This window comes from Polyodon spathula, chromosome 22 (assembly GCF_017654505.1).
Source record: "Polyodon spathula isolate WHYD16114869_AA chromosome 22, ASM1765450v1, whole genome shotgun sequence".
NCBI lineage: Eukaryota > Metazoa > Chordata > Actinopteri > Acipenseriformes > Polyodontidae > Polyodon > Polyodon spathula.
This window is the reverse complement of record NC_054555.1, coordinates 13,442,109-13,506,520: the sequence shown is the minus strand read 5'-3', so window position 1 is coordinate 13,506,520 and position 64,412 is coordinate 13,442,109. Positions and strand designations below refer to the sequence as shown.

General features: G+C 38.9%; 1 long non-coding RNA gene across 1 annotated transcript; it reads left to right on the top strand.

Annotated features, from left to right (window-relative positions):
- The first annotated feature begins 20,035 nt into the window (after window positions 1–20,035).
- LOC121296912 lies at window positions 20,036–63,657 on the top strand. The gene is made up of 5 exons (XR_005947116.1): window positions 20,036–20,229; window positions 61,189–61,280; window positions 61,959–62,024; window positions 62,148–62,359; window positions 62,772–63,657. It is a non-coding gene; the product is annotated as an uncharacterized LOC121296912 (long non-coding RNA).
- The last annotated feature ends 755 nt before the right edge of the window (window positions 63,658–64,412 follow it).

Genomic DNA, 64,412 nt, shown 5'->3' with positions numbered 1-64,412 from the left:
ATGCACAATAACACATGTTTTTTTCTAAACTCCAGATCTTGGATCTATGCAATAAATGGAAATGCACCATAGGTAAGATTTTACAGAACTATCTTGTTATCTACAACAAAAACTGAATGCGATGAATTCCCTATTCTGCTTTGCTGTACATTTCACTTGTGTTGTAGTGCTGGGGGTTCAAAGTAAAAATGACTGTTAAAAGATGCCTGCTGTCTTTCTCTCTGGCTTGTTGACTAAACTTTATACATACCAATATGTTAGTGAACACCTTTCCCTGTTGCATCTTACCATACCACACTTCTGTATATTAGATCGTTTGATTTTTATAGTCATTTTTAAAACAGTACAATTCTTCACTCTGACGACTGTGCTGTTGAGCTCTGACAGCTTCTGTTCAATTCATCTGACAGATGGGGTTATCACTGAAAGCCTGAAGCTGTTTAATTGCTAAGTATGAAGTGAGACAAAGGGAATGCTGCCCATTTCTCACAGCTGATGCTTCCCTTCCATTTGTGAGTTCATATAATAGTTATTTGTTCCCTGGGAAATCTTCCTGCAACCAGGAGATGTAATGGCCTATTATTTCTCAGGAGCTGGAAAATAATCCTGTCTGTCTAATTTCTGTATAAAGGTGCTTGGAATCATCTTTCTGAAAGCACACAAAATAATTCTATACTGCCAGCATCTAACAAAATAAAAGTAACTGGTCTGTATAAAATAAACTAATTAAACATCAATTGATCTGACATTTCTGTTTGTTCTGTTTAACCATATTTCTGTTGATTTGAGACACACCATAAGCCAAATTGCAGCAGGGATGAAGACACATGTGATCTAATCGAATAAATCCAGAGAAGCTAGGATGGAAGCATCCGTTAATAGCATGGCATCTTGAACGCCTAAACAGATGAAATTGTGATTTAAAAGAGGGAGGTCTGTGCTGGCTGTCGGGCGCATGCGTGACCTTGGGGGGGGGGGGGGTCATAAAACCCTGTAGATCTTCACATGTCAGCCAGCTGACGGTGCGTCAGCTGGTGCTCTGTGATTGACTGGGAGGTGGAGCCGTGCGGGATTGGTGGCCAAATAAAAAGTCACCATTCTGTATCCTCATCCAGGAAGTGTATTGACAGAAGCGTGCCCTGAGGTATGCTAAAATATGACAGTGTGGCGGAGCAAACCAAGATGATACACAAGGGATCAGTTGTGAATTGAAGTGTCTTTGTGAGGAATTGTTTTACCTGGATCCTGCATGGAACTAACGGAGCAGGCAGAAGTTCATAAGGCATGAGGGAACTGACCCGCCCCACAGTGAGTTAGAGTGAGTTTTCTGGTGCCCAAAATAAATCAGTGTGCCAAAGTGATGTTACAAAGAAACTGACTTCTGCATTTCAGTGAATCACCCACACCCTCCACAAAGTGGCCATGTGAACGTTTAAAACAGACTTGTTGTCCTAGACTTGAGTTGTCACTCCTGAGTAGCTTAATCTGGGTGTGTAATAGTTTCTCTCTGTGCATCCCTGGAATGAGAGTGAACGAATCCGAGTCCACAATCTCCCTCCTGACCTGTGAGGGTGCTGTGTAAGAAGAAGTGTGCCCCGGACTGGATGGTTTGACAGTTCATTCCAAGGTCAGTTAGAAGTCGTCATTCAGGATGAGGGCGGAGCCTCAATACCAGAGGTCATTGCCCTAATATGGTAGGCAAGGTGTCAGTCGAGGATTGGAGGAGACGTGATTGCGCTTGTTACCGAAGATGGTGGGACTGTTGATATGTCAGGGGATGTGGCCAAGCAATCTGTTCCTTTGGTGTGGTTACGGAAAGACCTATAAGGATGAACTGTGTTATAAAGAAACTGTGAGTTTTGTGTGTTGTTTTTGTCTGTCTATTTAAACTGTTATATTTGTCATTATAGAAGGCTAAACTCCGGGATCTGTAGCTAAACCGCCAGAAAATAAACCTGAACTACACTTCACCATTGTGCACAAATAAACCTGTAAATCGCCACTTTCACTAAGAGCTCTCACTCTGGATTTGTGATCGTGTTGTGTTTGTGTGTGTCTTGTATGTATTATTATTTAGGGACTGAACCCCGTGGTTTACCTGCACTATGCACATTGTTGTTTAGAGCCAGGTATTATTGTTTATCAACAAATAAAGAGCTGCTTTTTTTTTTGAAACCGTGACCTGTCTTGTTTCTATCATTCCTGAGCACCGTATCACCACTGCACTTGTGCCCTACAAACCACTTTGCCACAATCCCATAGGAGTAACTAATCTGGGTGTGTAGTCAGTTTATCTCTGTGCATTCCACAGGAGTAACTAATCTAGGTTTGTAATCAGTTTCTCTCTGTGCATCCTACAGGACTGACTAATCTGGGTGTGTAATCAGTTTCTCTCTATGCATCCCACAGGAGTGTCTAATCTGCATGTGTTGTACAGTTCATCTCTGTGCATCCAGCCGGAGTGACTAATCTGGGTGTGTAGTCAGTTTCTCTCTGTGCATCTCTCAGGAGTGACTAATCTGGATGTGTAGTACAGTTTATCTCTGTGCATTCAGCAGGAGTGTCTAATCTGGGTGTGTAGTCAGTTTCTTTCTGTGTATCTCGCAGGAGTGACTAATCTAAGTATGTTGTACAGTTTCTCTCTGTGTATCCCACAAGACTGACTAATCTGGATGTGTAGTCAGTTTCTCGCTGTGCATCCCGCAGGAGTGACTAATCTACGTGTGTTGTATAGTTTCTCTCTGTGCATCCCGCAGGAGTGACTAATCTACGCGTGTTGTATAGTTTCTCTCTGTGCATCCCGCAGGAGTGACTAATCTACGCGTGTTGTATAGTTTCTCTCTGTGCATCCCGCAGGGTGACTAATCTGCGTGTGTTGTATAGTTTCTCTCTGTGCATCCCGCAGGAGTGACTAATCTACGCGTGTTGTATAGTTTCTCTCTGTGCATCCCGCAGGGTGACTAATCTGCGTGTGTTGTATAGTTTCTCTCTGTGCATCCCGCAGGGTGACTAATCTGCGTGTGTTGTATAGTTTCTCTCTGTGCATCCCACAGGAGTGACTAATCTGAACATTATTCATAAATTTGTGCTTTATCATAAGGCTCCAAAGGCAAACTGTATTAACAGTGTACAGTACATATTTTTTAAAAGTTTTGATAATAGCCAAATAACTTCCATTTTAAAGGTGTTTTTTTTTTAATTTCTATGTAACCCAGTGCAGTCCAGTGTAAGCAGATGAATGTTTTGCCTCCCCATGCTTTAGCGAGCACCTCCTGTAATTTCATTCTACTGTTTGTAAACAGCAGTTGGGTCCACTGTCACATCCTCTGTAGCTCCACTTTATTGAATGATAGACAACAGCACTGCACGTCCACCCTGATGGACATTGAAATGGTGTGGCGACTGTCCCAGCCAAGTAACACTACTCTCTATGAACCAATAGTGTGCGTAAAGTGCCGCACGATCCAGGACTTTCATAAACTAGTAAGTATGCTAGAAATGGAGCTGGAAGAAGTGAGACAGCAACAGGATCTTGAGGAACTGGCACACCCACAATTCATGGAAGTCTGCATCACCCCTAACAGACTGAAAGCCACCAGGGAGATAGAAGGTCAGAACAGCTGGGTTCAGGTAGGCAGAAGCAGGGAAAAAAAGAAACTTCGTCAAACACAACCACCAGAAATCAAAACAACCAACAAATTTGAGTCACTTCAGAATTTTGATGAGCAGAACCAACAACAAGAGAACGAAAGGAACAACATCCAGGACCCCATTGACAGTGGTGACCAGACAGCAAAAAGAAGGGAGGTCCTGATTGTTGGGGACTCCATATTGAGAAACACAGCAAGTTCAATTCGCAGTTTGGACCCCCTTACTACAACAGTGTGCTGCCTTCTGGGAGCCTCAGTCAAGCACATCACTGAGAACGTGGACAGGCTCCTAGAACGAACAGGAGACGACCCGGTAGTAGTCGTCCACATCGGTACAAACTACATTGGAAGAGACAGACCAAAATCCCTGCAAAACAAATTCAGAGAGCTAGGAAGGAAATTAAAAGAGAAAACCAAAACTACTACCGGCACCTTGCAAAGGACCATATGGACAGCTGGAAATAATTAATCAAAACGCATGGCTAAAGACGTGGTGAACATGGGAAGGCTTCACCTATCTTGATCATTGGACCACATTCTACAACGAGGACTATCTGTATAGACGGGACGGACTGCACTTAAATAACAAGGGAACCAGTCTACTCGGAGAAAAGATCCTCGAGCAGGTTCAGAAGCATTTAAACTAGAAAAGAAGGGGGGAGAAATCAACAAAAAAACAGAAGGGAGACCGCATCAAAACAAGAACAACAACTCAGGTAAGACAACCATTAAATGTATTTATCTAAATGCTAGAAGTATCAGAAACAAAATTCTAGAACTTGAAGCTACTGCACTAACAGGTAACTATGATGTGATAGGTGTTACAGAAACTTGGTTGTCTGAGAGTGATGGGGACGAATATAATATTTGTGGGTATACACTGTATAGGAAAGACAGGCAGGACAGAAGAGGAGGAGGGGTAGCGCTATACATAAGAAACAGTCTTGAAGCCCAGGTGTTAAACCTGGACAAAGAAAATAAAACCGAATCAATATGGGTCAGAATAACAGACAAAAATTCAAAGGGCATAATAATAGGAGCATGCTATAGACCGCCAGATTCAGACGGTGAGCAAAATAATCTGTTATACAATGACATTAGAAATGTGTGTAGCAAAGGAGAAGCCATACTAATGGGGGATTTCAACTTCCCCCAAATAAAATGGGAAAACCCGGTGGGTAGCACGAAGGATGAAATAGAAATGGTGGAAATGACAAATGACTGCTTCCTAACACAATTTGTCAAGGCACCCACTAGAGGGGAGGCATGCCTTGATTTAGTCTTTTCAAATAACGAAGATAGAATAACTAAAACAGAGGTCAGAGAACCACTGGCAAACTCAGACCACAACATGGTCTCATTTGAAGTGTTTTTTAAAACCCCAAAAGTAATGACTAAAGCTAAGGTTTACAATTTTAGAAAAGCAAACCATGAAGGTATGAAACAGAGACTAACAGAAGTAGATTGGAGTAAAATAGAGAAAACACCCACAGAAGAAGGATGGTTGTTCTTCAAAAATGTAGTACTAGAGGCGCAAAACAATTACATCCCTAAAGTAGACAAATCTAAATGTTAAACTAAATTGCCAAAATGGTTTAATAGATCAATTAAAAAAAAAAATATTCAGCGAAAAAAGGCACTTTACAGAGCATTAAAAAAGGACCAAAAAGAAAGTACGCAGAAAGAGTACACAGAACTGCAAACGCAAGTCAAAAAGGAAGTTAGAAAGGCCAAAGAGAAATAGAAATGAACATTGCTAAGGGAGCTAAAACCAATTCCAAAATGTTTTTCCAATATTACAACAGCAAGAGAACATTCAAAGAGGAGATTAAATGTTTAAGAGATACAAATGGCAAAATCGTAGATGAAGAAAAAAAAATAGCAAATATATTAAATGATTACTTTTCACAAGTTTTTACAAAGGAAGATACTGACAACATGCCCCACATGTCATCCAGTTCCTATCCAGTTTTAAATAACTTTAGCATAACTGAGGCAGAAGTGTTAAAGGGACTAGGAGCTCTTAAAATAAACAAATCCCCTGGGCCGGATGAGATCCTCCCAATAGTACTCAAAGAAATGAAAGAAGTAATTTACAAACCTCTAACCAAGATCATGCAGCAGTCTCTTGACACAGGGGTGCTACTGACAGACTGGAAAATTGCAAACGTAATACCGATCCACAAAAAGGGAAACAAAACTGAACCAGGTAACTACAGACCACTATTATATGCAAACTTATGGAAACTATAATAAGATCCAAAATGGAAAATTACCTTTATGGTAACAGGGTCCTGGGAGACAGTCAACATGGTTTTAGGAAAGGGAGATCGTGTCTAACTAACTTGCTTGATTTTTTTGAGGATGCAACATCGATAATGAATAATTGCAAAGCATATGACATGGTTTATTTAGATTTCCAGAAAGATTTTGACAAAATCCCACACAAAAGATTAATTCTCAAACTGAACGCAGTTGGGATTCAAGGAAACACATGTACATGGATTAGGGAGTGGTTAGCATGTAGAAAACAGAAAGTATTGATTAGAGGAAAAACCTCAGAATGGAGTGTGGTAACCAGTGGTGTACCACATGGATCAGTATTAGGTCCTCTGCTATTCCTAATCTACATTAATGATTTAGATTCTGGTATAGTAAGCAAACTTGTTAAATTTGCAGATGACACAAAAGTAGGAGGAGTGGCAAACACTGTTGTAGCAGCAAAGGTCATTCAAAATGATCTAGACAAGATTCAGAACTGGGCAGACACATGGCAAATGATATTTAATAGTAAGTGTTGAATTTAAATCAAGGGAAGTAATGTTAAAACTGTACAATGCACTAGTAAGACCTCATCTTGAATATTGTGTTCAGTTCTGGTCACCTCGCTATAAAAAAGAGTGCAAAGAAGAGCGACCAGAATTATTCCGGGCTTAAAAGGCATGTCATATGCAGACAGGCTAAAAGAATTGAATCTGTTCAGTCTTGAACAAAGAAGACTACGTGGCGACCTAATTCAAGCATTCAAAATTCTAAAAGGCATTGACAGTGTCGACCCAAGGGACTTTTTCAGCCTGAAAAAAGAAACAAGGACTAGGGGTCACAAATGGAGATTAGACAAAGGGGCATTCAGAACAGAAAATAGGAGGCACTTTTTTACACAGAGAATTGTGAGGGTCTGGAATCAACTCCCCAGTAATGTTAATGAAGCTGCCACCCTGGGATCCTTCAAGAAGCTGCTTGATGAGATTCTGGGATCAATAAGCTACTAACAACCAAACGAGCAAGATGGGCTGAATAGCCTCCTCTCGTTTGTAAACTTTCTTATGTTCTTATGTTCTAATACCTTTTCTTCATCATTGCTGTTTAATCCCCAGATCACGTCTTAACCACGTGGTACAAATGGAGCTGTAACCATTTTAAAGCATGCAAGCTTAGTTTATGTGTTATTCACATTGGTTTTATGTACCTGTTTGAACATAGCCACACTGTTATATGTTTAATGATCCATAAGGGTAATGGGGAATTTTTATAATGCTTTCAACAGTTTATTGTAAAAACGAAATCCTTTAATCTACTGATTTAAGTGCTTTTGCTTATTTTATTTCTCTGCAAACATTTTCTTAAATTGTATTTTCTTAACCAAACAATAGAATACAAGTCAAAAAGAAAAACTGCCGGCCTTATTGAAATGTTCATCAAATTGTGCTTGTGCTTGTGTTGTAATTTTAGAATGCCCTTGGGAGCCACACAGTGCTTCCTTTATAAGTGCCAAGGCCTTGTACTCACAATGTTGCCAACTTCCAAATGATTTGACACTCAATTTGAACTAAAATAAGCTCCAATAACATTTAACAATTGCTTCTGTACATTTTGAGATTGGTTTGTAGAAAATTCAGTAACAGTTTCTTTGAATTGACAATGGAGGATTCAAAACATTCAGAAAAGCTCCCTATCTCTGTTTAGCTACAGTACATTGTGGCAGAGCAAAGCTCTGCCCTTTAAATTGGCAGAGATGGGGTTAATTTCCCCTACCTGCCTGGGTTTATTATGTTCAGGTGGCTGGGGTTGATTAGTTGATTAAATGATTAACTTAATTAACGATCAATCAGCGCCCAGCCACCTGACATAAAAGGAGGCCTCTGCTTCTCATTTGGGAGAAGGGAGCTGAGGAAGCAGGTTGGTGTTTGTTTTGTGGTTTTTGAATTTTCTAAATCCAGTGAAGGCATTGCCCAGCCTGGAAACTTTATTTTTGTGAGTTTTGTTTTTGCTTTATTTGTGTTTGAGTATCTGTTATTTTGCCCTTGTGCACTTTATTTTTGTTTATTTATAATAAACTACAAGAACATTTTTTTGAACTTGCAGACTGGGCTTTCCAGCCTACATACATACTTTGATAGTAATAACATGCAGTAACACTGTTACCAAATGTTTTATAGTAAATGTTACTATATTATAGTACTACAAGAACATATTATTGAATCATATATTACAGTAAATGCACTTGCAATACTTTTGATTTGCGCCAAATGTTCTGAAAATGTTTATGCATGCTTTAGTTTTCAAAGTGATTCTGAAGGCTTGTGCACATAGTTATATAGCAGTATGCCTTCATGATGATGTTATGAATCCTACATAATGCAAAAAAACTGTTCTTAGGGACTGGCAGTATCTACGGGCTACCTGGAAACTTGGTTTGATGTGATGCTACAAAAGTCTACACTAACTAACCAACTAGCTAAAACATAGGAGTGGTCAAGTCAATTGATCTAAAAGCAATGATAAATCTAAGTCAAGAGGCTGTTGAGATCATCAAAAAAAGTCATGTTCTGCAACTACTGCAGCATAATGTCATATGCAAGCTTTACTGTTTCAAAGTATTATTATTATTATTTTTGATACAAAATTATGCAGAACTGATATTATCAACACAAACTTAAATAGTTACTGTAATATGTATTTTTCTACCATATGGAGCATTACACTCACGTGTTTAAGTCTGTAAATATATTGTAACTTGGTGGTTTTAAACATACAGCTGTGTTGAATATATGGCAGTGAATTTTAGACCAGTAGAATGTAATCAGGACTAGCCTGATTGGAGTAGCACTTCAGCTGGAGCTAATCTATACCCAGCTCTCACTGTCAGTCTTTTTATTTTTTGTTAACTGGGAGTAAGGTGCATGGTAAAGCAGCAGTGGAATATTATAAAATTATAAGTATTATAAAATAGGTCTGTACTTCGTAAAAAAAATAAAAAATAAAAAAATAAAAAAAAAGCTTTGCGAATGTTCTAGTGATGGAAAAAGTGAATCCTTGTGAATCACTGAACCCTTTGAACCATTGCTTCACCTAAAAGTTCACTGCTCTGAATCACATATAGTGGTTCATACTCTTTAGTGCCAAGGTAGATCTGCACAACCCACCGTCTTTAAAGTCAACCCATAAGTAAAATGCAACGGAACTATAATAATAAACTGACATTGTGGACACTATTGGTTTACAGAGAAGGCAGTGACCCTTAATATATTTTTGATATACATTATTAACCACATATTAATGTTCTGTTATACAGAGAATGTGTGATTTAAGCAATCACTATATAGATTTTAGGTTGTAGGTATATGTGGAAGGGGTGTGGGTAATTCACTGACTAGGAGACAGACAGGTGTACTTGAAAACACCACACAGGTGCCCAGTTTTATTTGCAAACAGTTCTTGCTTTTTCCGGCAGAGGGCACTGTTGAGCGTGGGCTGCCTATCAACGATGATAGACAGCGCCACGGAAATACCACAGCTGGTACGTGAACAGCAAGTGCACTTGCAGGTACGCAAAGAAATAATAATGAAAACAGAAGGCGAAAACAACAATGGAAAATAAAGCAGTAATAAAACTACAAATAAAAGGTGCTGCATTCGGCAGCGTTATCCCGGTCGTCATTACCCGCACGACTCGGATCACCATCCTACTCTGTAGGCTAACTAGCCTGTTCTTATACAATACGCCGGGGTCTGCCCAAGGGTTCCCCGCTCTCTCTGTCTCGCTATGAAACTCTTTGTTTCGCCTGATTCCCGGTCCTGGATCAGAGCTTCCGCACTCTCGTTGCGTCTAAGTGGGAAGACCTGAGGAAACAGCAGAGCATTTTTTTATAGGGCTAGCAATCTGCCAAGACTCGCCTCTCAGCCATTCAGAGAGGGGGAAAGTCCACACACCCACTTTCCCACCTCCCCGTGTCACTGCCATGACTCACAGGGGGTTGTTGGATGACTGTCGCCCTCTTCCTGCAGCCCGTGAACACGCCAGCAGAGTCAGCACAGATCTCTCCCTGTTACAGTATATCTCAGTGTAATTATGCCATCATTATAAATTGAGAAATGCAGAATTCATGTATTTCCCATTAGAATCACATGAAGTCCCAGTCAAACACCAAACCATATGAATTGACTAAATCTTTATCTATCTCTGAACCAGTGGAATCTCAAGCATTTCATGAGCCATTGTATCTTCTGAAATGTTGGTTTACTAATTGGAAGGCATCTTGAACTGTTTGGAGTTCAGTAGTAATTTACAAAAAAATGTTGTGTGTGTGTATATATATATATATATATATATATATATATATATATATATATATATATATATATATATATATATACACACAGACACACACACACATACCCTTACTGGATTTGAACCAGCATGAGGACCAATAGGCTACCACTCAACCATGAAAGAAATACCTTCCATATATGTTTTAAATGTTATATTAAATGTTAAATACATTATTTAAAATAAATGTTTGTTTTTTTTAATCCCTAAACAAAATGATTCGCTGTTTCATATTTTTACATGAAATGAAAAAGAGTGAAATCACATCTTACCACTAGGCGAGACTCCAGCTCTTTCAAGAGTTCAATGTGGTTTATGCAAGTCACAATGTAATCAGATACTCACTGCACTGTGCTACGCGACCTATCTTGCTCTGAAAAGCGACCTCTGTTCATCATTTGAAAATATTGTATCCCAAATAAACAAAGTCATATCCCAATTAAACGATAAGTAGCATTGGGAAGAATCGTCTCCCAGAGCTGTATCACATTTAAGCAGCAATCCCGATTATCGATATCCAGATTATCACTATCCCAATTATCAGTATCCCGATTATCAGTACCCTGATTAAGCAGCACTGACTATGAGTAAATGCATCTTTGTAAATGTATCTATTTGATTTTTTTTTCCCACAAGTTGGGAAATTTGGGCTGCATCTTAAATTCGAAGGAGTATGGTAATTATAAAATGTTGCAGTTCTTTTTTTGTAAAACATCTACTATTATAATGGAAGTGTATGCCAGGTTTTTGCATTTTTTCTCCTGGTGTTATCTCATTTAACTTTCACATCTGCCCACAGACAGTATCTGTTCTTTTGCAGGAATGACTTCAATTCCACCCCCTTCTTTTAAAGCTAGAGCATTCTGTAATCATGTTGTTTGATACTGAAATATAATTTTTATTGGCCTATTTCCAGCATTCAATAGTTTAACCTTCTTACTTTGAAGGGGGCAATTAGTTATGTTCTGTCCTGCTGAAATGCATAAAATGAGTTTTAACAACTTGACTGAGAGGTTGAACGGATCAATTTATACCCAAGGATAAGCAACATCTAGTTTTCAGAGCCTTTTACAGCACTGAGGAATCAGCCAGGATTGTGTGTTAAACTAAGTTGTGGAGTCTCTGGTACCATAAAATCTGATCTGAGGTACAGGCTGATCAAATCAACCCCTGAAAATGTATGATGCAGTTAATGCTGCCACATTAATCTGTGTGCTAAACAGTAGGATTTGTTATACATTACATCATCAAGTTAAAAGCATGATATTGCTATCCTACAGATTATATCTGTAGCTTTTCAGCATAGGTAGAAGGTAAAAAAAAAAAACTTAAACACTATAGACAAACTGCTGCAATTAAAATGCTTAAAAAAAATATTAAATTCCCTGTAAATACATCCATAGGTCAAAGATGAATGAAAAGTGTCAATCACTCCTGATATAGATATTTACAAACTGGGATTGCAAAAAAATCATATTGGGTTAAAGAACACATAAAGAGCACATGCATTTCAGATTGTAATGGAATGCCCAACAAGTCACAAGCAGAAATACACCAGGCATGAACTTTTTAACTGCAGTCGCTCCTGCGGGATGCACAGAGAGAAACTAACTACACACCCAGAGTAGTCACTCCTGCAGGATGCACAGAGAGAAACTGACTACAAACCCAGATTAATCACTCTTGTGGGAGTCACATAGAGAAAGTGTAGTACACATCCAGATTAAACACTCCTACGGGATTCACAGAGAGAAACTGTACTACAAACCCAGATTAGTCAGTCCTGCGAGATGCACAGAGACAAACTACGTACCCAGATTAGTCACTCCTGTGGGATGCACAGAGAGAAACTGTACTACACACCCAGATTAGTCAATCCTGCGGGATTCACAGAGAGAAACTGTACAACACACCCAGATTAGTCAGTCCTGTGGGATGCAGAGAGAAACTGATTACACACACAGATTAGTTACTCCTGTGGGATGCACAGAGAGAAACTGTACAACACACAAAGATTAGTCACTGGCAGAGTCTGTAGTCGTTAAATACATTCCAGAGGGAAAGTAAATGGAAACGAAGCAAAGATCGACACTACCATATCTGAACACTACTGATGTTTAAATAGCAAAGTAGTACACTCTGGCATATTTATTTATTTTTTTTCCACACTGACAAACATATATTCATTTCTCATGTGTCATTAGATGTTTGATATTTGTTGGTACACAAAAGGAGGTACTTATGTCCACCACTGTTTAGACCAATTCCACACTGTATATGTAGGCATTTTTAAGAAATATATCAATAAATAAACATTTGAGTTTAAATTTTAACCAATTTTCACCAAACTCCAATAGACTTTTCAAATTGCATTTGGCTACAGTCTGATTAACCCTTGATTTTATATAAATATTTTTTACTTTTCAGGTACCATTATTCCGTATGTGCTTGCACTAGTTCGATTTTATAACTTAAACCATAGAAAATTGTGCATTAAAATGAAGTGTAAAACATTGAATTTATATTTATATATATTTTTTAATAAAATACCTGCTTATAAAATGTGAAGCTGTTTATTTGTCTTTCACTTCTGTATGGTTAAAGAAGTATCACACTGACATCTGAAACTGCAAAATGTATTTATTCCTTGGGCCAATCTTTTTTTTTTAAATCACCTAGTGAATTGCTTCTCTTTGGTTTTCTGACCATTGCAGAAAACAAAACAAAACAAAAAAAAAAACACTGTCCATCTTTCTCTGTGCGGTCGAAGCTTGGGTTTCTTATCTCTGCCTTTGAGTTCCCCATTTCATTCCTGAATGCTTGGCTCTTTAGATTATGTCATTCCACACGCTCCCCTGCTTTGAGCTGCCTGTTTCATTTCTTTCCACAGTAGGAGGCAGTGAAACCTTGGTGGAGAGTGAGCTGGGTAAGGTTAAAACCCATCTTAAAGGAGACAAATCAGAAATGTGTCTAATGCCTTTACATTTCTATATTTCTTGCAGTATGCTGAAGGACGATGTTTGTTTACCCTACTCCGGCCCCTTGCTTATATTCATATCCCCGAATATTTCTCCCTTGAAATATGTTCAAAAGATCTGAACTGTTTTTACTGTGAATTTATCTCTCTTCTGGTAATTTTGGAAAGTTGGATTGTTGGTTTTGAGCACCATTTAGAATTCAGAGGTAAGCCGCTATATGCAGGCATGGGGTTAGCCTGAATAAATGGAGTTCTATTTTAGTGCTTGCTTACTTTTCTTACTTCTACAGGTAAGTCACCATTGCAGTAACCCATTTTGTAGGGCAGTTGCTGAAAACTTGTTTATTTAGATAAATAGATATTTTATGAATGCCAGCTGACATTTTTTGTACCATGTTATACACATTTTATAAAGTATGCATTTTGCATTCTCATTTGATGGGCACAACTTGGATCTCTAGCAATCGTCTGTCTCCAGCTCGTAAATTAAGCTGGCATTCAAGGGATGTTGCAGGTAGTTTTGTTTTCTTTTAAAATAACCATAAATCTGTGAAAGCCTGAAGCACAATCATTGAAGTTACTTCTCTTTTCAATTTGTTTTTTCTTGCCTTGAAACATTGAGGTTGTAAAGAAAACCAATTATATGTTGTTACTTACAGTAAGTGACATCCATGGTAATCATTAACATTCGTTGTGTTCATAGACTGCTGTTCCTCTAGCAGGTCAGGTTTGAGATCAGACAAACTATAGAGAGCATAAAGAATTGTATCAGTTTCCTTGCCTTACTCTCTCTTACTCTTTCACTTCCTAGGTCATTTCACCTTAGCAGTGTCTTTGGGGTCAAAGCATGTTACTGGCTGCAAAGGATGTACATGAAGTCAATAGAGATCACACCCCCTTAATACCCCCTGCTGGGGATGTATATCCCTTCTAGAGGCTATGTGGAGGTGGGTGTACATATCTCACACTTTTTGTATATATCTAGAAAACTGCTTGTCCGACTGTCACAAAACTTGCTATGGACCTTCTTCAGCACAAATATTTGAATATATATCTCAGGATATGTGGAGGCTGTTTGCCTGTCCATCCTACTGTCTTTGTGTATATCATTTTAGAGTTTTGAATAGATCTTGAGAATCCTTTTTGTCCAATTGTGATTTAACTTTTCTAACAGCCAGAATATGGAACACAGGAGGCGAGTACGTCTGGGCTCCGGGGCCCAGGCCAAATTAGTATGAGTAATAATTACAACATGTGCTAAAGTCAAATTAGAACGTGTACGCCTTCCATAGTTACCTCCATCACATTACCACGCATGTGTAATATGTTGCCACCGTGATGTGCTATGCTTCATGACGAGTCGATAGGTATGCGCGGGAATTACTTTTTGGAGGTTTTTTTAGGGAAATATTCAGGACTCATGGATAAGTTTGTAATTAAACAGGAAAAAACGTGTTTTGTGTGATGGAGATAGAGACAGTGTCAAGGTGGATGAGCAAAAAAAAAAATTGGAAACACTTCTGCTGTAGGCTTCAGAAAATAAAAATAGTGGGAAAAATTCAGAGGCCAGTGGTATTACTAGTGCTAAGTGAATAACGACAGCTGCACTGTACCATAAACAAGAAGAATACATTTAAATGGATATCATATGATCCAATAAAATCAAAAGTTTTTTTGAGATCTGCTGCTCAGCAAATGGAATGCATCTTTCACTTCCAGACACTTCTGGGGATCGAGTCCTGCACTGCTTTTGTTAAGGAGGGTTTTTCAAACTGGAAAAAAAAAAACAGTAAAATGATTTGGCTGACACAAAAAATCTAACTTGCACCGTGCAGCTGGAGGCTCCTTACCAGCTGTAAATGTGGGGTTGATGTATCTGTGGCCTGTTCAGAAGCAAAACAAAAACAAATGTAAGAAGCTAGAAGGCCCTGATCAAGATTTTATCATTCATACTATATCTTGGCTGCCAGAGGGCATACCGATGAAGAGTCAAATTTGAGTCAGCTATTGGCTTCACATAAGAACATAAGAACATAAGAAAGTTTACAAACGAGAGGAGGCCATTCGGCCCATCTTGCTCGTTTGGTTGTTAGTAGCTTATTGATCCCAAAATCTCATCAAGCAGCTTCTTGAAGGATCCCAGGATGTCAGCTTCAACAACATTACTGGGGAGTTGATTCCAGACCCTCACAATTCTCTGTGTAAAAAAGTGTCTCCTATTTTCTGTTCTGAATGCCCCTTTTTCTAAACTCCATTTGTGACCCCTGGTCCTTGTTTCTTTTTTCAGGCTGAAAAAGTCCCTTGGGTCGACACTGTCAATACCTTTTAGAATTTTGAATGCTTGAATTAGGTCGCCACGTAGTCTTCTTTGTTCAAGACTGAACAGATTCAATTCTTTTAGCCTGTCTGCATATGACATGCCTTTTAAGCCCGGAATAATTCTGGTCGCTCTTCTTTGCACTCTTTCTAGAGCAGCAATATTCTTTTTATAGCGAGGTGACCAGAACTGAACACAATATTCAAGATGAGGTCTTACTAGTGCATTGTACAGTTTTAACATTACTTCCCTTGATTTAAATTCAACACTTTTCACAATGTATCCGAGCATCTTGTTAGCCTTTTTTATAGCTTCCCCACATTGTCTAGATGAAGACATTTCTGAGTCAACAAAAACTCCTAGGTCTTTTTCATAGATTCGTTCTCCAATTTCAGTATCTCCCATGTGATATTTATAATGTACATTTTTATTTCCTGCGTGCAGTACCTTACACTTTTCTCTATTAAATGTCATTTGCCATGTGTCTGCCCAGTTCTGAATCTTGTCTAGATCATTTTGAATGACCTTTGCTGCTGCAACAGTATTTGCTACTCCTCCTACTTTTGTGTCATCTGCAAATTTAACAAGTTTGCTTGCTATACCAGAATCTAAATCATTAATGTAGATTAGGAATAGCAGAGGACCTAATACTGATCCCTGTGGTACACCACTGGTTACCACACTCCATTCTGAGGTTTTTCCTCTAATCAGTACTTTCTGTTTTCTACATGTTAACCACTCCCTAATCCATGTACATGCTTTTCTTTGAATCCCAGCTGCGTTCAGTTTGAGCTGCAGCTTGAGCTGGATTTGGAAAACCCCAACCTTCAGAGTTGTATATAATTTCTCTGTAAGAGAAACTAAAACTAAATCTTCTCATAGATAGTATGCACATTGTTTTTATTTGCACGGGATTGAGTACAGGAATTACAATTGTACTAAAAACAAAACAACAAAACCACCTATAAGAACTTCAGAAGGACTGCTGTTCTGTACGTAGTTTATCTTGCTTTTTCCTTCAGAACTGTACTACCATAAAATAAAATGTGTTTACTATGTGTGTGTACATTAGTTTGTAATTTACAAGCTAGATTGAGGCTCCCGTCTCTTCGGGGGTGTTACAAGTACATAACCAGTGTTGTGCGTTTATTCGTTTACTGTGAATTTTTTTTAGGAGGAGAAGAAAAAAAAATACCTTAATATTTCTTTACTGATAGCCGCATTTATTCGAAGGCTTTGTTTGATGGCTTGTGACCATCCATCTCCCTCTTGATCACATTCCAGAGGTTTTCAATGGGGTTCAGGTCTGAAGATTGGGCTGGCCATGACAGGGCCTTGATCTGCTGGTCCTCCATCCACACCTTGATTGACCTGGCTGAGTGGCATGGAGCATGGTCCTGCTGGAAAAACCATTCCTCAGAGTTGGGGAACATTGTCAGAGCAGAAGGAAGCAAGTTTTCTTCTAGGACAACCTTGTACTTGGCTTGATTCATGCGCCCTTCACAAAGACAAATCTGCCCGATTCCAGCCTTGCTGAAGCACCCCCAGATGAGTTCAATTTTCAGCTTTTCCCAGCACCTGGTCGTCTAATGGTTAGACGGAGACCTGGAGAGGCCTACAAGCCACAGTGTCTCACACCCACTGTGAAATGTGGTGGAGGATCGGTGATGATCTGGGGATGCTTCAGCAAGGCTGGAATCGGGCAGCTTTGGCATGAATCAAGCCAAGCACAAGGTTGTCCTGGAAGAAAACTTGCTCAAGTTTCTGAAATACTTGAAATTTTGAAACATGTCTCATTTGTTTCCCCAAAAGATTCAGATTCAAGAACAGGCACTGAGAACAAGCCATTATAAATATCTTCTGTAACCTCTATTTGATATTATAATGTTTTATTATTATTCAACAACATCTATTTGAAATGAGCATTTATTTTTGTTCTATTGATGATTTCGAGTAGGGGTTGCATCTACTGTACATAGGCTCCAGTCTGTTGTTTAGAAATTTATTGTATGAAGTTCAAGCACAAAGAATGATAAATAAGTGCACCACCTTCAAATCTTAGTAATCCAGAGTGACTGATCCAGTTACCAACTAAGTTTTTCAAACCTCAGCTCACTATTTCACCTGTAAGGGAAAATGTGTTCAGCACTTAAAATGGCTAGGTCAGAAACTGTCAACTTGAGGTATATGCTCATGCTTGGAAAGGGAAAATTGTATCTAGGGTAATAATAAATAAAGAAAATCTAATTTAGAGAGGAAGAGAGACATTTTGTCACATATTTCTCATTATGTACATTGATGAAAAGCCAGTACAAAGCCAATCAGTGCTGGTAGATAGGCAGTTTTTCAGCCAAATTTGGCTTCTTTTGAAAACTCTCACGGGTACATTTTTTTTTTTTTCCTCAGTGCAGAACTTCAGTCCCCACAATGCCCTGTGTAACAAATCATGCCCTCCCACTGTCTTTACAGATCACACAAACACTCACACTTGCATTCAACAATTTCAGCTACTTCTTTCCTCAGGACTGGTTAATATGGGAATTCTTACACATGACTGCCATTCATATTTGACCCTGGCTCTTGTTTGATTTTGAAAAAAAAGGGGAAATGAAAAGTTATTTTTGTATTCATCACTAATTTAAACAACTGTATCAGTACAAATTCAATTAGAATTGATTTTTTAAAAATAGATTTTCAAAAACTGTATCCATTGACAGATCTGGACAATTTAATTATACGCTATATTCTGAATACATTTTTTCTCCATGGACTGACCACATTGGATATCATCAGATGAAAAACAGCAGAAAAAACAAACAGACAAACAAGCAAACCATTAAATGAATAAATTAATAACATGTTTATATCATTCCCTAGCTGTGTTATTTTTTATTTTAAATAAGTACTCAGCATGTATTTATGCTTTTAATATATATTTAAATCTTATATATAAATGTTTTTTTAGTTGGTTTTAAAAACACAATTTGGCTACTTGCTGGTTACTTCCAAAATTTGGCGGACATTACAAATGCCAACAGGGGAATGTCACACATTCAGTTGGTGGTGGTGGCAGCTATTCAGTTGTGAATGCAAAAACTGCTATCAAAAGAAAAAAAAGAGAGAGTTGCACACTGGTAATATTCTAACAATTTGCAAAGCTGGAAGTCATTTTTTTTTGCTTATTATATCGGTGGCTGAAGATATTTTTGTCTGGAAGGTGTCATTTATTTTTTTTCCATTTGTAAAAGATTTCCTTAGCCTGCAATCAGATTTTTAGGTTAACAAGGCATTTTGCAAATAATATTACACTTTTTATGACAATTTGTACGCATTGTTTACAAGTAAAATGCTTTGTATAGTTATATTGTTTGCAAATAAAATGCTTTGTGTAGTTATACTGGTACTGTCATTTCATTAATGCATGTCCCTTCAGTACAATGCAATATTGTAATCTTGAATTGCCGGACTGTATATGTTATGATTTTATCATCAAAGAAGGGGACATTGTGTGTGTCTTTGAGTTGTCTTTCCAAGTTTGTCAAAAAAAAAACTAGTTTGCTCCCAATTAAAAATTAAAATAATCATGGTGCTTGAGTCCATCACTGTTTGGATCAATTGCATACATGCCAACAGTCCCTATATAGTAGGGACAGTCCGGATTTCCTAGCACATGTCACATGTCTATTTCTACTGTCATGATGATCGTTGTATGATAATGAGTGTTTTTTGCAGTTTCCATATGTTTATTATAAATGTGTTTTATAAAGCTCATAGTCTTTTATTAATCATATAACTGAATTGTATAAGTGATGTTAAATCTAAAAAAAAGATATACACTGTACATACAAAAGCAAAATATAAAGAAGACTAATTAATTGATTTCACTATATGAGAGATTACCAGTGGTATCAGGAGTCAAAAAGTTTTTTTTTTTTTTTTTGTTATTTATCGAACTTTTGCAAGAGACTACAAATTAAATCACTTTTACTCTCAATCACACAGTTAATTAATTAAACCACCAGTCAATTATACTAGGTGGCTGTGCAAACAGTGGCCAACTTGGGTCTTGGCTGTGCTTTCACCAACATGGCAGCCAGCCACTAAGCTATCACCCACACACGTTCACCCATGTGCAAAGCCTATGCTCTGTCACAGTGCCCTAAGCATGTGGGAGTAAATTAATGTGATAAAACATGTTATCTTCTCTAATAGATATGTAGAGGATAGTCCTTGAATGTTGATGGAGTTCTATAGTTATTTCACAAAATGAGCATAGCCGAATAACCAACAAGCCACCAAAGCAGATGTTCTCTGGGATTTTGTTCAAAATTCTACTGTTAAACCCCTTTATGTCAGCAAACCTTTAATTTCTGCAAGTCATGTATGCTATGTGGTTACTGCAACACTCCCTGTCTGTACTTAGCAGGGTTTAGGACCCAGGGGAGCCCTGTGGCAGGCATGCATTCAGTGCGCGAGGCAAGCTCACATACTTGGCCAGCTATGGCTTCGCCTCCAGTTAAAAAAAAAACAACAAATTGCTTGTGAAATAAAATATTCTCACATAATCCGAAACAACGTTGAAAAAAGTTGCATTACGGATTTAACGGTGGGACATGGGAGCAAGAATGATGTTTGTTGCATAGCACGAGAGATCACAAAAAATCCAAAAAGACAGGTACGTTCAGAAAACCAGCGCTTCAATTGATAACATCTTTCACTGCCAAAAGAAAAATGGAGATCAAGAAAGTTACATATGCAGAGACTTTTACATGTTGTGACTAGTTAAGCAAATCTGTACTAGACATGTTCTCTGCCTCACACATTGCAAAGTTTTTGCAGAAAAGTGAAGGCGTTTCTATTAATTCAGCATCAACATTGCGTTAGAAATTCAGATTGATTGATACCACGTTTATATACAGCAACAGCTTGTTAATTTTAAATAGAAAATAGCTGATAATGAAATACTAACAGAATGTGCAGTGGAATGAATGATGTTGCAATACCACTGGAATGCTTTATTTATTTATTTAGTTTTACATTTTCCGCAGTCTGGAATTGAACCTCTGATGCTAAAACAGGGCTTCTCAAACTCGGTCCTGGGGATCCCCTGTGTCTGATGGTTTTCATTTCAGCCAAGACCTCAGTTACTTAACTAGACCCTTAATTGAACTAATAATTTGCTTAATTAGAATTTTCCTTTAACTTGTTTTCAGGTTCTGAACGGTTGCATATTTCAAGTTAGCTATAACATTTGATAAGTAGTGAAATGCAACTGTTTAAGAGCTGAAAACATGGAAAATTTACTAATTAAGCAAATTATTAGTTCAGTTAAGGGTATAGTGAAGTAATTGAGAACTCGGTTGGAATGAAAACCAGCAGACACAGGGGGTCCTCAAGACAAAGTTTGAGAACTTCTGCACTAAAGGCAGACAGCTACAGTTTCGCTAAAGGGGAAACCCCCCTAGTGGGGTTTACATTTTTAGTTAGGTATTAAAACTACAACTGGGGGGAATAAGTTAATTTGGGAGTTTAAGACCATGTAAAACAATTTAGAGGACCATATTTGCCTGCAGTTATAAATACTTGTTAACCCATTACCCCTGTACTATCTTCAACTTTAATGACACTGCTTGCATTTAAATGTGTGCATTTTTTAGAGCTGTGGGAAAAGTCTTGTTTAATTAACCTAATTAGCATGTTTATTTATTTTTTAAATTGCTTTGTCTTTTCCCAAAGAGCGCATTGAATTTGCACAGATCTCTGTTGTAAAACATACACATTTGCTTTTTCTTTTTGTCTGGTTCTAAATATGCATTAAGAGTATATCAGATGGTTAGACAGTATAACCTATTATGAGTAGCTAAGCAAAGGAAAGCTCAAGGAAACTCCAGATTCTCTCTCCATTGTCGTGGAAATGTGAGGTAGTGCGCATTAATCTTCATACTATATAGGAAGTGAGTGGCCAAAACAAGGTACGACTAAAAATGGGGGGAAATTGCCTGCTCATGCTAATTAAAAAGCCACACAAATTGATAAACAGATAAACAGACAGATAAAACGTACTAACACTAAACTGACAGACAAACGAGTGGACAAACATTAAACAAATACCTTGCTGGCACTTCCAATCCCGAGTGAGTGCTTCGTGCACCTATATATACAGTTATGCTGGGATTCAGTTACCAATGCATTATTCACCTGAATCCCAGCACGTGAACTAATCTGTGTATTCCCGTGCTAACTTATCAATACCCACTTAAATATGCATGTGGCGTGAGTTGTGCCATCCTCGTGTCTAAATACAAATTGCACTTTATAACACTCGTGCTCATAACCCATATTTATATCCCGTCTATTTTATAAATAAACACCAACATTAACACACTACATACAACATAAAACACTAATAAACACAAAGGGGCGGGACATCCCCCCCCCCCTTTGTGTGCAGCACACCTGGCCTCAATGGCCACTTTCACTTTCTGCTGGTGGAGGTGGGAACAGAAGGCACTTTTCCTCTTGGGCTGTGGACGTTCGTGCTCTTGCTCCTCAGGCTGTGGAGGTGAAGTCAGCAGGCATTCTCCCTCTGCTGGTGGAGATGGCAGCAATGGCTCCTCTCCCTGATGCTGGAGATGGCAGCAATAGCTCCTCTCCCTTTGGCACTGGAGATAGCAGGGCTTCCCCCTCTTGGACTGGAGATAGCGGGGTTTCTCCCTCTTGCACTGGAGGTAGCGGGGCTTCCCCCTCTTGCACTGGAGGTAGCGGGGCTTCCCTTTCTTGCACTGGAGGTAGCGGGGCTTCCCCCTCTTGCACTGGAGGTAGCGGGGCTTCCCCCTCTTGCACTGGAGGTAGCGGGGCTTCCCCCTCTTGCACTGGAGGTAGCGGGGCTTCCCCCTCTTGCACTGGAGATAGCGGGGCTTCTCCCTCTTGCACTGGAGATAGCGGGGCTTCCCCCTCTTGCACTGGAGATAGCGGGGCTTCTCCCTCTTGCACTGGAGATAGCGTGGCTTCCCCCTCTTGCACTGGAGATAGCGGGGCTTCCCCCTCTTGCACTGGAGATAGCGGGGCTTCCCCCTCTTGCACTGGAGATAGCGGGGCTTCCCCCTCTTGCACTGGAGATAGCGGGGCTTCCCCCTCTTGCCCTGGAGATAGCGGGGCTTCTCCCACTGGTGCTGGAAACAGTAGTGGGGCCCCTCCCATATCCGTAGCAAGGTAGTTGAGCCCCATGGCTGCGATGTCTGGGAGGGATGCTGGGTGTGGTTGCTGTTACCAGGCCTTCCAGCACTCCCTATCTCTGGCCCACAGGAGGTTGATCACAGGAGGGAGGGCCTCCTCGATATCCCTCTCAGGCTCCGTCAGCCAGTCCCAAAGCCCCTCAGAGGAGAGTGGACCAGTCAACCTCGGAGGACAAAGAGGCAGCTCCTGCTCCTCTCCCTCGGATGATGGTGGTGGAGGTGAAAGCAGCAGGCATTCTCCCACTGCTGGTGGAGTTGGGAGCAGCTCCCCGCTTCTGGGCGCTGGATGCACATGCTCCCCCCTTCTGGGCACTGGATGCACAGGCTCCTCCCACTCAGGCATAGGGCATTCAGGCTCCTCTGTCTCTGGCAATGGAGGAGGTTGGTTAGGTGCTATGTGCCCAACCTTGCCAACGGCAAAGCACCATTCCTTACCTTTCAGGCAGGTGAGGCAGGCGTCCAGCGTGGTAGAGACAGCGCAGGACTTGCGACCGACCCTGTGCTGCTGCTGATGCTTGAAAAACACAAAAAAAACGCTGTCCTTCCCTGATCTGACTTGTGAAGGCTGGGTTTATCCCTCTTCAGACACCATATGTGACCAGGATGACTGTAGTGGTGACATCAGACCCGGAATAACAATACACAAGACAGAGACTTGGGAGTTTGGTGAAGCTGAGTGCTTGCTTGCGCTCAGCATTTAATAAATGAACAAACAGAAAATAAAAATGCTGTAAGTACTAACACTAAAGAGACAGACAAACAAGTGGACGAACACTAAACAAGAACCGTGCTGGCACTTCCAGCACACTGTAGCAATTGTTATTATTTTAACTAAACTCCTCTCTCTCCTCTCACCCGTTCTCCACTTCCCGAACACACAACCCAGAGTGAGTGCTTCATGCATCTATATATACAGTTGTGCTGGGATTCAATTACCAATTAATTATTCACTTGAATGCCAGCATGTGAACTAATCTGTACTCCTGTGATCACTTATCAATACCCACTTAAATATGCACGTGGCGTGAGTTGTGCCATCCTCATGTCTAAATACAAATTACACTTTATAACACTCATGCTCATAACCCATATTTATATCCAGTGTATTTTATACATAATCACGAACATTAACACACTACATACAACATAAAACCCTAATAAACACAAAGGGGCGGGACACTCCAACACAAGCGGTATAACAGATTTTGTCTAAATATGACCCACTAGATAGATAGAAACCTTGTTTAGGGTGTGTGTGTATTGCTCATGGAACTCAGAAGCCAGGTATTTAAAGGGTCTTGCTCTGAGAGTTTTGCATCTAAACATTAAACTCTTTTATATAACTGTGTAACTAGTATTTGAGAACAATCTCCATACCTGCTGTTATCACATGAATTTCAATAATCAACACTTGTGGAATGGTTACACAATGTTAAGATGTTTTGATGTACAAATGGGTTTTACAGTGCTTTGAATGAATACACAATCCATTGCATGATACATCAACCCATGATACATCAGTCCCAGTGTGCTATCATTGCACAAATCTGTTGTGTTTAATGGTGTAGTCTGCTATTGCCTGTCCTACTATTTCTTTGTGTTAATACACTGGAATTGTACCTGTATTTTTCAATTCTCTTCTGTAAGTTTTTTTCAAGTAAAGGAAAAGCAACTAAAAACCATATCCCCACACTGTGTAATTAATTAATGAATTAGGCCAATTATTTAACTGAGTAAAACAACCCTGAAATCAGACATTGTACGACTTTGGCAGATGTATGATGACCTGTTCATTTCACCTCACTATAATCAATAAACTAATCTAGTGCCTTTACAGCACTGTCAACTTTTTATTTTCTCATCATTTACATTAAACAGAAGTAAAACATTTGCTGCCTTTAATTTACTGGGTAAGTAGTTAAGATACATTAGAAAAATAATTTCAGGGTAAGCTACTTCCTGGCAAGAAATGATGACATTTACGCCACCATCTTTGTATGTTTTTCGCTTGGTTATTAATCTTTTGCTGATATAGCTTTAAAAGTTTTTTTTTTTTTTTTTTTTTTAATAGTTTAGGTTAATTATGTCTTACTTGCAGTTATCACAGTTTGAAACATGTTTTGGTCTCTTACACCCAAATTCAACTTAGAAGTTGTCAAAGATGCTGTCTTTTTTCCTTCTTACGGCCTTTTAGAAGAAAGTGTGGGTTAGTGCGACACTTTTAATAACTTTCTCATTTTTTAAAAGTGCTGGTGTTTTAAAAAAGTGATTTTAGTTAGAATCTGTATTTTAAAACAATCATTAATCTTTACAAACAGTATGTGGCATTTCAAAACCATATTCTGTTTGTAGTCTGAAATACTGTCTGTACAGTCTCAGAAACAAGAGTTTAATTTAACACCTTAGAAATGTAAGTGTATTGCTTGAAGGGATCCTGACATCTCTATAGGAGTTTATATAATTATACATCAGTGCAACAGGATGGCTGGGTGGTGATGTACCTAGACCAGGCAGCTGACACACACACACAGGTACTATGGGTTGAAAGCTCTGGTGCACATATTTATTAATTTACATCAAAAAATAAAATGGATATACAAACACTCTGCTCACAGAGCAAAATAAAAAGTTTTGACAAAAGATGTCTCTTACCACAACAAAAATACCTTCACCAAAACAAGTACAGTGCTGATCCTTCCAGCACGAGTAGCAATTGTTTACTTTGTACTTTCTGTTTTGTTCTCCCATCGTTCTCGCTCTCTCCTTCAACACCCACAAATCATTATTTTAAATGCACCTCCAAATAATACATTAATAACAATAACCAATTCTTTTTAAAATCATTATGCACTATTATTATTATTATTATTATTATTATTATTATTATTATTATTATTATTATTAATTAGCAACACAATCCATTAGTTTTTACATAAACAAACACCATGCCATGCCATGGCTCTTCTGCCCTGCCACAAGCAGAAAAGACAGGCAACAAGACTAAAACAAGATGTCACTAAATAATCGGGAGCAAACAAGAACCAGGGAGTTCCAGGGCTGTTCATTCCCACAGTTCTTGCAGGTTAGCCAACCACCCTGTTTTCCAGGGATTTTCACTTAATTTAAAGTAATTGTAGTTTACAGAATAATTCCATACATCTGTTTTGTACTCCCATTAGCTACATATGTCTCATTTTCATTTCATTTTTAAAACACATCTACATTATGTTTAATGCCCCGGTTTCAATGCCTTCCTCACAGGAAATATGTTGTACTTCATTTGCCTTGTAACCTCCACATTGTCTTCTGGGTAACTGCATGTTACTGGATAAAATAATGTCAGTCACTAGGGGAAGTAGCTGATTGGACAGGAAAGAATATATTTTGGAAAAGGGAAGGCAGCACTACCTTAAAGCATGGCTTGCAAACAGGTATTTCTTTAACTTGATGTACTACCAGATAACAGTGTTTGAGGACTGTACATTCACTGCAATCATAGAGATGTGTCTTTAAAGACACTGATTGAAATCCTTTACTGTTTGAGATCCTGCATAACTCAGTCTTCCATGTTGTGTTAGTGAGTTTGATATAGTTAGGGCTTTCCTTCTAATACAACTGAGACCTAATGGAGTAAAGCACAATTACAAGCAATTTCCTCACAGTTGTTCACAGAAATCCCCAAAAGCAGCTGTCTTTTCTCGATCTCACAGCATCGTTAGAGGGATCAGCACAGGTCTTCTATAAGCTAACTGCGGATCAAGCTGCAGTCCCTGAGGGAGAGAACCTGATTGTCTTTAGAAAGAGCTATGCAAGATGTAGGGGTAAAACGACTATGAATTTGATGAATAGTCAAAGTAAAGACAGTTGAATAGGTTGACTAGTTGGCACATAATTTTTTTTTAATCATGTATTTGATACCTCATGGTTTGTTCTTAAAATGCTATTTATATGGATGGAAAACAAGACACAGTAAGTGGTTTCTATAGATGTAATGTTGTTAAAACACAAATATCATTATTTTAAATAAACAATTGAGATAGATTCTCAAATCCATTACTCCAAATTGTCAAGGAAAAACACACACCCTCAAACCAGAAATATATAACACTGTCCAAGGTAAGCTGACAGTGACTGTGCTGATCATATGAGGCTAAGCCTCTGCTCAAGCATCTTATTTAGACTGCATTTGTTCTTCTGCATAGCCCCTGCCGGGCCGCTAGAAGCATGCTAGTCTGAGTGTCACATCTGCATGGTAACAGCAGTGTATGTGTAGCCAGACAGCAGGCAGTCCATTTCAGAACAGTACCACTCAACACCAGGCATTTGTCTTCCAGGACTACTACAAATAATACAGCCAGACCCGAACAATGAATTTACTGTATTACTTCAATTTGGCGCTGCCCTCAAATTAAAGATGCCCTCGTATTGGCGCCACAGTCATATATCAGCTTTATAATAGAGGCCGCCCTCGAATAAACGCCGCTGTAAATAAAGAAACATTAAGGTTTTTTTTTTTCCCCTACTAAAAAAAACAACACACAGTAATCAAATAAACACATAACACTGGCTATGTATGGGAGTCTCAATCTAGCATGTAAATTACAAACTAATGTACAAACATAGTAAGCACATTTTATTTTATGGTAGTACAGTTCTGAAAGAAAATGCAAGATAAACTACATACAGAACAGCAGTCCTTCTGAAGTTCTATAGGTGGTTTTGCTGTTTTGTTTTTAGTTCAGTCATAATTCCCGTACTCAATCCCGTACAAATAAAAACAATGTGCTTACTATCTATGAGAAGAGTTAGTTTTGGTTTATCTTGCAGAGAAATTACGAACAAGCAAACTGATACTCAATTTTTGATGCAGAAAAACGTCTACGTCACACTCTGGACTTAACTGGCATGCCAGCATTGCCCAGCCCCTTAACAACCAATACACACTCCTGATTCGCTGGTACAGTGCTCCCTTGACCTTTAATTCACACCTAATAGGCTCTCGGTAACTGTCATCAATACATGTGCTGTAGTCAAAGTAGGTTAGCCACACACGCTGCTACATACAGGTAGGCTACTGTATTGCAGAATAAGCAACCGCGATACTTCTAAAATGTCATAAATCATGTAATAAAATATTGCAGCGTTTGAAAATCGTAGTATTTTTAATAAAGGTTGCCCTCGTATAAAGGCCACCCTCTTTTAAGCACCACAGTCATTTTGATCAATTTAAAATATGTGCCGTGGTGCCAAATTGAAGTCTGCCACCTCATTATGAAAACTAAAGATATCATATGGCTTCATAGATTCTAATAGTTCCCCGGGATGGTTAGTATTCATACTCTTTACATGCATTATCATTTCATATCTTTTAATGGCACACTTAATACCCTTTTATATTCCAAAAGAACATTTTCACAAAAGCAGGTGGAGCTTTCATTTGAATGTAAATTGAAAATCCTACACAGTCCAGATTGAATGAGGGATGTGGTTAGAGAAGGTCCTAACCTGCTGTATTTTTTAAATAATAATTGTGCAGGCCTAAAGCTCTCATCAGTAGTAATAGAAACTGTGAAATAATGAGTGTTGCTAAGAACAGCTTCTACAGATAATGCAGAAGAGCTAACTGTATGCAGATTACAGAAATAGCTTTTCCAGTGTGAGTTTGTTAATTACACATATCGGGCTAGATTCTGAAAGCTATTTAGTCCTAAATCATCACCAGCACAGACACTTTCAGATTTTTTTTGTAAAGAATTAGAAATTCTAAAACAAAAAGGAAGCAACTTAAAGAGAAAAAATTGTACGGAAGTGAAAAATCAGTTCTAGCTCCGTGTCACCTAGTTTAAAATACATTTATATCACATCCTGTTGACTGTCCCTCTGCAACACTCCCAGTCAGCCCCCAGTCAATGTAAGAAATAGCACAGCTGCTATATGATGTATCTGTTACTGATATATTTATTAAAGCCACTGTCCCACTTATACAGCTTAGTCATAGTAACACAATAATGAGGGTATCGGACAGAGCGCTGCTGTGTGTTCGTGGAAATCTTGAATGCTCAAATTTCTGTTGTATACATCTTGCCTAAATGTGTGTATGAAGCGAAACCTTGTATTTGCTAGCTTAGTTTCTTTGTGTCAAGCAAGGTCAGTGTTTCAACCAAGGTCAGTCAGGTCCCCACAGCCCACTCAGTTCCTTGTATATCTTGTACTTGTACAATTTGTTGAATCCTTCATTATCCTTACACACGAGCGGCAGAATGTTTCAGGGGGGCAGGTTAATGGTTACACTGGTATACCAGCTGAACTTGGAGAAAAGACATTTTGAGAGGCCTTTTGAAGTCACCGTGGTGCTTAAAATTTTGACAATGTGGAGTAAATAACTGAGAATCTAGCCCACAGTGTATTGCACATCATAGTTCATCCTTACATGCTCAATTTGATTGAGATCCTAGGGTTTGGGGTGGCCATTCTCAAAACCATTTATCAGCCCTGCTGTCAGTCTTTCTGACAGTTCTTGAGTATCAAATATCATATAAGGAGGAGCCTGACAGTCACTGTATGTGACACACACACAGTACACACATGGGACTTAGATCATTATGATTTACTTTTTTTATGATACTGATACTCAAATGATGTATTCACGGGGAAGATCACGTGACCTGCAAACAGGAATGGATGCCTGAGTCTGCTGTTCCCTTCCACCCGACAGTTATTTTATAAGGCTCGGATCCTTGGAAAAGGATTTGAAAACATTTACTTCTAATTTTGACAATATGCAGGTAACTGTTCAGGCGGTCAAACAGGAGTCAGCTGAAACCAGACTCACTGTTGACAGATTGCAGTAGAAACTGGTCCAGTACAAGGACAAACAGCAGCAAAATAATCTAAGGCTTGTTGGGTTAGATGAGTGTGAAGAGAAGGATGACCCTATCAAATTCCTCCAACGCAATCTTCCTAAATGGATTTGGATTCCTAAATGGAAAAAGCTTTGGAGGGCAGATTTGTTGAGATCGAAAGAGCCTACCGCATCTACGGCGGAAAGGAAGGCCGTAGAAATAGGCTGCGCACCTTAATTTTCAAGCTGCTGCGTTACAACTACCGCCAGGCCATTCTCGCTGGAGCTCGGACCAGCTCCACCCTGCAGCACGTGGCTGTTCACTTTGCTTTTTCCCAGATTACAGCAATGTCACAGCTCAGAAGAGACGGGACATACGCAAGCCAAGAAACATCTGATTCAGAAGGGGATCAAGTCTTTCCTGATTTATCCAGCTCTGGTTAAGGTGTTTCAAGGGAGGAAACACTGGCTATTTAAAACACCTATGGAAATTGAAGATTTTGCGGTCTCTTTGGAGTCTGCGGGTCCTATTTCAGCAATGGACGCAACTCAGAAAGGGATCTGAACTGTGAAGCGATGTCTGAAGTTAACCGGGACTTAAGGTTTAACAACACTGACATTACAGATTGCTCATTGCTTATTGACAAATTATTTGTTAATGTGGTTACATTTGTGCTATACTGAAAAGTGTTTTTTTTTCAGGGCTAGGTGTATAAGGTTAAAAACTAATAAGCCAATATACAGATATTTTTTGTCTTGTGGTTGACTACCTCTGGTTGGTCTTGGAATGCTTTGGATTTGGTCCAGGTTTTATTCATATGGTGCAAGTACTATATAACAATTCTTTGGCATCTGTGATGACTGGTAGCTGTCAATCCTCCCCTTTTAAACTTCAACGGGGAACAAGTCAAGGATGTCCTCTCTCCCCATTGCTGTTTGCTGTATCATTGGAACCGCTAACTCAAGCTGTTAGATATAGATATCTCTCCAATAACAACCACAGGCCCAAAACATTACATTTCTCTTTACTCAGATGACATTCTTTTATATCTTTCAAATGTTTCAGAATCAACTCCTCGCTGTCTAGCACTGTTTACTAAATTTGGTAGTATGTCTGGTTATAAAATTAATTGGGCTAAATCAATTTTAATGCCTCTAAATCTAGCTGCAAAGAATACAGTACTCCATATTACAATCCCAACTGATAATACATTTACATATTTGGGAATACAGATTCAACCCTCTCTGCAACATATAAACAAAATTAATTACACTACTTTATTCGTCAAAATTAAATAAGACCTGCAGCGATGGTCTCCCTTGCATCTATCTTTACAAGGCAGGATAGCCACGACTAAAATGAACGTATTACAGAGAGTAATTTTTTTATTTTCTTTGTTACCCCTATCCCCATATCCTACTTTTTTTAAGGAAGCCAATTCTATTGTAGCTAAATTTATTTAGAATGAAAAACGTCCTCGCATTCGTCTAACAGTACTTCAACGCACAAAGGTCAATGGTGGATTGTCTCTTCCTGATCTTAAACTATACTATTGGGCTTTTCAAGTTAGAGCCTTAAAAACATGGACCAACATAGACTCAAAGGTTGCCTGCCGCAATTTGGAAGCAGTTATAGTTCACCCACATAGACTACAGGACTTATTATTTACTGGCAACCCCAAGACAAACTTAAATTTCAAATTTGGCCCTTTTGTTGCAAATTCATTAAAAACTTGGTACAATGTGGTAAAATGTATGGGTTGTCACAAGGACGGCTGTAGTGGGTGACGTCAGACCAGAAACAAAATAAACAGACAAACAAAACGAATTAACACTAAACGAAACAGACACTAACAAACAGTAGACGAACACACCCGTATGGAAATAGCTCATACAAATTTTCATTTTTTCTAACTAATTCCACACTTTTCAATTTACTTAAATCATTGCCTCCATCATGAATCACTAGGATATCAGTGATTTTTTATTTGGTAACTTCCATGAAGTTCCTGTAATTGTGTGTGTGTGTGTGTGTGTGTGTGTGTGTGTGTGTGTGTGTGTGTGTGTGTGTGTGTATATATATATATATATATATATATATATATATATATATATACACACACACACACACAGTGCCTATAGAAAGTCTACATCCCTTTCAAAATTTTCACCTTTTGTTGCCTTATAGCCTGGAATTAAAATGCATTCAAACAGTGTTTTTTTTTTTCATTTATCTACACATCCTACCCCACCACTTCCAAGTTGAAAAAATGTTCTAGAAATTTGTAGAAAATTAATGAAAAATAAAAACTGAAATAGCTTTGTTGGATAAGTGTCTACCCCCCCCCCCCCCCCCCCCCCCCCCAATCCCAATTTAGCTCAGGTGTAACCAATCACCTTCAAAATCACACACCAAGTTAAGTGGCCTCCACCTGTGTTAAATTGTTGTGATTCATATGATTTCAGGATAAATTCAGCAGGTCCTGTAGGTTCCCTCTGCTGGGTTGTGCATTTCAAAGCAAAAACTTAACCATGAGCACCAAGGCGCTTTCAAAAGAACTCCGGGACAAAGTTGTTGAAAGGCACAGATCAAGGTATGGGTATAAAAAAATATCAAAGGTCTTGAATATCCCTTGGAGCATGGTCAAGACTATTATTAAGAAGTGGAAGGTGCATGGCACCAGCAAGGCCCTGCCTAGATCAGGTCATCCCTCCAAACTGGATGATGAGAAAGAAGGAGACTGATCAGATTTGCAAGAGCTTCAAGCTTTTATGGCCAAGACTGGTCAAAGTGTATGTGACAACAATATCCCATCCACTCCACAAATCTGGCCTGTATGGTAGTGTGGCAAGAAGGAAGCCATTACTCAAGAAAGCCCACCTTGAATCCCATTGAAAGTATGCAAAAAACACTCAGGAGATTCTGTAGCCATGCGGTAAAATGTTTTGTGGTCTGAAGGAACTAAAATGGAACTTTTTGGCCTAAATGCAAAGCGTTATGTTTGGTGCAAACCCAACACAGCGCATCATCCAAAGAACATCATCTCTACTGTGAAGCATGATGGTGGCAGAATCATGTTATGGGGATGTTTCTCATCGACAGGGACTGGGGCACTTGTCAGGACAGAAGGGAAAATGTGGAGCAAAGTACAGAGAAGTCCTTGAGGAAAACCTGCTACCTGCTGCAAGAAAGCTGAAACTGGGACGGAAGTTCACCTTTCAGTATGACAATGACCCAAAGCACACAGCCAAAGCTACACTGGAGTGGCTAAGGAACAAAAAGGTAAATGTCCTTGAGTGGCCCAGTCAGAGCCCTGACCTAAATCTAATCGAAAATTTGTGGGATGACTTAAAGATTGCTGTCCATCAACGCTCCCCAAGGAACTTGACAGAGCTTGAATAGTTTTGTAAAGAAGAATGGTCAAGTATTGCCAAATCTAGGTGTGCAAAGTTGCTGGAGACCTATCCCAACAGACTCACAGCTGTAATTGCTGCCAAAGGTGCTTCCATCCAGTATTAATGGAGGGGGGGGGGGGGGGGTTGGGGGCGTTGAGACTTATCCAATTATCTTTCGGTTTTGAATTTTTAATATATAATGTTTTTCTGAATAAAAACTTTTTTTCCCTTAACATTGTGGAGTATGGTGTGTAGATTCATGGAAAAAAATACTAATTTAAATGCATGAAACTGAGGCACTGATAAAACAAAATGTGAAAAAAGTTCAAGGGGGTGTAGACTTTCTATAGGCTCTGTTTCTAGTTATGAACCCAGATCTGACCTACCCTATCAGTATACTACTTTCAAAAACTTGAACTATAATACTATAATACTGAATTAAAACACAGACTTTGAGACCATGGACAAATGCATGAAATAAGAATTGCTGAGGACTGTAACTTATTTGTCCTATGATGAAATCAGATGTTTAAACAAGCTGAATTAAAAAGCAGACAAGGGGTAACTGTGGTATTAAAACTATGGGAGACACAGACACTAATTGCCTATCTATTCAATCACCAGTGTGGAGTAGGTAAAATACCACACCATACTTGCTGGCATTAGCATTTCATTACAGGACTTAACCCCTGTGCACGTCATTCACTTTCCCCAGAAACAGGGATGGAAAATAGAACAAGCATTGCAATAGCAGAGAGCTGAGCCCTATCCAGTATTGGACCTTGATGTTTTAAGAGAAAGGACAAGCAATATATCAAGTTGCCCTTACTTCAAGGAGCGCAGCTAGGAAATTTAAAAAGTGTATTGCAATAAAGAACTTATAGTACTGCCCTGCAAAAAGGACTACATGTAAAGTTTCCATTCTTGGCTTGGAACCTACAACCTTGTAAAAGTTGAGAATCAGAGAAGAGAGGAAACATATAAGTCAAGGAAAAGGAGTTCATTATAAAGCATGGACAAGAAAGAGTATGCAGATGCATTCACAAAGAAAAGAAAGTGGACTAGCAAAGAGACGTTCTGCACCCGAGACTGATGTGAATCTGTCTTTATAGAGACTGCTGGATGAAAAAGTAGAGAATGCCATGTGAATTGGTATTACACCAAAACCACGCACCTCTCATAAAGAAAAATAATATTTAAAAAAATGGTATGCAGAATAAAACGTAGATACTAATAGAAAAACAGAACAGAATGTTGCAAACGAGACAAAACCAAATTTGGACTTAACACACACAGTTTGAACTTACACATTGAAATGGTGACTCAGTTTTGGACTAAAAGAAGTTATGAAACACAATTAAGACACTCAGGAAACATCTGTTGCTTGCAGGTTTACAAGCAACGTGCATTTGGAAAATAGCGTAATAATGGATTTAACTTTATAAAAAACTTACTTATCAGCAAAAACCAGAAAACCACAAACTTTCTCAAGAGAGCATTTTTTGTCACGCACCTACAAAAAAGGGAAACTGGACATTGATTGCAGGTCCAAGGATCTGCTATGGAACACAGGATAAATATGGACACGAAACACAAGCAAGACAGTGTTCATTTAAAAGGAAATAGCACTTGTAGGGATGCACACGCAATCATGACTACAGACCATTCATTTTAGATAGGGGGACACACACTTAGAAAGGTACATTTTAGATAGGGACATTTTAGATGGACACAGACACACCTAGATAGGTAACGTACACATGCAAGGATTCTGGTGAATCTATGGCGCGTTTGTGCATCAGGCTAAGAACTTTCCTGGGAGACTCGGCTCACCTTCAAGCATCTTCGTCAATTCTTCTGATTGGTAAATGTAGCTGAGCAATCCCATGTAGCTTGTTTGTAGTATAATTGTAATGCTTTGTTATTTTTCTTACTGTTCATTTACAGATGGCCTGGTAATTAATGCATTGATATTTCTGAGAAAACTGTTTGAATGCAAACATATCTATATATTCCTATATATATTTAAAGGGTTCAATTTTGAACAGAACATTTAATTCTAGCAAACATTCTTATGTTTGTTATTTAATGATTAGGACTGATCTATTAACATACTAGTAATTGGGATTTATTCTTCTCCTAAAAAGTATATTTGCATTTAAGAGGTATCTTGGAATACGATGAGATTATAGGAGAGGTTTGTCTAAGAATGATGTATTTATGTACGCTATAATCATTTTAACTTGTAATCGCTTTATTACTACACTTACTACTAAACTTAACACAATTTAAAAACAAAGAATCTGACTTTAAACCAACACATAGACTTGAGTCATTCTTTTTGTAAATACTTTTTGCAAGATGCACTCTTGTCCCATCTATCTAAACCAGCAGAAGCAGGTGAGATAAAACTTACAATTTTGCACATTACATTTCACACCTTTACACATGTTTCTGATCACGGTTATATTAAGTTGATCTGCTTTGAATTGACATAGGCACAGATAAAATCCTTCATTTTACTCTGACCCACAGACGTCATAGTGGCAGCACGTCTAGGTCAGTGAGAATTTCATCTTCCTCATATTGTGTAAACAGACACGCTTGGTGTGACCTCATGGCTAGTGCACTAGTTGCATAATACATAAGTACTACCTAGCTGTCAGTGGAGTGCATATGTATTGGTTAGCATTCGATTGCGTAGCAACACAGGAAAGTCACTGACACTGAAGAGACAGGACAGCAGTACGAGAGAAAGCAGAGCTGGAGTGCTTTGTGAAGCGATTGTTTCTATGCCTTACCTCAGACGGTTTTTGTGAAGTTAAATAAATTGAATTGAATTGTATACATTTTTGTCCCTATTTCTTCCACAGGAACTTATTGTTGAGTTGACTGTATTTTTTCCACATTTCTTCCACATGAAACTGTTATAGTTTTATAAGTAAATGCTACTCTGTGATGTATGTTATTCCTTGCCACTTATCTTGCTTCCCATAGAAATGTTAGTATAAGTTGTATATATGATATTGTCGTAGTATAAGCTATCCGCAATTAGTTAACACCTCATTTTTTATTAAGAGTGTTTTACTTATTCATATTGGTTCGGAGGTAATGAGTTATTTGTGTTCACTTGTAATGTTCTAGTAAATGACAAGTTGCCATATATAGCGAATACTTTTATTCATTATCTTACTGTTGAGCCTTGGTAATATTATTGTTCTATAGCGACTGCATTTTGATCTGTTCATATCGATTATTTTATGATATGCCTTTATTGGTTATTGAATAGTTCATATTTAGTTTAATTAATAGGATTGTTTTGAATTACTTATAGCTTTCAAGAATGATGTTTTAGGTTATGCATAATAGTAGGTTGAGTTCATAACTTTATAGGTAGTTTGTATTTGATGGTTTTGAGCTATTTTGATTTTAAGTTGTTGGATTTTCTGTTTGGATTTTGAGTAGTGTTAAGGATAATGTAGAGGTTTATAAATAAGCAAGCCTGATTATTTTATTAACCCTAATATCCTTTTCACTTTTATTCTTGTTTAATTGATATTGAATTTGAACTTGTTTTATTTTAGTTTTAGTTTGTTTTGATAGCTTGGTCGAGTTTAATATTCGTTTACTTTCATAATGCTGTTATTATTTTAAATTGACATTTATTTTATATTAACCTTGATATCCTTTTCACTTTTTATTCTTGTTTCACAGGGCGTGAGCTGGGGGTGTTAGGATAGGGCAGAAGAAGCAGAAGGGAGCAGTAAGTAGGACAGAGTGCCAGCTAGAAAGGACCGGACCTAGGATAGAAGAGCGGGCAAGGCCCACTCTAGTAGCGGTCCAGCAAAGCTGGACATGGAAGCTAGGATAGAAGGTGGTCACTGACTGAGGGTGGCGATGCCGACACGAGCCCAGGGGCAGAGGACCCAGCAACCGAAGACAGGATACAGAAAGTGGTCACTGACTGAGGGCGGCGATGCTGACACGAGCCCAGAGGTGAAGGACTCAGCAACCGAAAACACATATGAGGGTTATGACTCGGGGAGCCGCCCCTCAGAGGATGACGGTCCCATAAGACCAGGACACGAAAGGGGATAGAGAGGGAGAGGTACCCAGCGGCTGAGACTTCTGTAACGGGGCACTCATTAGACCCCCAATTGGCCGAGACTTCACGCTGCCTGGGACCTGAGATAAGAACAAGGCATAGAGGTTAGTATGGCACTCGAGCATGAGTAGCCACGTCCTGAATTGAGACAGAGTAGAACAGAGCCTTGAGTGAGGCGAGATAAGCACAGGAGCTGCGAAAGAACAGAACTCTGACTCACATGGGGAGAACCCCCCTGAAGGTCAAGGGAGGCTGAAGCCTGCCCTGAGGTTGGGGAAGTGAGATCACTTGCCCCCAAAGGATGGACCCGCGGCTCCTCACTGACACTAGGAGGATGGTTAGTAATTTAGTAGGATGTGACTGTGTATACCTGCTGCTCAGTGGAGAGGAAAAAACCCCTTGAGGCTGATTAGGGGAAAACCTCTAGCGGCCCTGGCAGACAGGTAGCCCCCCACTCTGGGCATGCTAGCATTTTTAGAAGGAGCAGCAACTATGAAAATGGAGGGAGGTCTGCTCGAAGGCGAGACGAGAGATGATAGGAGTGAAAGGAATCAATGAAGGAGGGGGTGGTGGGGTGGGGGTTCCTGCTGGGGAGATACCTTGAAAAGAAATAGGGGATTGGGGACTTGACAGGTGAGTGGACTGACCACGCCGAATTGATCCGTCTTGAGGTATGCAGCCAAGTGATGGAGTAAGCATGGAAGGCGGCCGAGATGCAGCTGATCTCCATGGGTAAATCATTGTAGGGGGATAATCGGCTTTTCTGAAGAGTGGAAATTAGCAAATGAAGAATGTATGTTGATATAGACAGACAGGAAGGTGAGGCAGGGAGAAGCTCTTAAGAATCCCACAGAGGGTCAGGCGGAATGCTGATATGGAGAGACTAGAGGAAGATGGAGAGAATCCCTAGCATGGACGATGAGAGCCAGAATTTGATCGAAGGGCTATGATTATTCGAATCTGGGCACGGAGGGTTGAAGACACTGAGCAGGCTATAGAATAGGAGCTCTTGAACAAGGTGGAGGGCTGCAGACATGTAATGCTGAGCAGATTGAAGGAGGTTACTGAGAGTTGGATTCAGTCAAATAACATCTGTAGAAGCTGAGGATTCTGGATGGGGGTTGTGGAAGCAAATGGGACCAATTGACTGAACTTGGATAACAAAAATAGAGGCAGAAGGAGAGCTCGAACTGAGGGCTGAGGTGGCTGCTGGACTGAACGAACATATAAATCGTCTACTGGGGAAGCACGGCGCATTTGCACCCTATATTCTAGAAATGAGGGCAGAGATGAGATGCCGTCTTTCTATGTGTTAGTTAATACAGGATCGATCAGCGGTTTGCTACTATCATGTCTGCTTGAAATGGAAAAGGTAAACTCACATTCAGAAATTTGGGTTTCGCAACGCCAGTTATTCTCTTAATAGTGGAAATCCTTAGCTCATAATCAAGACAGATTTCCAGTCTTGTACCACATCTCAAACCAAGTATTAATGCTGTAGCATTTGGGAGGATGAGCGAAGATATGAATAGGATAGCTGAGGAAGTGCCCTGTGTTTTGATTAGATGGGGATTAGCGTTAGCCTTGATTGTGGGAATGCTGCCACGATCTGCGTATTGGAGGAAGGCTGGAGCATTGTAGGCTCTGGAGAAGTGCAGTTGCAGATTTAAAGAGTAAACTAGAGCGACTTTTGCAGCTGCAGCAGTGAGCTGATCTGAAGAGGGAGTGGAGATCTGCTGTAGTGAGGAGCGATTAACAGTAGAGGGCGGGATCTGCTGAACAGAGCAGAGGTCTGAGGAAGAAAACAATGGAGTGCTGTCAGTAGTGTGCAGAGGCCCAGCTGTGAGAGCAGAGATCTGCTGAAGCAAAGATCTGCAATAGAGAAAAGACGACTACCATCAGTAGAGTGCAGTGGTCTGCTACAGAGAGTAGGGATCTGCTGAATGCAGTAGATATTGGTCTTTCAGTGTTAAGGCAGATTTAGATGGAGCCAGAGATGGGGCTGCTTTTGGGCAGAATTGAAGATTGCAGAGATCTGAGACCACTACAGAAACCGAGAGGATGAAGAATGTATTGCTCCGAGGCGTCTGCAAAGCCTGTTGATTGGTCGGGAGCAGTTTATTGTCTATTGGGGGTAGGAGGACATTGACTGGAACATTGATAAATCGTAGGACATGGTTCCATGACTGACTAGCGGCTCACGTTGTTGAAATTATGATTTTGATGAAGCTGGTCGGATTGGAGGAGCAGCACCAGATTACGAAACACGAATCTGGGAACAGGAATAAGTCATATGAATGGACGCGTGATGCAGGGAAGCAGGACGTTACTATGATGGTAGATACTGAGCATCTCAAAAACAGCTGAGTAAGGTTGCTTCATGACCAGATCCTTGAAGAGGGGAAGAGTTGAAATTGGAGAATGTCAGTTGCTACAAAAGGTTGAGGAGGAGGGGGACTCCTGCGAATCCCTCGGAGTGACAACAAACTGCAGGAATGTATAGAAAAGCTGGAGCGTGTGAGCTTCACTGTGATAGCAAACCAGCTACAGACTGTATAAAATTTGTGGTGTTATACTGCCATCTAGTGGTTATGATTAGAATTAACCATTGGCTTGAGTGAAGCTGGGTAGAATATATTTGGTTATTGTGGTTAAAATCCTTGTCGGTGTAGAACAACAATTGCATATTCTTTTAGATTTGAATATCTTCGTTACATGTTTTAGGACAGTTAGTCATGTATATAAATACATTAACACAGTATTTAGATGTCACAATTCAGCGAATTGAACGAGCCCTCGCAGATTGTGAAAGTGCAGCAGCAGCAACCCAGAAGACCGCAGCACTGAGGCACGGAGTCCGCAGCGCCGGATGAAGCTGCCTGGTCATCATGGCGATTTACCACTCCCCGCAGTTGCTCAATGAGGGCGTTGCCGTGGTAGCCATGGACTGAGAGGCGCCGGTGGAAAAGTTGCATAACAGCAGTGTTGTTGAAGCATGTTGTGACCAGTCGAAAGCACAAGCCGCCACACGTTGAAATGGAGTATGAAATTGAATGGATAGGTCTTTAAAACGGTGAACGTAGCTAATAGAAATCCAGGGCAGGATCTTATGAAGGAATGTTAGATTGTGCTGACTCTGGGAGCGGAGGAGGGGCGCTGAGTAAAGGAATGTTCAGCTGACAGATCTTTGTGGTGGATTAAAAAGAGGAATTATGGCAAGGCAAATGCTGACGACAGGAATGTCGATGTCTTGTTGAAGGAGCTTTAGAGATTTTAGTGGAGGGCCAGTCTGTTTAATAAAGATGCGGACGCGTTGAGAAATGAAGCTATGGTTTGGATGGTGCTGTTGCTGGGCTGGAGGCTGGAAAGAGCAGGAAAGACTAACGCTGGAGCTCCTGAAGCTGAATGGAGAAGCTGAATGATGAGAAGCAGCACTGGAGCAGGTAGGAAAATATTTGATAATATCTTGGGAGCGCTGTGCAGAGAAATGACCTCCAGTGAAAGGCAATGAAGTGCAGATTAACGATGAAGCACAAAAAGTCTGAGTGTTTGCTACAAAAACGAAGTAGCTAGACAACGAAGTTGCAGGTGATCAGAGCTTAAATAGATAATAGGTACTAATTGACAGGAAATTGGAAGCCCCCTGCTGCACGCCCCCTGAACTACGCTGGCTAACATTTAATCAATGTTGTATTTCAACTTTTTAGTTTTACATTTCTTTTATCAGTTTAAATTGGCATTTAAAATGATGAAAGAAATTGGCAGTTAGGGGTCTACAAGGGGTCAAACGAGTGATTCCGGAAACCTAAACATGTGATATATATATATATATATATATATATATATATATATATATATATATATATATATATATATATATATATATATATATATATGTACATACACACACACACACCCACACACACTGGTATGGTACGCACATGCACACATGTTTTTGGTCAAATACATTTTAATAGTAAGCAGCAAAAATGTCTGTTAAACAACATGGTATGGTCCTTTGACTGTGTTACAATAAGTTATTAGTGAGATTTCTTGGATACTTATTAAATATTACATTTTTCATTCTTTTTGAAAATGTATCAAAGTGTATTTCATCGCTCGTTTTATTCCAGTGCAGTTATAACTCTCTCGGAGTGAAGAATTTCACTGCTTGAAACAGGGAAACTATCTATACAAGTTAAGCGTCTAATTGCGACATAAGTGTCTGATAGCTTGACCAGCATTTCAAAACTGGCTGATAGCTTTCAACACTGTCTTGTGACCTCAGTACAGTATATAAATGCACATCAACATAAATTGCAAGACCAATGCATAATGGCTTCTGATACAGTATGGCAACACATAGAAATTATACACATATTTATTTTTCTTTCACTCTATTATTTGTACGAAGAAAACCTAATATAAATATCCGCGTCAATTACAAATTAAAAATGACAACTCTGGTGAGAGTTTGCCACACTTTGTAAACAGGGAATTAAACTTAACACCTTTTATTAAATAACAGATAATATGTCAAATTAGAAACTGTTATTATTACATTTTAAACACAAATATAATTGCACATAAAAATAAATCGCACAACAAATGATAAATTATTTCTGCTTATGTCATAACCCATATACAAAATAATGCATGTATTTATTTCTCTTTCGATAACAAATATATTGCAAGTACATGTACGAAGAAAACCTATAATATAAAGTAGCCAGCGATTAAATGTAAACTTTGTAAACTATGTAGCCTAAAGTAATATTATAACAACGTGTTTCCGATGTATACCACATATATTGCAGCTTTTAATAAAAATCCTGACAACATTACGAGTTGAAACATCGCAATAGCAATCTGTTCTAAATAAAAGTTCACAGACAGAAAGTCGTCATCTTAACTTTACCTTTAAGCTCTAAGATTTGCGTATGCGCAGAAAGGCTCAAAAAGGCAAACACTAACTTATTTCCCAGCTGACTTATTTCCTGTGACACCGGTTTGCATAGATTCATTCCCTAAAGGGACGGTACACTTACTACAAATCACCAAATTCTCCATCTGGTCACACTCTCCCCTCCTTACAGTCAACATCCACAGTGACTATATTTCTGACAACTGAGAAACAATATCTGGGCTTAAGACTACTGAATTGCATGCTGAGGGTTAGTATGCACATCCGCATTTTGTCTTTCACTTCTAGGTGCAGGAACTGGCATATCCCTCAAAGTATCTATTTTATCCGCCTGACTCTGGTCTACACTACCTGGGCTTGAGAATTCACACAAATCAGGGGTTAAGAACATAAGAACACAAGAAAGTTTACAAACGAGAGGAGGCCATTCGGCCCATCTTGCTCGTTTGGTTGTTAGTAGCTTATTGATCCCAGAATCTCATCAAACAGCTTCTTGAAGGGTCCCAGGGTGTCAGCTTCAACAACATTACTGGGGAGTTGATTCCAGACCCTCACGATTCTCTGTGTAAAAAAGTGCCTCCTATTTTCTGTTCTGAATGCCCCTTTGTCTAATCTCCATTTGTGACCCCTGGTCCTTGTTTCTTTTTTCAGGTTGAAAAAGTCCCTTGAGTCGACATTATGAATACCTTTTAGAGTTTTGAATGGTGAATTAGGTCTCCGCGTAGTCTTCTTTGTTCAAGACTGAACAGATTCAATTCTTTTAGCCTGTCTGCATATGACATGCCTTTTAAGCTGGGAATAATTCTGGTCGCTCTTCTTTGCACTCTTTCTAGAGCAGCAAAATCTTTTTTATAGCGAGGTGACCAGAACTGAACACAATATTCAAGATGAGGTCTTACTAGTGCATTGTACAGTTTTAATATTACTTCCCTTGATTTAAATTCAACAGTTTTCACAATGTATCCGAGCATCTTGTTAGCCTTTTTTATAGCTTCCCCACATTGTCTAGATGAAGACATTTCTGAGTCAACAAAAACTCCTAGGTCTTTTTCATAGATTCCTTCTCCAATTTCAGTATCTCCCATATGATATTTATAATGTGCATTTTTTTTTCTTGCGTGCAGAACCTTACACTTTTCTCTATTAAATGTCATTTGCCATGTGTCTGCCCAGTTCTGAATCTTGTCTAGATCATTTTGAATGACCTTTGCTGCTGCAACAGTGTTTGCCACTCCTTCTACTTTTGTGTCATCTGCAAATTTAACAAGTTTGCTTACTATACCAGAATCTAAATCATTAATGTAGATTAGGAATAGCAGAGGACCTAATACTGATCCATGTGGTACACCACTGGTTACCACACTCCATTCTGAGGTTTTTCCTCTAATCAGTACTTTCTGTTTTCTACATGTTAACCACTCCCTAATCCATGTACATGTGTTTCCTTGAATCCCAACTGCGTTCAGTTTGAGAATTAATCTTTTGTGCGAGACTTTGTCAAAAGCTTTCTGGAAATCTAAATAAACCATGTCATATGCTTTGCAATTATCCATTATCGATGTTGCATCCTCAAAAAAATCAAGCAAGTTAGTTAGACACGATCTCCCTTTCCTAAAACCATGTTGACTGTCTCCCAGGACCCTGTTACCATATAGGTAATTTTCCATTTTGGATCTTATTATAGTTTCCATAAGTTTGCATATAATAGTGGTCTGTAGTTACCTGGTTCAGTTTTGTTTCCCTTTTTGTGGATCGGTATTACGTTTGCAATTTTCCAGTCTGTCGGTACCACCCCTGTGTCAAGAGACTGCTGCAAGATCTTGGTTAGCGGTTTGTAAATAACTTCTTTCATTTCTTTGAGTACTATTGGGAGGATCTCATCCGGCCCAGGGGATTTGTTTATTTTAAGAGCTCCTAGTCCCTTTAACACTTCTGCCTCAGTTATGCTAAAGTTATTTAAAACTGGATAGGAACTGGATGACATGTGGGGCATGTTGTCCATATCTTCCTTTGTAAAAACTTGTGAAAAGTAATCATTTAATATATTTGCTATTTTTTTTTCTTCATCTACGATTTTGCCATTTGTATCTCTTAAACATTTAACCTCCTCTTTGAATGTTCTCTTGCTGTTGTAATATTGGAAAAACATTTTGGAATTGGTTTTAGCTCCCTTAGCAATGTTTATTTCTATTTCTCTCTTGGCCTTTCTAACTTCCTTTTTGACTTGCGTTTGCAGTTCTGTGTACTCTTTCTGTGTACTTTCTTTTTGGTCCCTTTTTAATGCTCTGTAAAGTGCCTTTTTTCGCTGAATATTTTTTTTTAATTGATCTATTAAACCATTTTGGCAATTTAGTTTTACATTTAGATTTGTCTACTTTAGGGATGTAATTGTTTTGTGCCTCTAGTACTACATTTTTGAAGAACAGCCATCCTTTTTCTGTGGATGTTTTCTCTATTTTACTCCAATCTACTTCTGTTAGTCTCTGTTTCATACCTTCATAGTTTGCTTTTCTAAAATTGTAAACCTTAGCTTTAGTCATTACTTTTGGGGTTTTAAAGAACACTTCAAATGAGACCATGTTGTGGTCTGAGTTTGCCAGTGGTTCTCTGATCTCTGTTTTAGTTATTCTATCTTCGTTATTTGAAAAGACTAAATCAAGGCATGCCTCTCCTCTAGTCGGTGCCTTGACAAATTGTGTTAGGAAGCAGTCATTTGTCATTTCCACCATTTCAATTTCATCCGTTGTGCTACCCATCGGCTTTTCCCATTTTATATGGGGGAAGTTGTAATCCCCCATTAGTATGGCTTCTCCTTTGCTACACGCATTTCTAATGTCATTGTATAACAGATTATTTTTCTCACCGTCTGAATCTGGTGGTCTATAGCATGCTCCTATTATTATGCCCTTTGAATTTTTGTCCGTTATTCTGACCCATATTGATTCGGTTTTATTTTCTTTGTCCAGGTTTAACACCTGGGCTTCAAGACTGTTTCTTATGTATAGTGCTACCCCTCCTCCTCTTCTGTCCTGCCTGTCTTTCCTATACAGTGTATACCCACAAATATTATATTCGTTCCCATCACTCTCAGACAACCAAGTTTCTGTAACACCTATCACATCATAGTTACTTGTTAGTGCAGTAGCTTCAAGTTCTAGAATTTTGTTTCTGATACTTCTAGCATTTAGATAAATACGTTTAATGGTTGTCTTACCTGAGTTGTTGTCCTTGTTTTGATGCGGTCTCCCTTCTGTTTTTTTGTTGATTTCTCCCCCCTTCCTTTCTAGTTTAAATGCTTCTGAACCAGAGGTTACTACCTCTGAGGGTGAGGAAGGCCTCTGAGGCATTACTTGCACCACAACAACAGACCCATTATCAGAAAACTCCAAAATAGACCCTTTCTTACCCCTTTTAACTGGTTTAGGGGAACTTGTCTTTCCCTTCCTAGGAACTGGAATTGGTCCCTCACACAGCCTTAGCTCTACATGGTAAACTTCCCATATTTGACCACCACCCACTGGTTCTATGGCATGACTTGTCCCCATTATTTCTATCACCCTATACACAGTGGCTCCCCAGTCATCCTGGATTTTATTTTGTTTCTTAAATAGACAAACTGTCCTACTTGTAACAACGGATTATGAACTGTACCTTTCTGTGAGGCAATTCTTTTAGCAGCTTTGAGCTGGAGATACTCCCCTGTTTTTGTGTTTGCCTCCCTAAGATGTTCCTGGAGTACAGCTAACCACTCTTGTCCCTTATTTACTCTAACTCCTCTTTCTGGCTTAACAGGGCATCTATCAGCAGACAGGGATTCTTATCAAACAATAAGAAATAGGGAGCATACCCAGTGGAGGCGTGTGGAGTGACAATATAGGCATATACCATCTCAGGCAGATACAGTATTCTGGCCGTCACCTCTTCTTTTCTGGAGGCAGAGTATGCAAAAGGTCATGCAGGGTTCATGCTAGCACTGGCCAATTCCCCCACGGATAGTAAGGGGTGTGTCACAAGGATGGCTGGAGTGGATGACGTCAGACCAGAAACAGGAACAAGGAAAAAAACAAAGAGAGGTGGAGTTGGGTGGAGCTGAGCGAATGGTCTCGCTCCGCATTTAATAGTGCACAGACAGACAGAAAATAAAAGGTTGCAAGACAAACAAAACACAGGACACGGCACTGGTAGCCAAAACAAAGAGATGAAACAAAACGGACTAACACTAAACAAACACGGTGAGCTTCTATTTGAACTATTACTATTATTATTATTATTATTATTATTATTATTATTATTATTACCTCCTTCGTCTTCAATCCCGTTCTCCACTCACCGAACACACAACCCTGAGTGAGTGAAAACATGCTGCTTTTATGCAGCTGTACCGAGACTTGCTAATAAGTCATTCAATTGGAGTCGCGGTACAACTGCACGTATACAACTCACATATTATTACTTTTTACTTGCACGTGAAGTGCTGTGCAATCCTCGTGCCTAAATACAAATATACATTTTAAACACTTGTGTTACACAGACCCGTTTATATCCTGTGTACCAATGACTATACACCAACATTAACACCCAACATACAACACAAAATACACACAGGGGCGAGCACTTTGCCACAGGGTGTTACAGGTTTTATTAATCCCATACAAATGGCACAGCTCCGCAATGACCTCACTCTCAAAATTTCTCCCCTGGTCACTGTGCAGTCTTTCCGGTCTCTCCGGGATACTTCATGAACCACTCCTTTAAGAGGACTCTGGCTGTTGTATTTGCCTTCTGGACTTTAATGGGAAATGCCTGGGTGAACTTTGTAAATATGTCAGTTACAATTAACACATTTTCACGATCATCACTAGCAGGCTCTAGTACAGTGAAGTCTACTGCTACAGTGTCTAAGGGTCTTGAAGTGAACAGGGTACTCATGGGTGCGTGTGGTTTAGGCTGGTTTTAGTAGTCTAAGTCTTTGCACATTCCCACCCCAAAACACCTATTCCTCATCAGATTCAGTGTGCACTCTATACTTTGGTGCCCCATGCAGTCATGTACACTTTCAAGTATTTTTTCTCTCAGACATTCGGGTATCAAGAACTGTCGACATTCTCCTAAATGAACATAATGATGACCTGGTACAAAAAACCTTCGATCACCCATATGCTATCCCCCTGTTTTAACAATGAGAGAACAGGTCTTGACATACACTGTCTTGCCTTACTAGTAAGCTTTCTTTTCATATCCCAGTACACGAAACTCACAGTGTGGGATCTGAATCTTGTAACTAGCGAAGCTGCTCCCTGGTGTAACCCTTCAAGTTCAGTGTCTTGCACATGAATCTGGCGTACATCAAAACAACGGTTATCCTCTTTCACCAAGTCAGGCCCTAGCGATGTACCTCTGCAAACTACACTACAAATTGCCACACAATTATCGGCTTCATCATCAAGTTCAAACTCTCCCTCCCCTGCTAATGGTTGTCTAGAGAGGGCATCAGCATCAGCATTCCCACGTCCAGGGCTATATTTCACTTCAAAGTCAAACGCTGCTAATTGTGCAACCCATCTTTGCTTTACAGCTCCCAGATTTGCAGTTTGAAGGTGACAGAGGGGGTTATTGTCTGTTAGCACTGTAAATTTAGAGCCTAAAAGGTACCCTCTAAATTTATCTGATACCGCCCACTTAAGCGCAAGAAGTTCCAATTTCATACTGGTATAGTTTTTGTCATTCCCATCATCATTTCTCAATCATCTGCTGTGGCATATGCTATGACACTTTTCTTTTCTCCCTGTACCTGACAGAGAACTGCCCCAAGCCTTTGGTTACTGGCATCTGTCTTTACTATGAATGGGCGACTAAAGTCTGCAACCCCCAATACAGGAGTACTAGTTAGTCTCTTTTTAAGCTCCTGGAACGAACCCTGACACTGTTCATTCCACAACGTACCAAACACCTGGCTGGCTCTTACATGCCCTTGTACCTTGACACTCAGAGTACTACATCACGGCAACTGCACTAAGTAACAAGCAAATTGCTTAATTTTACACCCAAAAATGTAAAATAAACGTCAGACATCAAGTTTTTTTTTTTTGGTCTTTCTGTTATTGATATATTTTTTAACTGAATATAGAAATGTGTATTAGGAAAGAAACTCGTGTTATACAAACAGTATTTTTTATCATCAAAACATCAGTTCTTTTCAAAATCAACCATGCACATAAACGCTTTAGAAATAATACATGCAAATCCCCAGAATGTTCTTTTTAAAATGTAAAAAACCACAGATGTTTTCAGACAACCAATCAAAAGATATAATCAATTTTGCAAGCAACGCGTCTATCTACAAACAGGTCAGAACCACAGCACAGGTAAACGTACTTGCCCTCAAAAGCCATTTCTTTATATAAAGACTCTTCAACATGTATACCAATGCAAATAAGTGTTGAAAAAATATAATAGTCTATGCAAAATTATTATTATTATTATTATTATTTATTATTATTATTATTATTATTATTACTGTTGTTGTTGTTAATAAAATAATAATTATTTATTATTAAATAATAATAATAAATGTAACTCAGTTGTGGAGACATTTGAATCAGCACAGGGAAGCTTATTCTCCATTCTTTTGCAATAAAAAATAGTCTTTTTCAGTGGTTTGTAAATCTAGTTTGTTGAAAACAAGTCAATCGGTTGTTTTTGTGTGATATTTCTAGTTCTTGTACTTGGTAAAAAAAAAAAAAAAAAATATAAAAGTCCATGGCCATGTCTATAAGTGATAGCTATATCCAAAATGTGTAGGCCTTTAAAAAAAAGAAAGTATTCTACAGAGGATGAAAGTTCACTTCTTTGAGTGTGTGTGAAAGGATTCCCGACACACACACACCAATGTTGTAGGTAGCACATTTGTATGTTGTTCTTGTTCTTTTTCCTTTGCGATCACTGCAAATTCTGCAGTCTTTCTCCAACTGATATTTCTTGCCAGAAGAAGTTCCAACTTTTCTAGCTTGCATCCAGAACGTACCGAAGGAGGGATCGGAGCAAGTTTCTCATTGTCACACACACCTTTGCAAAAGTCATCAATAATTGAGGCTAAAAATGTCCTTCTGCTGAGTGGGGGCAAGTGTACAGCACTTTCCATTTCTTTTCATTGTTGAACTGTACCTTGATAAAGGATAAATTTGCCATGTGTCTGCCCAGTTCTGAATCTTGTCTAGATCATTTTGAATGACCTTTGCTGCTGCAGGTGTTTGCCACTCCTTCTATTTTTGTGTCGTCTGCGAATTTAACAAGTTTGCTTACTATACCAGAATCATTAATGTAGATTAGGAGTAGCAGAGGAGCTAATACTGATCCCTGTGGTACTCCACTGGTTATTGAAGCTAGTGGTACGCATGTGTAGAAGTTGTCAGTAATCAAAGTATGTCCCTTATCCAACAGACCATCCATGAGAGACATAAAAACATCATAGGGCTGGCCAAATTCACTCTTCTCTGTGTTGTTTGAAACTTCTGTGTACACTTTTAATTTGTATACGTATCTGTTTGTACTCTCAGCAAGCACCACAGCTTTATTCCAAATGGTGACGTTTTCTGTTTGGAAGGTACTGCATAAGTGACATTCGGTTTTTCAATCCAACCAGGTATATCCTAGATCTTCATCATCTACCACAAAAAACCCAGAATGCCTGATCAGTAACTTTTCTAGCTGACACTATTGTTCTGTGGTACCACCTAGGTTAGTTCTATCTAAAATGACACAGGGCTCGTTATCTGTTGGTGGACTGCTTGCAACTGTTACTTGCTCAACATTAGCTGAGATACGATGCAATCACACCTTGCACATACTCTGGGGCGGCCTGCGATAGGATGTCTAACCTGGTCCTGATGTGGAGCCATGCATCCTCCTGAGAGAGGTTAGCTATCTGTACTGGAAGAAGAAACCGGAGGAAGCCGACAAAATGGTTGCACTTGTGCTCAGCCCATTTTGAGTAGCAGTGCTACAAAACAACAGTGATTGTTATGTCCTGTGGTATCCAGCCTCGACTGAGAGTCGATGTGTATCCCACAATTAGACCAAAGGCATCAATGGTAGCAAAATCAATACCATGTCATCATAAATGTGTGAGGCTCTCAACAAAACACGACAGCGTGAGCAGGTCTGATTTAGATACCAGTGAGGGCTTGTCTGCGGGTATGCCTGCTTATATGTTACCATAGATTTACTGGTGTCTTTGACCCACGAAGAGGAAGACAGTAAGAATCTGGACCCCAGTTTTTCCATAGTATTCACTTTGACCCCTAAATTACCACATGGAAGATCAGCATTTTGAAAGAGAGAGAGAGAATAAAAGGGTGAGTAACCGTGTCATATTGCCCCTTGCTTTATGTATATTTATGTAATCCATACTTTAAGTATTATATATTAATTATTGTAGCCTACATTCATTTTTATTTTATTAATTTTTTAAATATGTTTATTTATATACAATATTTGTCAGCAGACCTCCCGCAGTATATTAAATTAATATTATTAGATAAGGATACAGTATAGCAAAACATTAGAAAACAAACAAACAAGCAGAAGTACGAGCAGAAGAACAGCACACTGTATCACCTGATTGCAATGTAAAATGTACTATTTTAAGTGTCAAGCATGGAGGAATAAATCCTCTTGATGAACACATCAGAACCTCAAAACACTAGATAAATGCACAGGGAGCGCAGGAAAACAGATGATTGGACTTTTTTTTTTAACAGATGGCGAAAATGACGTGATTAAAGCAGAGAGTCTTTTTACAAATGTCATTTGAGAGCCCAATTTACCAGTTACCGTTGTGGATCACATAGGCCCACTTGTGAAAGTGGCTTTTCCTGACACCAGTGTTTTTGCGTTTTTGTTATTTAATCCTTTTGTTGTGTATAGAAAATAAAAATAAATTATTTTATTTCTGTACACATAAATTACTGTCTGGACATTCCATTTAATACACTCTCGCCTCACAATATACAATAGTTGTCAGCAGACCTGGCGCGTATATTAGATTAATATTATTAGATAAGGATACAGTATACAAAACATTAGAAAACAAACAAAAATTGCTTCCAAGTATGGCTGTGCGAGGAGCAAAACGACAGCAATCGTTGAAACTTTAGCATCTGTTTCAGCTACTGAACAGGCCTCGGTTTTGAAAAGTTTTTTTTTTTTTTTTGCCATTGCAACCGACGGCAGTAGTGACATCGAGACTCCGTTGTACCCAGTTGCAATATGTTACTTCAGTGAAGAGATTGGTAAAGTGGTAACGCAGCTGCTTGCTTTACCATCATGTGAGGGTATACCGGCAACTGGAGAAAATACCTTTAAGACTGTGGATACATTATTGAAGTCATTTGAAATACCATGGAAAAAATGCGTTGCGTCTGGAGCAGATAATGCAGCTGTAATGCTGGGTGTACATAAAGGTGTAGCTGCCTTTGTAAAAATGGAGAACAATTCTGTCCATTTACAGGGCAGTGTTGCCAGGTCCGCAGTTTTCCCACGGAACTGGGCTACTTTAAAAAGACAGCCACGGGAAATATTTAGGAGTCGCTGTTTGCCAGTCTCATTGTTTTTTGGGCTAGTTTTTTATCATATATATATATATATATATTATATATAATATATATATATATATATTATATATATATATATATTGTGACAAAGTGAACTATAAAATATATGGGAAAGTGGTAGAGGGTGTGTATTTTGGTCCAAGAGTGACAATGAGCCTGTATCCTCTCCACTGAATTTGGGTCACACAAGTAAATTGCAGTCTTTGACTGCCAAGTCAGAAAAGACTACAATTCCCAGAGTTCCACAGGGGCGACCAGTTTGAGACAAGAGTTTCCACCTGTCTACAATTAGGCAGCCATAAAAGAGCATGGGTTTTTCCAAACGCGAGGTGTGTAAAGGAGATGACAGACGGAAAGGCCGAAATAGATGAAAAGGTTGGTGTTCTACCTAAGGGGGAAACTATTATTGCCTAGTTTAAGGCATGGATTTGGTTAGTCAGTAAACAGCTTAGCTGTCTGACTTGTAGAAAGGAGAGTTAAAAGATAACTATAACGTTTAGGTAGCGCTCAGTAATAAAGAGCTAGGTTTTGTTTTGTTTATTTTGTTTACATTGTTGGAATTTGATTTGTGTGAGTCTGGATAAAGAGAACACCATCCGGAAAAAAAAATCATATAGGCCCCACCCTGTTTAAAACAAAATACTGTGGTTCAGAGTGCTTTGTTCCCATCAGACTGTTTTCAAGACCCGAAAAGTGACAAAACACCCCAGTCTGTCACATATATATATATATATATATATATATATATATATATATATATATATATATATAGCTCTGGAAAAAATTAAGAGACCTGTAACAGGGAGAGATCTGTGCTGACTCTACTTGCGTGTTCATGGGCTGCAGGAGGAGGGCGGCAGTTGCCCAACAACCGCCTGTGAGTCATGGCAGTGACACGGGGAGGTGGGAAAGTGGGTGTGTGGACTTTCCCCCTCTCTGAATGGCTGAGAGGCGGGTCTTGGGTGATTGTTGGTCCTATAAAATAACGCTCTGTTGTTTCCTCAGGTCTGCCCACTTAGACGCGCCAAAAGTGCGGAAGCTTTGATTCAGGACCGGGAATCAGCCGGGAGAAAAATAAAGATTCACAGCGAGACAGAGAGAGAGAGCGGGGAATCCTTGGGCAGACCCCGGCGTATTGTAAAAGAGCAGGCTAGATAGCCGATAGAATAGGACGGTGATCTGGGTCGTGCGGGTAGCGGCGACCGGGATAACGCTGCCGAGTGCAACACCTTTTATTTGAAGTTTTATTACTGTTTTATTTTTCCTTGTTCTTTTCGACTTCTGTTTTCATTATTATTTCTTTGAGCACCTGCGAGTGCACTTGCTGTTCGTGTACCAGCTGTGATATTTCCGTGGTGCTGTCTATCATCGTTGATAGGCAGCCCACGGTCAACAGTGCCCTCTGCCGGAGAAAAATAAGAACCAGTACAAAATAAAACTGGTCACATGTGTGGTGTTTCCAAGTACACCTGTCTGTCTCCTGGTCAGTGAATTACCCACACCCCTTCCACAAGACCACTGCAAAATTATCAGTTTCTCTGGTTTTACTATTTATAGGTATGTGTTTGGGTAAAATGAACATTTTTGTTTTATTCTATAAAGCACTGACAACATTTCTCCCAAATTCCAAATTAAAATATTGTCATTTAGAGCATTTATTTGCAGAAAATGACAACTGGACAAAAAAGATGCAGTGTTGTCAGATCTCGAATAATGCAAAAAAAAAAAAAAATAAGTTCATATTAATTTTTAAACAACACAATACTAATGTTTTAACTTAGGAAGAGGTCAGAAATAAATATTTGGTGGAATAACCCACATTTTCAATCACAGCTTTCATGTGTCTTGGCATGCTCTCCACCAGTCTTTCACATTGATGTTGGGTGACTTTATGCCACTCTTGGCACAAAAATTCAAGCAGCTCGGCTTTGTTTGATGGCTTGTGACCATCCATCTTCCTCTTGATCACATTCCAGAGGTTTTCAATGGGGTTCAGGTCTGGAGATTGGGCTGGCCATGACAGGGTCTTGATCTGGTGGTCCTCCATCCACACCTTGATTGACCTGGCTGTGTGGCATGGAGCATTGTCCTGCTGGAAAAACCAATCCTCAGAGTTGGGGAACATTGTCAGAGCAGAAGGAAGCAAGTTTTCTTCCAGGACAACCTTGTACTTGGCTTGATTCATTCACAAAGACAAATCTGCCCGATTCCAGCCTTGCTGAAGCACCCCCAGATCATCACCGATCCTCCACCACATTTCACAGTGGGTGCGAGACACTGTGGCTTGTAGGCCTCTCCAGGTCTCCGTCTAACCATTAGACGACCAGATGTTGGGCAAAGCTGAAAATTGGACTCCTCAAAGAAGATGACCTTACTCCAGTCCTCTACGGTCCAATCCTTATGGTCTTTTTCAAACCTCAGCCTGGCTCTTCTTTGCTTTTCATTGATGAAGGGCTTTTTTCTAGCTTTGCACGACTTCAGCCCTGCCCCTAGGAGCCTGTTTCGAACCGTCCTCGCCGTGCACTTCACCCCAGCTGCCGTTTGCCATTCTTTTTGTAGGTCACTTGATGTCATCCTACGGTTGCTGAGTGACATTCGAATGAGTTGGCGGTCATCCCGGTCAGTGGAGAGTAGTTTTTTTCCTCTGCTGGTCTGTAGCTTTGTTGTCCCCAATGTGTGCTGCTTGACCTTGTTCTTATGAACTGCCGTCTTTGAAATTTTAAGGATGGAAGCAACCCGATGCTCACTGTATCCCTCTGCCAGTAAAGCCAGAATTGAACCCTTCTTTTCCTCACTCAAAACTTTCCTTTTCAACTCTTTGGGCATGGTCAGTAGATTTTTTTATTCCAAGTACTTTTGAGGTACTACTAGCACTGTTTTGCCATCCAGCTGGTCCTATTGCAAGAGGATAGTGATGACCACAGGAGTGGTTTTTATACTTTTCCTCGTTAAATAAGATTTGGTTCAGGTGATCCCCTAATCAGTACCTGAGGTGTGCCTGTGTTGGAATTCAACAGACACTGGAATGGAATGGCTGCCATACATGTAGAGATGCTGATTTAAGAAACATTTGCAGTGGTCTCTTAATTTTTTCCAGAGCTATATATATATATAGAATAACTTTATTAAAATGAATAAACTTTTGCAGCCTGCCCGCTGTGCACACAAACAATGTAAAACTGTGTTTCCCTATAAAATAACATGTTGTTCATGACCACAACCACCACTGCACATGACCATGCGAGTGGACAGGAGAGACGAACGATTGTGTTAATTGACAGTGAAAAGCAGCCATTTTAAGAAACGGTAGAAATATCCAAACCGCTAAAAAGCAGGAAAAGTAAAGAAGCTTAAGAAAAGTAAAGAACCAGAGATGCCACTGGGTAAGTGGTCTAAATTACAGAAAAAAAAAAATACTGCAAAGACTGGGAGAAAGAAAAAGGGTTAAAAGAGTGGATTAGTAGTGTACCTGGAGATGACTCAAAAGGTATTGTAAATGTGAAGTCCGAGCACATCACAGTGATCTGTTAGCTCACTGTAAGACAGAGAAACACACTAGAAACGTGGCTCCATTTTCAAATGCAAGAAGCTTATTTAACACAGGATTTAATAAAAAAGTTGACAATTCCGTTAAAATATGTGAGTTGAAGTTGGCAGCCCATATTGCTTGCCATTCCAGCATCCTCACCGTAAATCATTAGGGATGCATGGTCAGGGAAGTTGCACAAAAGGATATTAGCCTTCATAGAACAAAATGCTCAGCACTTTAAAATCTGTCATCGGGCCCATTGTTCATCAGGAGATGCTTGAAGACATCGGCAAAGAGCCATACTCTCTAATCAGTGCAAACAAGCAACTCTGTGTGGTGTTAAGGTACTTTAGCAGAAAATTTGTATCGTGACATCGTTTGCCGAAATTGTTAGCTTGCCAGCTGGTGATTCTCACAGCATTGCAACAGACTTATTCAAATTCTTAACCAGAAAACCAATTGGAAGTGGAAAGATGCATTGGTCTGGCAACAGACTGTTGCAGTACAATGTGTGGGTACAATAATTCGGTACTAACAAAGTTAAGGGAGGTGAATCCAAAATTTGTGCACATTACGTGCGTTTGTCATTCACTGCAGCTCTGTGCATCTAAAGCAATGGACGTACTTCCTTGAAACATTGTGTACGCGATATCACAGATGTACTCGTGGTATAAGTACCGCGTTCTCTATGCCACCATTAATGTTGCAGAAGCCCCACTGAAGATTTTGCAGCTTTCTGACAAAAGATGGCTCGCAATTAGCCAATGTGTTGATCGAGTGCTTTCTCAGTACGAAGAGCTGAAGTTGCACTTTCAGCTTACAAAGGACACTGAAAGGAACTACAATGCTGAACTACTGTACCAGATGTATTCAGATCGCGTAAACAGAATGGATCTGTTTTTTCTTCAGCCCATTGTCAGTGAGGTCAACAGAATAAACAAGCTGTTTCAGCTTGACAGCGCCAATCCAGCAAAACATCTTGCTGATTTAATGACATTTTACCGTAGTTTGATCCAACGAATCATGAAATCTCATGATTTTCCAACATGGTCTCTGTAATTTTGACATAACATCAGACAGAAACAGCTTGCCACTTTCAGCAGTGGACTTCGGGATCAAGTTCCAGTTAGAACTGTCAGAATCAAAGATCGAACCTCAGAAAGCAGAGGATGTAAAACGTAGATGCAGAGATTACATGTTCGAGTTTCTGAAAGAGATAAAACAAAGATTGCCTCCCAATATCTAGCAACTTGAGTCACTTACCATTCTCAGCCCAACTGTTGTACTCAGTTCCAAAAAGCCACAGCTGGCAAATTTATCATTTTTGCCACTATACAGTGGAGATCTTGGCAAACTCAAACAGCAATGGCAAGCTTTAAACAATGTACACTGGGTGCACACTGAAGAAGACAGTCAAATTGAAGAGTTCTGGGTTGAAATGGCGAAACACACCGATGCAGCTGGTGATAAAGATTTCACTGAACTTTTCGCCTTATCTTTTAGCCCTACCATTTAGCAATGCATCAGTGGAACGTGCTTTTTCACAAATGGCTCTAATCAAAACCAAACTACGAAACCGAAAGAGAAATTGTTGGAAAATATTTTTAGGGTCAGAGCGTATATGCAGTGTAATAAGATGTGCTGCAACCAATTTCAGCCATCCATAGCAATGCTGTCACTGTTTACAGGTGACATCTATGAAGCAAATAACACAGAAGATGGTGCCGACTCAGTGGAGCTTTTTTGAAACTAAAACAAATATAAGAAAAAAAAAACAAAGTCAAAATTTTTTATTTTGTACATACTTTTTTTTTTACATACTTTTTTCTTTGTACATATTTAAAATGGACTTGAGATACACCTGTATGATAATAACAGGTGGCCCTTGCACGAGGAGATTGAAGGTAAGAAGTTAAAAATGTTTTTCTGTGTTATATTTCAATGCATGGGGAATACTTTCAATTAACTTAACTTTTTTCTATTTTTTTTAAAAAAAAAAGGCAAGTTGTTGGCTCTATTTTTTGCAATTTGTTAAGGTGCATTTAATTGATGTGGATATTTAATGTATGTAATTGATGTGATCATCTAGTTAGATTGGTAGTATAACTTTAAAAGATTGAACTGTTTTCTTCTTTGGGAAGCAGTCGCAGCATTAAAGGAATCACACTGTAATCTAGTTGCTGGTATGAATGTTCCTTGTGCCTTCAGAGTTTCGTATGATATTTTTATTTTTTAATGACGTGTGGATTACCTGTGCTGGGGCTTGTAATTTTTTTCACTTCTATACTAGATATCTTTTCTTATGAAAACTTTAGATTTTTTATGCATAGGGTTATATCTTAATAGCAGTAAGCTTGGTTTCAGTAAAAAAAAAAAAAAAAAACTGTTTAAATCTGGCAACCCTGGTACAGGGTTGTCCCTGTCGTTTAATTTACATTACAGCCCAGTCAGCTGCAAAGAGATTACCAGCAAGAATCAACAAACTCCTGATAGAAATATTACTAGCTGGACAAAAGTGGCAAGTGGCACAAGCAGCTGAGACAGTGGCAGGTGGCACCGAAGCAAGGAAGGTTCTGAAACATGTGAACACCTGGTTTGTGCTTAAGAATAACTATATATATATATATATATATATATATATATATATATATATATTATATATATATATATAGTACTGTGCAAAAGTTTTAGGCAGGTGTGAAAAAATGCTGTAAAGTAAGAATGCTTTCAAAAATAGACATGTTAATAGTTTATATTTATCAATTAACAAATCAATATTTGGTGTGACCACACTTTGCCTTCAAAACAGCATCAATTCTTCTAGGTACACCTGCACACAGTTTTTAAACTCGGCAGGTAGGTTGGCCCAAACATCTTGGAGAACTAACCACAGTTCTTCTATTGATTTAGGTAGCCTCAGTTGCTTCTCTCTCTTCATGTAATCCCACATAGACTCGATGATGTTGAGATCAGGGTTCTGTGGGGGTCATGCCATCACTTCCAGGATTCCTTGTTCTTCTTTACACTGAAGATAGTTCTTAATAACTTTCTCTGTATGTTTGGGGTCATTGTCATGCTGCAGAATAAATTTGGGGCCAATCAGATGCCTCCCTGATGGTATTGCATGATGGACAAGTATCTGCTTGTACTTCTCAGCATTGAGGAGACCATTAATTCTGACCATATCCCCAACTCCATTTGCAGAAATGCAGCCCCAGACTTGCAAGGAACCTCCACCATGCTTCACTGTTGCCTGCAGACACTCATTCGTGTACCGCTCTCCAGCCCTTTGGCAAACAAACTGCCTTCTGCTAAAGGCAAATATTTCAAATTTTGACTCATCAGTCCAGAGTACCTGCTGCCATTTTTCTGCACCCCAGTTCCTGTGTTTTCTGAGTCGCTTGGCCTTGTTTCCATGTCGGAGGGTGTGGCTTTTTCCAGGTATGTCTTTTTGGCCTCAAGTCTTCCATGAAGGCAACTTCTGACCAGACTTCTCCAGACAGTAGATTGGTGTACCAGGGTCCCACTGGTTTCTTCCAATTCTGAGCTGATGGCATTGCTGGACATCTTCGAATTGCGAAGGGAAGTAAGCATGATGTGTCTTTCATCTGCTGCAGTAAGTTTCCTTGGCCGACCACTGCGTCTACGGTCCTCAACGTTGCCCGTTTCTTTGTGCTTCTTCAAAAGAGCTTGGACAGCACATCTGGAAACCCCTGTCTGCCTTGAAATTTCTGCCTGGGAGAGACCTTGCTGATGCAGTATAACTACCTTGTGTCTTGTTGCTGTGCTCAGTCTTGCCATGGTGTCTGACTTTTGACAGTAAACTGTCTTCAGCAACCTCACCTTGTTAGCTGAGTTTGGCTGTTCCTCACCCAGTTTTATTCCTCCTACGCAGCTGTTTCTGTTTCAGTTAATGATTGTGTTTCAACCTACATATTGAATTGATGATCATTAGCACCTGTTTGGTATAATTGTTTAATCATACACCTGACTATATGCCTTCAAAATCCCTGACTTTGTGCAAGTGTACCTAGAAGAATTGATTCTGTTTTGAAGGCAAAGGGTGGTCACACCAAATATGGATTTGATGTAGATTTTTCTTCTGTTCACTCACTTTGCATTTAGTTAATTGATAAATATAATCTATTAACATGTCTATTTTTGAAAGCATTCTTACTTACTTTACAGCATATTTTCACACCTGCCTAAAACTTTTGCACAGTATATATATGAGAGAGAGAGAGAGAGAGAGAGAGAGAGAGAGAGAGAGAGAGAGAGAGAGAGAGAGAGAGAGATGCACTCAAAAGATGAGAAATATTTTTTTACTTTGTAGAATAAGTCTACTGATGAAGTGCAAGAGTGCCACTTACACTAAGTTACATATGTGAATAAGCCATAACATTGACCTGATATCACTGACTGAATTGTGTTCTTTAGTTTACATTTTTGTATCCTTAGCATAATAATCTGTAGTGGTAAAAGGCTTCCTTTTTTATTTGCTAAAACTGAATGCCTTTTCTGCTTAGTTTGTAGATTGAGAATTGCCAAAACTAGCTTATATACCTATATTTTAGTTCAACTTTAGATACAGTTTTGTGATTTTATATAATGTGTATAATGTGTTATAATGTGTGTGTGTGTGTGTGTGTGTGTGTGTGTGTGTGTGTGTGTGTGTGTGTGTGTGTATGCAGTACCAAGAAATGTATTTATGGGTTCAGAGATGCTAATTGCACATACTTGATTGTACATAAACAGTAAATACTCTGTACTGTGAAAAACAAAAAAAAAATATGCTGAATTTCCTTGTCTCTTGTTTTTAACTTGAAAGCTGTAATTTGAGCCACGGTCAAGAAAGAGGTCTTACTGGGGCACAAAACATGTATTTATTTTTGACAGTTAAATAATTAACTCTGAATTACATTTCTGTCTAACCATTATTCTTGTTGAATATTGATTGATTTTCTCCTTAAAAGTGCGTGAAGGGGGCATGGTTAGGGTTTCCTAAGGTTTTCTTGATGCTTCGCTCACCAGGTGCTAGGATTTCCATTTTCAAATGTTGGCATCTCTGAGTTAGTTGTGCTTTCTTACATTTTGACTTGTAATCCGTACTGACTGTACCAGATGTCGAATCGTGTGAGAAATCATAACTGTAAAAGCTCACTTAAGTTTACCTCAGACAACTGATTTGCACGAAAAATTGTCCATCCATCAATAAGCGAATTTGTTGACATTACGTGGGAAAAGTAATGCATAACAACTAGGATAAATGGTGATCCGTATTACATAGCAACGTGAGTTATTTCAGGAATTCCATGCTTTTTCATATTTAGTAATAACACTCTTTTAAAATATTGAGATTCGGCATGGCAGTGGCGCAGTTATAGTCTGTTGTTGAGTTTCCGAACCAAAGCACTGACGTTGTACCAAGTTGCTAGTTAGCAGGTGGGACATGTTATTAGCCACATTACAGCTCATCCCATTTTAAAAGGGCTGTGAAGAGGTCTGAGCCTATTGGAGATGGCTGGAAAGTATGTCAGCCAGTTAAGTCTTGAAACAGTGTGGTAAGTGATCCCTTGCATTCATGATTCTGTTAATTAAGCCTTGTAATTTCTAATGTGGTAATGTTATAGCAATTTGAATTTTTACTAATGATACAAAAAAGAGCTAGCAAAATACGTTTCTTCATGACAAAATTAAGTTATGTAAATAATGTGATGTTCTTTTATACTGGATAATGGGCTTAAGAGTGTGTATTCATTTAAATATCCCATGTCAGTCAACTAAATAGGTTACTAACAATTTTTCATTTTCTCAAGCAGACTCCCTAGAAAAGGATTACTATTACCTCAGAAAATCAGTTGACCCTAGTGTCAGTACTTCTGATCTGTGTCAATTTAAGCATACATATAGCTTACATTAGTTAAGTCTTTAAAAGATATCTATTATATAAGTATTTATATTTTTGACAAAAGCATTTCATTGTTTACCTACAGGCCCAATTTACGTTATGAAGATGCAACAGATTCAGAAGATGAATGCCGCAAAAATACTTTTCTGTCAACTACACCAAGGGTTAAATTACCAGGTAATTCACAAATGCTGATTAATAAGCAAAATTTACCCTCAGGTTTAACAGTTAATCATTTCAGAGTCACTAAAACTAAATATTTTTTGCAGTATGTCTAGCAAATTGCCTCAATGCACTATGGAGCTCTCATCATCATCTTGCAGCACAAACCCATCCCCGAATCTAAGAAAGGATAGCCTGCTGCTTGATGATGGCAGTTTTTTTTTTAAATCTCTTTAGTCAGCCTTTTCATAGGTTATGGAGATACTGTACAGTAAATTGTTTAAAAATATTGCACGCGGCACTTAAAATACTGTAGTCACAAATGTCTCATGGGAACCACATTGTATCATATTAGATATTATAGACACAGCTGATTTTCCATTACTGGACTGTTTTTTTTTTATTTTATTTTTCAGACACATCTATCAGCAACAATTCTTATCGCCATTCCCCAGTTAAACAAATTCAGCAAAGAATACCTATCCAGTCAATGAATGGCAACTTTTTTCTTCTCAATTTTAAGCAGTCTTAAGCAGTCTGGTTTTAGGGATACAGTTAACTGTCGTAAAATAGTGCACATGACACTGAAATAAATATTTGCAAGTGGGGCTTATATGGAAACCAATTAGTTTCATCTTTAATTATTTTATAGTCTTTTTTGTATCACTAAATATATGTTGATTTATTTTTCAGTAACATCTAGAATGAGTATGCTGCCATCGCCATTTGCAAATCAATGATGTGGAATCAATGCCAAACGTATGCACTGAAGTTTGCTGATAAAATAAGATAATTCTAAAAATGACTACACTTTTGGAAATGTCTTTATAAGAACTTTTGAAATTATTAAAATAAAAACATTACGTATCATATTTATTTCAGAACTTTCGCCCTTTGAATGTAAAGTACTCACTTTGCTAGTAGAAGTAAAAGATGAAATGAAGCAGCACAAGGCCATTTTACATGAGCTGCAGGCCAAAGCCGGTGTGACACACACCAGATCACTGTCACCAGATGTTCACCTGCCTATTGTGTTACTTGAACAGCTTCATAACATTGAGAAGTGCTTGGATGAACAAATGAAAAATAATTTGGTAAGATCATTTATATGTTGTTCAATTGAAGTAGGCATTTGGTGGAATGACAAATATCACACCTGTTTAAATTTCCTTTGTTAATATTATACTGAAATGTTTCTTTTACTGACCTAAATATGTTTAAGTGCAATTTTTGTTCAAAATGTTGGTTGCTTCAATAAATTACTTTTGATATACTTTTATTTTTAATTCATGCATGGGAATAATTATATTATACTAGCCGTATTATTCTGACATGTTTACAATATGAGATTGACAGTTAGGTTTACAATGGGCTGTCTACAATTTTAGAACATGACCTTATGTATCCTCAAGTTATATTTGAATTGCTGTAGTGAAAACCTGCTAATATGTCCTTAATATCTAGGAAGCTTTGTAAATGAATGGCTTCCTTCTCATTAAATTCTAGCTGGCTCATCTGTCCCTAATGGGTGGTCACTGTTTGGATGAGACCATTCGCCACACGCTGCAAGCAGTGCTGATGAATAGAGTGGCATGCAAACTGAATTGGGCTGGTCATGGCACCAAGCAAAGTTTTCAGCAGACCAAGCTTCAGGAAGTCATGTTTTGTATGTTATCATTTTTACATGTTTAAACTATTTGTTTGCCAATCATTGTTTGTTAGTCTTTTTATAGTTCACCAGGATCAAGATGCTTTAAAACTGTTAAATTTATCAATTAGCTATAAGACTTTAAAGCAGAAAATTGATTTTGACTGGATCTTCTATTTAGGACAGTTTTTGGCCTTGCTTCCGGTAGAAACTAAGGCTTATGAAATCATTCTGCCTGTGTGTGCATGTCGGTTTCTGTTCCCCTTACCTTTTCATCTTGCAGGCAGATTTCAATTAAATTTGGCAGAATCCCATAAATTACAACAGGTACACAATTTACTGCCTTTATAACTGAGACCGTGTGTATATCCATAGACACCAAAGAATTGCGATGTCAATTAACAAGTCATCCTAAACCCACCCATAGGAAACTATAGGCTTTATTAGTTCGGGTCCTGCCCTGAACTGTTTGCTTTTTGTTTGTTTCTTCTGATTACAAATAGAATATGGGGTTTGCTTTGTGTTTTCAGGAGCTTTGAGAATAAGTAATTTGGGCAAAGATGCAGCACAAGCCATGTTTGGAGATGTCATTAAGTAATGGCTAAGATATGCACCAGATAGAGAAGGGGAACAGGTCGCCAAAGACACACCAGCAATAATTTTTTAGAATAGTTCTCTCAATAGTTGTTTTCTAAACCTTTTAACAAGTCACTTAATTGTTCTGTGCAAGCTGCTGTATAAACTGTGAAGCCATCGCAAAAAACAAACAAACAAACAAACAAAAAAAAACTCTCTCTCGAGATCCTGAGAGAAATTATCTGAGGATCTCTATTATCATTTTGTTTTCTCAAAATCCTGAGAAGTTATTTCAGGAAAACAGAAGTAATGACTTTAATTTTCTCTAACAATTTTAATACTGCATATTGGTTGGTTGCACAACATAGAAGCAATGTTGCTTCAACATTGTAAATTGGCTATTCAGACAACATTGATTTAAAGTTCTTTCAATGAGCAAAATGGTGTTGAATCAACATCGGATTTCAACATTGAATCAATATTAGTCTGCTATCTGGGAGGTAACAAGCCTATAACAAGAGCATTTAAAAGAAAGACATTTAATGAACATAAATAACTATGAAACTAAATAATAATAATAATTTGTTTTGTAATCCATTGTAATAGGAAGGGTTTTATTCAAAGCAACTTAGATTTGTATCAATTCATGCAGCTGGACATTTTTTACATACCGAGCAATCTGACTCAGTGATGTAGGCTACCTTGCACAAGTGTGCAACAGCAGCACACCCGGGATTGAATATACCGTAGGGTTTTTTTTTTTTTTTAAATCACATTTAATAAAATTACTGCAGATCAATTGATATGCAGTTAGTTTATACAGGTTGTAGTATTAATACAAATAACATTTAAAAAAAACTTACCAGTCTGTGTTATGTAGGCGATTGCCTTCATTGATGTCCGACTCGCTTTCGTCAGATGCA